This window comes from Protobothrops mucrosquamatus, unplaced genomic scaffold (genome assembly GCF_001527695.2).
Source record: "Protobothrops mucrosquamatus isolate PMUCROS unplaced genomic scaffold, P.Mucros_1.0 scaffold873, whole genome shotgun sequence".
Classification (NCBI taxonomy): domain Eukaryota; kingdom Metazoa; phylum Chordata; class Lepidosauria; order Squamata; family Viperidae; genus Protobothrops; species Protobothrops mucrosquamatus.
In genome coordinates this window covers 228358-299767 of record NW_015387127.1, presented here as the reverse complement: position 1 = coordinate 299767, position 71410 = coordinate 228358, and the positions used below count along the sequence as shown (strand labels likewise).

The 71410-nt window shown below is 44.8% G+C and overlaps 2 protein-coding genes across 2 annotated transcripts; both read left to right on the top strand.

Moving 5' to 3' along the window:
• Positions 1-22453: 22453 nt before the first annotated feature.
• NHLRC4 (NHL repeat containing 4) lies at positions 22454-22941 on the top strand. Its single transcript, XM_015819198.2, has one exon. The coding sequence runs from the start codon at positions 22469-22471 to the stop codon at positions 22916-22918; it is 450 nt and encodes a 149-aa protein (XP_015674684.1). The 5' UTR covers positions 22454-22468; the 3' UTR covers positions 22919-22941.
• A 9394-nt stretch (positions 22942-32335) lies between these two features.
• On the top strand, positions 32336-60795 carry PIGQ (phosphatidylinositol glycan anchor biosynthesis class Q). Its single transcript, XM_015819197.1, has 10 exons — positions 32336-33006; positions 43943-44074; positions 47544-47664; positions 50596-50722; positions 51942-52095; positions 54373-54484; positions 56614-56694; positions 57607-57721; positions 58318-58379; positions 60612-60795. Exons 1-10 carry the CDS (start codon positions 32336-32338, stop codon positions 60762-60764), a joined length of 1728 nt encoding a protein of 575 aa, XP_015674683.1. The 3' UTR covers positions 60765-60795.
• The last annotated feature ends 10615 nt before the right edge of the window (positions 60796-71410 follow it).

The window sequence follows — 71410 nt, the reverse complement described above, 5'->3', positions numbered from 1 at the left end:
AAACCATGAGGCCTTGCCAGTGCTGTTGGTCTCCAACTTTCATCAATGTTAGTCAATACAACTTGTAATGGGACCTATAGTCCAATGGGACCTATAGTCTGGAGAATCGCCTACCCATCCTTGCTACGAAAGCAACGAGCTGGAAAATGTTATGATCACATGAAAGAAAACAGCAGATGTTGAGGCTTTAATAGTAGAAGATGCCTCGGCTGAAGATCTAATGACCTCTAGTGCCCGGTTAGGACTAGACAAAAAAATATGAGGTCCTCTAGATAGAACCGTGTTGCCTAACCTTGGCAACGTTAAGATATATGGACTTCATCTCCCAGAATTCCCCAGTCAGCATACTGATTGGGGAAATCTGGGAATCCAAGTCCATGCATGCTTGCCTTGTCCTCTGTAAAACATGAGTTTGTTTGATGGGTCTTCAAAAAAGGGAGGGAAGGAATGAGGGAGGGAGGGAGGGAAGGAAGGAAGGAAGGAAGGAGGGAGGGAGGGAGGGAGGGAGGAGAGAAAAGGGAGGTGGGGAAGGGAGGGAGGAAGGGAAGGAATGAGGGAGGGAGGGAGGGAGGAGAGAAAAGGGAGGTGGGGAAGGGAGGGAGGAAGGGAAGGAATGAGGGAGGGAAGGAAGGAAGGAGAGAGGGACAGAGGAAGGAGAGAAAAGGGAGGTAGGGAAGGGAGGGAAGGAAGGGAGGGAGGGAGAAAAAGAAAGAAGAAAGAAAAAAGAAGAAAAAAAGAAAAGAAAGAAAAGACAAGACAAAGATTACTTGAGCTTATGGTCTTCATGATTAAAGGGTCCCTCTGATATTCATGAGTGCAGCATTGGGGGGGGGGAGTTTGAGACAAGCAATAAGCTTGGAAACACCGTGTGCATCAAGAAATCGAATACGCAGCACGGCACACAAACTACAGCACTGCCTGCAATGACAACTTCGTTCTTTGCTTGTGCAGTTCTCCCCTCTTCCTTCATCTCTGCGCTCCCCGGCCCTCCTTTGCCTCCTGTCCCGAGGCCGTTCGTGGCCAAGAGATCCTGCAATTCCCCTGCCCAGGTGTGGAAAGCACTGACGTGGCATGGCTCCCCCCCTGGACACATCCCCAAAACGCTTTGTCTCCTCCACCCGCCGGAAATAACGCGTTGTGGCAGGTGGAGAGATGCTACAGACTCAGAGTATCTGCTGTTGGGGGGGGGGGACCGATCTTCTGAACATGATTCCCAATGCCTGTTTTGAATCGAGGAGGTCCTGTTTGGGGCAGAACCCCTCAGATTTTGCTTCCCGGACTGCGCAGAGCAAAGGAGACGCCCTTGAAGATGTCAGGTCTGCTCCAGGCCCTCCGTTTTGATCCTCTTTTGGGGCTCTCCAAAGTGCTGGGTGATCAAACAAGGAGGCTTTCAAACAGAGACTGGACAACCGTTTGTCTGAAATGGTATAAATTAGAATCTCCTGCTCAACCAGGGGGTTGGACTAGAACAGGCCTTTTCAACCTTTTCACCCATTGTACCACTTTTAGGATATGGCAACATCCGAGGACCACCAGTCGCCTAGCAAGGGGTCAAAAACTTGATGACCCCAAAAAAAAAAAAGGAAAAAAGTGATAAATTACAGGTAGTCCTCGACTTACAACAGTTCGCTTAGTGACTGTTCGAAGTTAAAATGGCACTGAAAAAAGTGTCCCCCAAGCCACAGCCGAGCAAGACACCTGCCTGCCCGCCCGGCCGGCGCTCTTCCTCCTGTCCGAGCTTTTCATTGTTGTGAGCATTTCTGTTGAGGATTGGCAGCAGGGGGGCTTGGGATTTGTTTGGTTTTTATTCCCTCCCATCTGCTGGGTGGTTGCAGCAGGTTTTGGTCACTTCACATGACCCTGGGACACTGCGACCGTCATAAATATGAATCAGTTGCCCAGCATCTGAATGTAAATCACAAGACCCTGGAGATGCTGCAACATTCCCGCTGATCGGCGCTTCTTCTGGGCTCAGCAGAAGCGCCAGGATCAGTGCTGCTTTCCAGCTGATTGGTGCTTCTTCAGGGCTCAGCAGAAGCACCAGGATCAGCGCTGAGCTCCAGCTGGAGCCTGGCGCTGATCCTGGCACTTCCGCTGAGCCCTGACAGCCCTGCAGCTCCAGCCGTCTCTCGCTCAGGCTTGTGCGGTGCTGCCACCGGTTCAGCTCATTCCCCTCCCCCGCTACCACTTTTGTAGGATGGTCGCGAACCACCTGCCAGGTGCCAATGTACCACAGGTGGTACCCGTACCACTGGTTGAAAAGCCCTGGACTAGAAGACCTCCGAGGTCCCTTCCAACTCTACTAGCCTACGTTCTATGTTCCCCGTGTTCTCTAGGGAAAGCGAGACGCATTTGCACCCCTGTCTTCATTGCTTTCCATCTGTGCCTTGCTGTAAGACACTCCTTTCGAATTTAGCCTGCTCGAATGAAGATGGAGGGGAAGGTTAGACATTCCTTGACTTAATGACTGCTCAAAGTCACAGATCCTTCAGAAGCTACCGATGATCGGGTTCCAAAGTTTCGAAGGACAACATACACACACACACACACAATGCAGTCATGGGGCTGCAGTTTGGGCCCTCGGCAACCGGTCTACCTTTACGGCCATTTGCAGCATTCCACTTATGACACGTTTGTCTCCAGTTTCCAGCAAAACCCAGCCCTTAGCAAACAATGGGCTTGCTTTACGATTGCTGTAAAATGCTGCAAAAAAGAGGTTGTAAAATCGGAACGGTCACGTGATGACCTGCTTTACAACCATCGTGACTGATGACTGTAATTTGTCAGGCTCAATTACGGTCGTAAGTTTGAGGACCGCCTTGTGCATCTGGCTAACGATTTGTTTGTGGGGTGGGCCTTCCCAGACCAGGAAGGACTCCCAACACTGTTTCCTCCAAGAAAAATGTATGTATCCACAAAGTAGCAGGGGACGAACTTGGCTAAAAAGGAGATTTTTTTTTTACAAACATTAGATGAACGTCTGCTGCTATTAGTGCTACAAACGTCCGTCCGTAGGAAATGCAAGCTGTCCATTCATGAATGAATGAACCGTTTGCAAAGATGACATTAGCCAAACATTTTCTAAAAAAGAAAAATGACAATAGAGAAAAAATGTGCTGTAAAATGTATAGATACCTTTTCTTTCTTTCTTTCTTTCTTTCTTTTTTTTCTTTCTTTCTTTCTTTCTTTCTTTCTTTCTTTCTTTCTCCCTCCCTCCCTACCTCTTTCTTCCTTCCTTCCTTCTTTCTTTCTTTCTCTCTCTCTCCTTCCTTCCTCTTTCTTTCTTTCTTTCTTTCTTTCTTTCTCCCTCCCTCCCTCCCTCCCTCTTTCTTCCTTTCTTCCTTCCTTCCTTCTTTCTTTCTTTCTCTCTCCTTCCTTCCTTCTTTCTTTCTTTCTTTCTTCCTTCCTTCCTCTCTCCCTCTTTCTTCCTTCCTTCCTTCCTCCCTTCCTCTTTCTTTCTTTCTCTTTCTTTCTTTCTTTCTTTCTTTCTTTTTCCTTGTTTCTTTCTTTCTTCCTCCCTCCCTCCCTCTCTCTCCCTCTTCCTTCCTTCCTTCTTTCCTTCCTCTCTTCCTCTTTCTTTCTTTCTTTCTTTCTCCTTTCTTTCTTTCTTTCTTTTTTCTTTCTCCCTCCCTCCCTCCCTCCCTCTTTCTTTCTTTCTTTCTTTCTTTCTTTCTTTCTTTCTTTCTTTCTTTCTTTCTTTCTTTCTTTCTTTTTACACAGTGCTTGCCTTTGACAAACCGAACCCAACAGCCTTACCCGAAGGAAAAACTGATTGAAATTGACATGGTGGACAGAGATTTTTTCCCCCAGCCGGGCGCTTGCCTGGCAGACATTTAGCAAGTGTCCGAGATAAGCCAAAGCGGTGTGCAACACCGGGAGAGCCATCCACCTTCGCTGGCTGTGGAGGAAAGTTCGCTCTTCATTCCTTTGTTGCCTTTAATGGGTGTTTTTTTCATTCCTTTGTTGTGCTTAATGGCCGTTAACTCTGCTGTTTAATTCAAAGGGCGCCTAGGGCTGCTTCCCCAGAACAAGCAGTGGAGAGCTCCTGCCTCCGGGGTTGCAATGCGAAGGGAGCGGCACAAGTGCAAAAGGAAGGAACGCGGGAGAGAGAGAGAAAGATCAGAGGCTGCTTTGAAAGACACTGGCTTTGCCCCACTGGCTGGGACAGGAATATTTGCATACAGATAACAGTAGCCATAAGCAAAGACTTATATACCGCTCCATAGCCCTTTATAGCTCTCTCTGAGCGGTTTACAGAGTCAGCATATTGCCCCCAATAGCGTCCTTCCTTCCTTCCTTCCTTCCTTCCTTCCTTCCTTCCTTCTCCTGATTTCCCTTCCTTCGTTCCTTCCTTCCTTCCTTCCTTCCATCTCCTAATTTTCCTTCCTTCCTTCCTTCCTTCCTTCCTTCCTTCCTTCCTTCCTTCCTTCCTTCTTTCCTTTCTTCTCCTAATTCTCCTTCCTTCCTTCCTTCTCCTGATTTCCCTTCCTTCCTTCTCCTGATTTCCCTTCCTTTGTTCCTTCCTTCATTCCTTCCTTCGTTCCTTCCTTCCTTCTCCCAATTTTCCTTCCTTCCTTCTCCTAATTTTCCTTCCTTCCTTCTCCTGATTTCCCTTCCTTTGTTCCTTCCTTCATTCCTTCCTTCGTTCCTTCCTTTCTTCTCCTGATTTCCCTTCCTTCGTTCGTTCCTTGGTTCCTTACTTCCTTCTCCTAATTTTCCTTCCTTCCTTCCTTCCTTCCTTCCTTCCTTCTCCTGATTTCCCTTCCCTCCTTCTCATTTTCCTTCCTTTCTTTCTTCTCCTAATTTTCCTTCCTTCCTTCCTTCCTTCCTTCCTTCCTTCCTTCCTTCCTTCCTTCCTTCCTTCCTTCCTAAGCAAGAGCACTTAGACTTATATATTGCTCCATAGTGCTTTACAGCTCTTTCCGAATGGCTTGCAAATGCCAGTCTATCTCCCCCCCCAAACAATCTGGGTCCTCATTTTACCAACCTCGGAAGGATGGAAGACTGAGTCAACCTTGAGCTCCATCAGAGGCCTGCAATTGGGGGCCAACGCACTACCCTGCCATAAATGCATTCTTTTGATTTCTCTCTTTTCAGAGTAAGCTGCAGATCCGAGCAAGCTGGGGAGAAGGGCTGAATGCCTGGTGCCCAGCAAGGGATCCCTGGAGTTTGGTTGGGTTGGAAGCAGCCATGTCAAAGGATGAAGCAGGTTGTAAGTTGGCCCCGGTCTACAAGCACAAGGAACGCAAGCCTAAGAAGCCCCATTACATCCCCCGTCCCTGGGGAAAGCCCTACAATTACAAGTGCTTCCAGTGCCCGTTCACTTGTATGGAGAAGTCGCATCTCTACAACCACATGAAGTACAGCCTGTGTAAGAATTCCTTGTCTCTGCTAATCGAATCGGACTGGGCCTACAAGAAAGGAGGCCTTCTCCATCCAGAACTTCGACTCTTGCAAGCCACGGAGACGTCTCAGCTCCGTGGGAGGCGGGAGGAGCCTGAGACATATGACCCGATGGGGATGGAGGCCACTCACTCCAAATGTGAAGCAGAGCGAGAAGGCGGAGAAGGCAAGACCATAGGGACAGAAGACACGGCCTCCTCGGAAAGGATGAGTGATGAAACCAGCCAGTTCCAAGAAGAAGAAGAGGAGGAGGAGGAGGAGGAAGAAGAAGAAGAGTTGTCTAGGTTCTTGCAGGAGGTAGACACAGCTGAGAAGAAGGAGATGGTCAAGGAGACCCTATCCGCCGGGGAGACCTCTGAACCAGATGTGAACACCCTCCTTTTTCAGCTGAAAAACAAGCAGGAGAAGGCCTCCAAAGATCCTACCCCCGACTTCATCATCACGGATGTTTTCTCCTTAAAGAAGCACATGTCCAAAGGAAAGGAGATGGCCTCTATGGAGCTGGACCCCAAACCAAAGCATTGCAAAATGCCCTCCAAATGTTCAGGAAGCAGCGGGGTCTTCATGGAACAATGGAAACTGGTGGCCAACGGGCAACGGAGAAGCACCACTGGGGTTCTGGCTCCCTGCACCGATGGCAACGTCATCCCTTGTTACCCTCCTCCAGCTTATGGTGATTTCCACGAATCTCAAGGCCTCAACTTCTCTCTGCTGGGGATCAACTACCCCCTGGCTCCCAACCTCTTCTCCTATTTCAGCCCTTCGGTGACCAATGGGGCCACTTCCCATTCCCACTTGGCCCAATTCCCTTTCCTGGCCTCCACAGCCCAGCTGATGCACCCCCATTCGGCTCACTTCCAATCCTTGCAGAACCCCGACAGGTCCACTTTCCTCCCGCGCTTCTACTACCCTCTGCTTTTTGAACATTCCTTCACTTCGGCAGAAAGCAAGATGGCACCCACCAAGCTGGACACTCAGCAACTGCCTGCCGCGGCCATACCTGCGCCCCTCCAGCCCCAGACCTCCACGGACCCCCCAAAAGGAGGCGTGTTGAAAGCCCCGGTGCTGAAGACAGACCTTCCTTGGGTGAAAGGTTTCCGTGAAGACCCTCTCCCTGAGCAGGGCCACAAAAGATTGCTACTGCAGGAGGAAGAGAAGAAATGGCTGGTCCATGAGAGGGAAAGCTATTCCTTGCTGGCTGCTGGCCATCTCTGCAGAAAGTCATCTCCTGAGGGTTACCAGGGTCTCGTAGGCATAAAAGAGGGGGCTGCTGTTCTCCACAACAGCATCAAGAAGCCAGAGATCACAGGAGCTGCTGGTCTGGACAATGGTGGAGTCACCCCAAGTAGCCTGAAGAGGAAGTTCACAAAATGCGACCTTCATTTGGCAAGCTCTGATATGACAACACCTGAAAACGAGATCTATCCACCCAGGTATGACGTGCTCTCTTTCTCCATTCATTTGTTATTGTTCAATTGCTAAGTCATGGCTGACTCTTTGTGACCCCATGGACCATAACAGGCCAGGCCTAACTGTCCTCTCCTATCTCCCGGAGTTTCTCCAAATTCACCTTCATATCTAACCATCCCAACCTCTGCCCATCCCTTTCTCCTTTTGCTTTCCATCTTTCCCAACATCAGAGTCTTCTCCAGTGAGTCCTCTCTTCTCATTTGGTGGCCAAAGAATTTGAGCTTCAACTTCATTAACTGTCCTTCCAAAGGACAGTCCGGGTTGACTGATGGGGTCTCCTTGCAGTCCAATGATCTCAAGAGTCTCCTCTAACATCACAATTGGACAGCATCCATTCTTCTCTCCATTCATGCACATGGCATAAAGTTTATTTTCCAGCTGGGATGGACAACCTTTCAGAGATCGAGGTCCAGAATCCAGCTTCTCAACCTCCCACATTTGGGCATCCTATGGTGTTTTAAGGATGACCACATTTATACTGAACGCACCCCCAGTTCAAAAACCAATTTGAGATCCCACCACCCAAATTCAGACTCGAAGTTTTGATGGCCTGCTCTCCGGAAAAGAGGGAGCTGGGGGGTGGATTGTGAATGGAACACCTTTTCTCTATGGCTTTGGAACATATTTTTCTCCCACCTGTGCTGTGTATCCAAAAGGAGAAAGTACCTCTCAAGGCTTTCTCTGATGCTTGGGTAGAATCTTCAGCTTTTTATTAAAAAAACAAACAAGGTTTGGGGGGGATATTGACTGCTGGCAATAGACCCCTCCCCCAGTTCATGGACCCAAGGAAACAGAGAAACAAAGGCAGGTTGGATTAGATCCAGGGCTCTCCAAACTTGACAAATTTAAGATTTGTGGATTTCAATTCCCAGAATTCCCCAGCCAATATGGCTGGCTGAGGAATTCTGGGAGCTGAAGTCCACAAATGTTAAAGTTACCAAGTTTGGAGACCCCTGGATTAACCAGAAGCAAGCTAGAACAAAACTGGTATGTCTCTTTTTTTACCCCAGCTCTAGGCTACAAGGAAGGGAGAGTTTTATAAAGGCTAGCATTCAGCAAGCTAAGTCATAAACTGTGGTTTACAAACTCCAGTGATTGGCTGTGAACACAACCACACTGTTTATGCCAGGGTCACCCTACTGGTTGAATTCATACAGCTTATTTTTCCCAGGCTACTGAAATCCTTCATGGCTATATTTCCTAACATTTTGAAGCCGAGTTAAATTTCCCTTTGGTTAAGTCATTTGACCAGGTTAGTGGGCGGTAAAAACTGGCCTTGTTGGTGGTTTGAGGGCTGAAGGTCTTGTGTGAATCCAAGAGATGGATTAATTTGATAACGGCCTTAAATATAGTCAATGCATTTCGTGAGGAATGGCGAAGCCACGTCTTCTCTCTTCCTGTCCCAACTGGGTGTCTTCTTCTGCTGTGCTAACTAATCCTCTGGCTTTTAGGGAAGTCATGGACTCCTGTTGAAATGATGGTGACACGGTTTCTGCTTTGATCTGTTTAGCATATGAAAAATTCAGAATATAAGAAGTGGCCTTGTACGGTGTGTAACCATTAGCCTCTGTTGATTGCAGATTTCCCTTCGCCTGTTCCATATTCTGCAATTTGAGACAAGGAAAAAGAGCTTAGATCATGGTTAGATAATGGATGATGCACATTCCTATCTTTGACATTTTGTTCTATTTTATTGATAGTTTTTTTTCCCTGTCTGCTTTTTACCCTTCTATCAGCAGTGGTTTGCAAGTTACACCCAGGCAAGCTTCAAAGTCCATGGACCACTGGCAGGTAGAACTTCATAACCATCACTCTGAAGGCCAGGAGAAAACTGGGACCTATGAGATGATTACAGCTTCAGACCAGCCCGTTTTAAAACCAAGCAACGATCAAACCATAACTGTTGGTCCAAGAGACCAAGAGATGACCACCGTGCTCATTGGAGACTTGTCAAAAACCTTAGAAGAGTATCAGGAGGTAGAGAAGAAGCTCTCCCATTTGGCAAAAGAGGACACTCCTGCACAGAAGCAACTTAGGGACCAGTTAGTCAAAGTCCGGCAGGAACTTTTCCATATCCACCAGGCGCTGGAGAAGGCAAACAAGTTCAACGACGGTCCTTTGGATCTCTCAGTGAAAAGGTCTTCAAAAACTCCGGAGAAAGGTCACCAAGACAAGAAAGAGTCCAAGGTTGCCATCCAAGGAGAGAAGATCCAAGGCAAAGACCTGGGTTCCACCAATAAATGTTTGGAGATGGGTGAAGCTGGTCTAGAAGAGGGATCAGATGGTTTCCTGGAGACTCAGAACAAAACCATCGACCTGCTAATCGAGATGAGCCATTCCAAAAACATCCGGAATTCCTCTTCCGAGACCCACCTGGGAGCTGTAATCAAAGCCGAAGTGCTTCCCCTTAACGTCCCACTCGAATTCAGGCATGTAATGGAACCTTACTACAGCCATACTACCAAATGTGAGGCGGATTCCAGTGTCCTGCTCTGCAGTGATGGAAGAGCAAATGACAACCAAGCCCCACCACTTTCTGTGCCTGAAGAAGCTCCATTAGGATGCCGGGCAATTCCATGTTCTTTGTCCTGCAATTTGCCCAGTGAGACTGGTGAGGTGTAGAGTCCAAAACTTCACACTTGCCCTTTGAGCCAGAAGAAACAGACATTCAAATCTGGAAACCACCTGGGTCCATCACTGTAGTGTTTTGAACTTGGATGATCCAGATGGTTTGTAAAGCATTTCTCGTCCACATTTTATGAATGACATGCGAGTTGTTGGCAAGGTCTATTTCTCCATTAACGTCTCTCATTGCATCGCCACTCTGCAGGGGAAGGGGACAACTCGCCACGGGGGAAATCACTACCGCCAACTCGCTACGGGACAAGAGTTACACTCATACTGAAGAAATAGTGGAATAGAATCGTGAAAGGAAGGATGCCCAAGGAGAGACAAAACGAAATGGGAATGACAAGAATTGAAACATTTTTAAATTATTTTCAAATAATTGAATTGTAGAATTGTCCCATGTCAAGTTGTCCCATGGCGTTGGCTGCGGTAAGTTGGCCACAGCGAGTTGGCTGTGGCGAGTTGGCTGTGTCAAGTTGATTGTGGCGAGTTGTCGTAGACCTGGAACAGGGTGAGTGCGGTGGGAAGAGAGAGTAAGAGAGGGGTGACATGTTTTTTCAGAAGGACAGCTGCCTTTGCATTCTAAAAGGTTCAATCCATCTCTTCCCCTGGCTAATTGAGCAAGATGCGTTGTCTGATGCCAAATCTTCTCCTTGGGATCAAAGCTTAGAGCTATTTCTGGATATCCTTCTTGTTCCCAAGAATTCAGCGCCAATGATAGTCCTTCTGACCCAAATAAAAACTGCTGCAAGATAAACTGTGGATTAACTACAGTCCCAGTTGCCTTTTTTTTAGCAGAAAACATTGAAAGAACTTGCATGAGAAATCACGGTTCTTCAGAATCCGCTAAGTTCTTGAACAATTGTCCAGGTTCCTCTAAATGGATCCCATTCTAGCCCCTGCTTTGCTTTAAATTCTTCTTTTGATTTAAATTCTTCCTCCAGAATTCACCATATAAATTGTCTCAGTTTTGAACAAGGATGGGGAACCATTTAATTATTATTATTATTTTTCCCTGCAGCTTTGTAAAGGCTAGTAGAGCACGCTTCTGAGCTTTTCTCCTTCCTGACAAGCTTTTGCACAAGAGGTCATCTTCTAGACATTGCAGATTGATTTAATCATCCCTGCCTCCAGGCATAATCGTGCTGGCCTTTTCACGAACGAGTTAGACCTTTCCGAGCAAAATCTCTGCCCTCGAATTAGAGTACACTTCTCAAAGTTTGAGGAGACAATTAAACTGGACCTCGTCACACTTTCCACCTTCTGTAAGACAAAATGATTATAGAAAAGGAAGCAAGGCTCTCTTGGAGACAATTGGAGAACTAGTTGACCTACTAGCTTTCTAGCTAAACATCGGTAGGACAGTTTCCTGAATCAAGGACTTCCTGTGCTCTTTGATATTTTTCTGAACGTTGCAAAATGCCTACTAGAAGTATCAGTGACCAACCATCTTAGTGAGTAGCACTGGAGTATCAATACAGGCACCCAAAACTAGTGGTGGGATTCATCCAGTTTGCACCAGTTTGGCAGAACCAATAGCTAATTTTTTGTTGCCCGGGTCCAGAACGGACTTCTGGAAGCAGCATCCGCACAGAGAACCGGTTATTCACATATTTGAATCCCATCGCTCCTCCCTTCCTTCCTTCCTTCCTTCCTTCCTTCCTTCCTTCCTTCCTTCCTTCCTTCCTTCCTTCCTTCCTTCTTTCCTTTGGTGGGATTCAGCCACTTTGCACCACTTTGGCAGAACCAGTAGCTAATTTTTTGTTGCTCAGGCCCAGAATGGACTTCCAGAAGCGGGATCCACCCAGAGAACCGGTTGTTCACATATTTGAATCCCACCACTCCTTCCTTCCTTCCTTCCTTCCTTCCTTCCTTCCTTCCTTCCTTCCTTCCTTCCTTCCTTCCTTCCTTCCTTCCTTCCTTCCTTCCTTCCTTTGGTGGGATTCAGCCAGTTCGCACCAGTTCGGCAGAACCGGTAGCTAATTTTTTGTTGCCCAGGGCCAGAACAGACTTCTGGAAGCGGCATCCACCCAGAGAACCGGTCATTCACATATTTGAATCCCACCACTGTCCAAAACTAACATTCATCAGCACAGAATTCAACGCCTTTGCTGAGGATGCAGTAATAATACACTTCTGAAGTTGAGTGTGAAGGCACACAAAAATTAGGGACGAAATAAAAGCATCCACTGCAGTATTTTTTTTTTTTTTCCGTAAGGGTTCCTTGTCATCAGACTGAATTGTGTTATGCCCCGACGACATACCCATTGCTCTTTGCTCTAACCATCTCTGAAAAGTAACCCTTCAGTCAATGCTGGGGCAAATTTCCACTGCACTTGTTGTGTCAACCACTGACAATCACTGGTGGAGAAAGTGTGTCCTAAGGTTATTTATTTATAATGTGGAATGGTGTTCTGAGGAGAGAGGGTGGGAGAGAGCATTCACGTGTTATTTATTGTCCACCGTTACAAACCTGTACAAAAATATAGACAGTTAAATTAAAAACATTTGGAAGTTAATGTCCGAGCCTCTTTGCTAACGTTTGGATGAGAGATCTTCCTGTGAAGTACTACTTTATAATGCCTTGGTAAGACCACACTTGGAATATTGCATCCAGTTTTGATCACCACAATATAAAAAAGATGCTGAGACTCTAGAAAGAGTGCAGAGAAGGAACAACACAGATGATTAGGGGGCTAAAATATATGAAGAACGGTTGCTAGAATTGGGTATGTCTAGTTTAATGAAGAGAAGGACAAGGGGTGACATGATAGCAGTCTTCCAATATCTCAGGGGTTGCCACAAAGAAGAGGGAGTCAAGCTATTCTCAAAGCACCTGAAGGCAGGACAAGAAGCAACAGATGGAAACTAATTAAGGAGAGAAGCAACCTAGAACTAACAGTTCCTGATAGTTAGAACAAATAACCAGTGGAACAATTTTCCTCCATAAGTTATGGGTACTCCATTGCTGGAAGTTTTCAAGAAGAGACCGGACAGCCATTTGTCCAGAATAGTACAGGGTCTTCTGCTTAAGCAAGGAGTTGGACTAGAAGATCTCCAAGGTCTTTTCCAACTCACTTATTCTGTTCTGTTCTGTGATGATATAATATGGATTCTGTTCTGCTAGAAGATACTGCCATAGTAGCACCAACATCTGTTCGTCTCAAATTCCTCTAAATCGGGGGTCCCCAAACTCTTCAGCTCATCAACCCCTTCATGACACTTCAGATTGTTCCTTAATCCTCAAACATTTATTATATGAAACTAATTTAATAAATACCTTAATTGTACTGTGAATAATAATAACATTAACAGCAATCATGGATAACCATCGGTCCTTAGAGTTTGATATTGACCACTTAGGAGAATCTTGATCTAAATCTTCCTCATGTCCATTTTCTTTAGCAAATAGAAATGAATATTTAGGGGACAAAATAGTCCGTGGGATAGTCCGTGACTTACAATTCATTTAGTGACCGTTCCAAGTTACAACGGCACTGAAAAAGGGACTTATGACTGTTTTTCACCCTTAAGGCCATTGCAGCATCTCCACGGTCACATGATCAAAATTTGGACACTTGGCAACTGACTTGTACTTATGACAGTTTCATTATCCCGTGATCACTTTGTGCAACCTTCTGACAAGCCAAGTCAGTGGGGAACCTGTAGTCCCTTAACAACCTTGTTGCCAACTTAACAACTGCAATGATTCACTTCACAACTGGTGGCAAGAAAGGTCATCAAATGCGGCAAAGCTCACTTTACTGTCTCAGCAACAGAGGTGTGAGGCACAATTGTGGTCGTAAGTCAAGGACTGCCTGTATTTTTATTGCACAGATCCATTCGCATAAGGTAATCTCCAGGGCATATTATGATTTCAATTCTGCCTTGCATTTATCGCCAGTTCCTCAACTATACCCTAAATATCCTTGCTCTCATATTTCTCCTTCTTTCATCCTCTCTGTATTTTATAGTCCTTTATATGGTCCACAAGTACCTTTAAAGACAACTGACATAATTTAAGGGAAGGTTTACATCAGTATTTTACTTTGGTGTAAGGGCTGCCTCACTCATAATCATAAGGACTCGATAGCAGCTTACATTATTGCAGATCAAACCATAAGAATACCCCAATCAAGGAACAACCAACTCAGACAAACAATCTAACAGTAAACAACAGTCAGATTCAGGAATTACCAAGAATACACCCATCAACACTGACAGGGCAAGTTCTCTGTATATAAACAGAGAACAAACCTCACTCCCTTCTAGAACTGATGATGTTCCCTAGCTGGGTCATGAAATGTCTGCAAGAAAACCACCAAGCTCAAAGAGCACCAAGGATCCCACAGTCCTCCTCCTCCTCCTCCTCCTCCTCCTCCTCCTCCTCCTCTCCACTCCCTTCTAGAACTGATGATGTTCCCTAGTTGGTTCATGAAACGTCTGCAAGAAAACCACCAAGCTCAGAGAGCACCAAGGACCCCACAGTCCTCTTCCTCCTCCTCCCCCCTCTTCCTCTTCCCCCTCCTTTTCCCCCTCCCCCTCCTCCTGCTCCCCCTCCTCCTCTTTACAAACCCCACTCCCTTCTAGCACAGATGATGCTACCAAGGTGAGTAATGAAGAGAAGAACAACTAAGATGATCAAAGGCCTGGAGGCTAAAACATACAAAGAACGGCTGCGGGACTTGGGTTTGGCCAGTCTAAAGAAAAGAAGAAATAGGGGAAACATAATAGCAGCGTTCCAGTATCTGAGGGGCTGCCACAAGGCAGAGGGGGCCAGGTTGTTCACCAGAGCACCAGAGGGAAGGACGAGAAACAATGGTTGGAAACTGATCAAATAGAGAAGCAATCTTGGAATTAAGGAGAAACTTCCTGACAGTGAGGACAATCAACCAGTGGAACAGCTTGCCACCAGAAATCGTGGGCGCTCCATCACTGGAGATTTTTAAGAGGAAACTGGACATTCACCTGTCTGAGATGATATAGGGTCTCCTGTTTGAGCAGGGGGCTGGACTAGAAGACCTCCAAGGTCCCTTCCAGCTTCTATTCTATTCGCTAAACCAAGTTCACCTAAGAATATATAACATTTGGTTCACCGATTGAGTGAATTCTCAGGCCTACTTAATCTGATGACTGACCTACTCCATTTTGCCAGATTTGGCAATTGCTGAACTACAGGCTAATAAAATAGTCTGGATTTACAGAACATACAAAGCCCCAGAAAACGGGCCAAGCTAACCCCTTTGTCCAGAATGATATCGGATCTCCTGCTTGGACTAGAAGACCTCCAAGGCCCCTTCCGATTCTGTTACAGGTAGTCCTTGACTTACGTCCAGAACTAAGCCCAAGATTTCTGTTGCTAAGCATGACAGTTGTTGGGTGAATTTTGTTCCATTTTATGACCTTTCTTGCCACAAAAGCGAATCACCGCAGTTGTTAAGTTAGCAACAGTTATGAAGTGAATCTGGCTTCCCCCATTGACTTTGCTCATCAGATGGTCACAAAAAGGGGACCACATGACACCCACCCGGACACGGCAACCGTCACAAGTCAATTAGCAAGCATTTGAATTTTGATCACATGACCCCAGGGACGGCTGCAACGGGCGTAAGTGTAAAAAAATCAGCCATAAGCCACTTTTTGGGGGGTGCGGTTGTAATTTTGGCCACTAAATGAACAGTTGTAAGGTCGCAAATGGGGAACAAATGATCCTGGGATGCTGCAGCCAATTTTGGTCATCATATCACAAAAAAGATGTTGAGAGTTTGGAAAAAATTCAGAGAAGAGCCAATTTTGATCATCATATCACAAAAAAGATGTTGAGAGTTTGGAAAAAAAATTCAGAGAAGAGACTAAAACATACGAAGAACGGCTGCAGGACTTGGGTTTGGCTAGTCTAAAGAAAAGAAGAAACAGGGGAGACATGATAGCAGCGTTCCAGTATTTGAAGGGCTGCCACAAAGATGAGGGGGTCACGTTATTCTCCAAAGCAGGACAAGAAATAATGATTGGAAACTGAACAAAGAGAGAAGCAACCTGGAATTAAGGAGAAACTTCCTGACAGTGGTCCCTTCCCGCTCTATTCTGCCGTGACGATTGCAAGTGCAAGGACCAATCATAAGTCACTCTTTTCAGAGCTATTATAACTTCAAACAGTTGCTAAACGAATTGTTGTAAGTTGAGGATTGCTTGTAATGCTGACTGTAGAATACTTCCAACTTGGAAATATGGCTTGTAAGTTGTGTTTTGTCAAGGTCAACGGCTGATGTCAGTAAGCACGTCTGGCGTGCTTGTTCTTAACTGGAACAAAAGGACAAAAAAAAAAAAAGCTACCCAGAACAGCCAGAACATAGCTGGCAGGGAGGTAAAATGAGGCGAAAGGGAGAGAATTGTTGTGACGCTGCGGGCTGCAGGGTGGAGGGCAGCGAGTGAACGAGGGCAACAAGATTCCCAAGTTCAAAAGGCAAAGGCGTTTAGCTTTACGCTGAAATAATGGAATAGGGGTCGAAGAACTCGCAGGCTCTTATCCTGCCTCTCATCAGGCCCCGCGGGCACCCAGCTCTCTCCAGCGCCAGCCCATTACACGGTGGTTTGGTCAACCTGAAGGCATCTGATAGCCAGCCTTCTGGAGGGTTGATAGGCATCTGGGTTGGTCTCAGGTGAGCGAAGATGGAAGACTGCTTTGCTCCGAAGCCTGCAAAGTCACCTCGCCTGCTTTTGCTTTGTGCCTCTTCGTCCATGGCGGCCACCTTCTGCTGCTAAGGAAATTGCTCTTCTCAGATTCTGCAGCCAACACAGCCCAGGGTAAGTCTGTGCCTGAACAAGGGAATCAAACCGGCTTTCCAAACTCTCGCAGTCCTGCTGCACCAAGAGCTGCAGGACTTCAGAGCGCCACAAGAGCGCAGCTCAGAGGTACGGAAACGTCTAACTCTTTAGCCCCATCTAGTGGTTAACTGAAAATTTGCAGGCTTGATAGGAAAGCTCTCCCTGCGATGAGGAGACTGAAAACAGCAGGATCATCGCCACCAAGCCTTCTTCTAAAATCCTAGAGCAGGAGTCTTCAAACTTGGCCCTTTTATGACTTGTGGACTCAACTCCCAGCGTGCTGGACTGGACTGGACTGAACCATGATGAAGACTTTTCCTTCAACAGTGCAAAACCATTGTTGGTTTTAATTAGGTTGTTTGAACAAGGTGCAGTTGGCTGGATTTACAACAAAGGCCGCCGCCATGGTTTACGCATGTATGCACGGATGTCAAGTAAACCCCATTGCAGTTTAGCAATGGGTGTTGACTTCGCACGAATATGAGAAAAGCTTTGTAAAACCTGTAACAGAGTTTGTCACCTGGAAGAAGTGGGGACTTCAGGTCCCAGAATTCCCTAGCCAACAAGCTAGCGATGAAGGAACTTCAACTCCCAGAGTTCCCTAGCCTGTTAGCTAGGGAATTCTGGGAGTTGAAGCCCATTCATCTGAAAATTGCCAAGGTTTGAGAAAAATTGACCTATGGATTTGGTGTATGTTTGGAAATGACCCTTCTGCTTAATTTTATTTGATTGATTGATTGATTGATTGATTGATTGATTGATTGATTGATTGATTGATTGACTGGTTTCGCCCTTCTCAACAAGGGATTTTGGGAGGCATATATATTAATCCATTTGTTGGATTGTTGATTATCCTTCCTTTGGAAGGGAGCTGTTTCCTCCTAGTTTCCAAATTAAACTCTTTCATGCCTGGCAGGCTTAATAGACATTCAGCTTTGTGCAAGTTTTCTAATTTTAAAATACAAATGACAGAGAAGAGGTTTTTGTTCCAGAAATATCCTCATCCTGGAGAAGAATAATTGTAGGCCAATTATTTCTCTTTGATTGTTTGGCTGGGCAGCCCCATCTAGTGCTCATCCGATGAAACTGCAACAAAGCATTCACCTGGAATTTGCACAGCGTGTTTTGCCCAAAACATGGTTGGTTGGTTTGTGGTTTGGCCTAGCTACAATCCAGATAGTTTGTAAACCATTATTGATGACCTGAAGCCTTGTTGAATCCGGTCCTCTAAAGCATCTAGTTACAAATTAAAAATAATTCTCAAAAATAAATAAATCTCAAAAAGGCATCTTCTATACTGCAAGGCGTTCAAACCGGTCAGTCCTAGAGGAGATCAACCCCGACTGCTCTTTAGAAGGCCAGATCCTGAAGTTGAAACTCAAGTACTTTGGCCACCTAACGAGAAGGAAGGACTCCCTGGAGAAGAGCCCGATGCTGGGAAAGATGGAGGGCAAGAGAAGAAGGGGACAACAGAGAAGGAGGTGGCTGGATGGAGTCACTGAAGCAGGAGGCGTGAGCTTAAAGGGACTCCAGAAGATGGCAGAGGACAGGAAGGCCTGGAGGAACGTTGTCCATGGGATTGTGATGGGTCGGACACGACTTCGCAACTAACAACAACAACAAAATTGAGGCCTTTGAACTATGGTGCTGGAGAAGACTTCTGCGAGTCCCCTGGACTGCAAGGCGATCAAACCGGTCAGTCCTAGAGGAGATCAACCCCGACTGCTCTTTAGAAGGCCAGATCCTGAAGTTGAAACTCAAGTCCTTTGGCCACCTAATGAGAAGGAAGGACTCACTGGAGAAGAGCCTGATGCTGGGAAAGATGGAGGGCAAGAGAAGAAGGGGACGACAGTGGTGAATGCTCCAACACTGGAAGTTTTTAAGAAGAGACTGGACAGCCGTTTGTCTGAAATGGTGTAGGGTTCCTGCCTGGGCAGGGGGTTGGACTCGATGACCTCCAAGGTCCCTTCCAACTTTATTATTATTATTAAGCAGTAGGCGTGAACTTCAATGGACTCCAGAAGATGGTGGAGGACAGGAAGACCTGGAGGAACGTTGTCCATGGGGTCGCGATAGGTCGGACACGACTTCGCAATTAACAACACCAACACCAACATATGAGCTTTGGACTACAATACCAAGAATTCCCATCTGGCATTGCCAAAAGGCACACCAGCAAAAAATTATTGACGCTGCAGTCCGAAGGCGACAGGAAAGCCCAGGCTGAGAGAAGCTGACTTAAAAGATGGCACGGTTGTCAATGCATGGTTGGTTGAACCGTTAATATTAATGCATTAATATGAATAAACACAAATAGCCTTGTTTATCATACCTGCTAATCCGTCAACCAGGGTTTACAAGATGCAAAAGTGGAGCTTAGGCATTGCAACCAAACCACGTTATGGCTTAAAATGATGTGTGAAGTTCAGTCTCAGATCTTCACCACTGGGCACGGAGCTGAAGGCTTCCGTCCGAAACTGGTTTTATTGTAAGAATTCAGTAATTCAACCCAACAGGTAAGTTGAGAGGCCTCATCTGGAGATCCAGGAAGCAGGTGAGAAGCTGTATTTTTATTCTGCTTCCTCCTTGTTTTATGAAAACAATGGCACTCGGCAACCAACTCTGACCTTTTGTACAGTTGTTGTGAGTTTAATCACTGAGATAAACATATCAAGAACACCTCAGGCATTCTTTCACCTTTCCAGAGATGGACTTGTCCCAGCCTGTTTAGAAGTCACCAGATGGCCCCTTAGCTTTCTGGGTGTCCACAAGAAGCTCCCAATTTGGCTTTCTGCCAGTTCCTGGGTTATGACCCACCAGGCAGCGGGGATCAAATTATTACTTATTACTTTACTTTCTCATTGATCATTGTGAAAGTCCCATCCGTCCATCTGGACCACAATCCTGCTTCTTCTTGACCACATGGCCCTTGCTGCTAAGCTACGCTGGGGGAGAAAGTGGCCCAAGGCAGCTACTGAAGTTTATAATAATGGGAAGAACTTGAATCAAGGCTTCTTGGATCCCACTCAGGTATGTCTAGTCTAACGAAGAGAAGAACTACAAATGATATGATAGCCATTTTCCAGTACTAAAAGAGCTCACAGGGAACAGGGAGGAGTCAACCTATTGGCCCAAAACACACCAGAAGGCAAGACAAGAAACAATGGATGGAAACTAATCAAGGAGAGAAGCAACCTAGAATTAAGCAGAAATTTCCTGACAGTGAGAACAATCGGTCAATGGGACAGCTTGCCTCCAGAAGTTGTGGATGCTCCAATACTGGAAGTTTTTAAGAGATTGGGCAGCCATTTCTCTGAAATGGTAAGGGATCTCCTGTTTGAGCAGGGGGGTCGGTCCCTTCCAATTCTGTTATTCTATGTTCTACTAGTGGGTTCTTCCTCTAATAAAGTTTTTGCAGATTTATATATCTGAACACTGGGGACAGAAATACTTTTGTGAGAAAGAGGCCGGACCCCACACATAATAATAATAATAATAATAATAATAATAATAATAATAATAATAATAATAATAATAATAATAATAATAATAAAGTTGGAAGGGACCTTGGAAGTCATCAAGTTCAACCCCCTGCTCAGGCAGGAAACCTTATACCATTTCAGACAAATGGCTGTCCAGTCTCTTCTTAAAAACTTCCAGTGTTGGAGCATTCACCGCTTCTGGAGGCAGGTTGTTCCACTGGTTAATTGTTCTAACTGCCAGGAAGTTTCTCCTTAGTTCTAGGTTGCTTCTCTCCTTGATCAGTTTCCATCCATTGCTTCTCGTCCTATTTCTATCATGGTTCCTATATCATACTAAGGCAAAAAAACAACAACCCTGATTTATGAGGCAGAAAAGTTGAGTTTGCCCAAGACACTTAAAAGTCTGAACCTAGCTTCTATATTATAACCTTAAAGATCTGGCATAGAATAGTAGATTGATACTAGGCAGCTAATGTAATTCCATTTACCATTTCCACCTTAGACTGCCGAAACGCAATAAAGGAGCCTTGTGTTTTGTATTTCATGTGGGCGTCTTTGTGTTTACAGGGTAAAACTATCCTATTGACACAAGTGTTGGTCAGCAAAGGAAATTCCTGTCACTAACAACAAAGCCCTAGGTGACTAATTTCACCAGTGTATTACAAGAAACAGATCCTTCTAACCTGCTGTTGGAAGGTAAAGAGCAGAACATTATTTATTCTACTTGGACCACAGGTAAATGAAACTGGGAATGCTTGCTTGGTTAAAGTTGGGCTACTTGCTTTTTGAAACTCTTGTTGGAAGAGGTGGGCAACAGGGTGATCGCATACACAATGGTATTGTTGGGTGTGAAGCCCGCTTGTGTAAAATCCTTCTCTAATTCCTCAAACTGGTCTTGTGCAGATGGTAAAAGGGTAGTGAAGAAAGGCTGTTCACCAGCATGGGAATCACTTAGATTTTAGGACAATTGTCCAGGTGATCCCTGACGTATGTCTGTAATAAGCACTGGGAATTTTGTTGTTAAGTGGCACAGTCGTTAAGTGGAGCCTCACAGGATCGTGACTTGTGACGCTCCCTGCTGGCTTCTCCCTTGAGTTTGCGCGTCAGAAGTCTGCAGAGTAGATCCCAAAGGGTGATCATGTGACTGCTGGGTGCTGCAACTTTCCTAAAAGCCCAACTGTTGCCAAGCAGTTGAATTGTGTGTGACGGCAGAGATGCTGCGATGGTCATAAATGCCAAGACCATTTCTAAATCATTTTTTTTCAGCAGCAAGCATGGTAACTTTGGGTACTGGCTGTACAAAGAGCTATAAGTCAAGGACTACCTGTATGCTAGCTTAGGTTTCAGATTCTATCCAGTAAGTAAAGGCCAAGGATAGGAAGCGGAGGAGGGATGATGGGTTAGTTTTAAGTAATGATAGAAGGGGATATTTGTTGAACTGTGGGATCCTTGGTGCTCTCTCTGAGCTTGGTTGTTTCCTTGCAGATGTTTCATTAGCCATCTAGGGAACATCATCAGTCCTAGAAGGAAGTGGGGTCTGTGGAGAGGAGGAGGAGGAGGAGGAGGAGGAGGAGGACGATGACTGTGGGGTCCTTGGTGCTCTCTGACCTTGGTTGTTTTCTTGCAGACGTTTCATTATCAATCTAGGTAACATCATCAGTGCTAGAAGGGAGTGGGGTTTGCTCCCTGTTCATATTCAAGTGGCTTGCCTTAACAGGGAGCATATAAACAGGAAGCAACCCCCTCTCCCTTCTAGCACTGATAATGCTACCTAATTAGTAATGAAAGATCTGCAAGAAAACAACCAAGCTCTGAGAACACCAAAGACCCCTTCGGCTTTAAGTACATTCCATCTTAGTGGAAAATTTCATTTATTTGGAATCTTTTGCCTCTACAACTGTGCCCTCTACCCACTCTCAATGTAGTCTTCAGAAATATCTCCCCCCCACCCGTGAAACCCTTCCCAGACTGTATGATGGTTGTGTTGATGGTTTTTGTGTTGGTTTTTTTTTTAAAGGATGGATTATACCCTGGAAGACACGCAACGCAAGGAGAAACTTCTGAAGACCGTTTACACCCTCCAAGTCAAATCAGATTCCACTTTTCAGAAAGCTAGTCCTCTCCTGACCAACCATCCAGGCATGGGCATGGTGACTGACCACCAAGTTCACCAACTGGTGGAGAAAGCTAGGGTCATCTGCCATGACCTCGACAATATCAAAAACCACCTTTATTATCGGCAAGACGAGCTGATTCGGAGGATCTCAAATCCCAACCGGAGCCAGTATGGACCAGTGTGTGGAATTCACTGCTCCCCAGATGGAGTGGTCTACCTTACTACTGAGAACGCACCCAGAGTCGACATTCTTAATCGCTCTGGCCAGGCGTTTCGGTCCATCTCCTGTGTGGAATGGAAGAAGGCGTTTTTTTTACCCGAGGACGTGACCATCACCAGAGCTGGGATGGTGGCTGTCACAGACATGTTGAATGGAACCGTCCACATCTTCAATGACCGCTCCACGTTCTCCAAGGGGGAATGGCTAAGAATTGGGAAATTTTGCTCCCCCAGAGGGATTGCAGTTGAAGCCTCGGGAAGGATACTGGTGGCTGACTACACCGAAGGAAAAGTCCACACCTTCGCCCTGGACCGAGCTTTCAAGATGCAGAGCGCTCATTCTGTCTCCAACTTAAGCGGGCCACGCTACGTGTGCATGATCCCCGAGGGAGGGTTTGCAGTGAGTGAAGAATGTGGCGAAGTCAAGCTCTTCGACAGTGGCCACAAGTTGGTTTCCTCCATCAGCAGCAAATACGGACACCAGTTTGGCAACCCTGCTGGGATCTGTGCCGATAAGGAAGGCAATATTATAGTTGCCGACGAACAGCGTCAGAAAGTACATCTGTTTCCGAAGAACGGTTCTCCAATCTGTCTGGTGTCTAAAGGTCTTCTGAGACCGACAGGCGTTGCCTGTTCCACCGAGGGGTCCCTTTTGGTCACTGATAGTGGGGACAACGATGTCAAAGTCTTCAGATATCGTGTGAGGCCCAGTTACAATCCTGACATTATACCGGGGGACAATCCAAATTATTCACCTCGAGGGAAGGCAGGATAGGATCCTCCACTGTCCTCTACACAGGTGGTCCTCAATTTACCACAATTGAGCCCAAACTTTCTGTTGCTAACTGAGATGGTTGTTAAGTGAATTTTGACCCATTTCACGACCTTTCATGCCACAGTTGTTAAGTGAGTCACTGCAGTGGTTAAGTTAGTAACATGGTTATTAAGTGAATCTGGCTTCCCCCATTGACTTTGCTTGTCAGAAGGTCGCAAAAGGGGATCACATGACACTCCCCCCTTGGATGCTGCGACCGTTATAAATATGAACTAGTTGCCAAGCACCCGAATTTTGATCACGTGACCACGGGGGATGCTGCAAATGTCATAAGTGTGGAAAATGGTCATAAGTCACTTTTTTCAGTGCCGTTGTAACTTTGAGCATTCCCTAAACAAATGGTTGAAAGTCGAGAACTACCGGTGTTACAAAGATGAGGTAATCTTTGCCAGATTACCTCATCAAATCTGCATTCACTTGTCCAACAGTATATCAACCTACTCTAGTGAGGAAATATAATGTGCAGCGCTTCCTTTGTCGTAGAGAAGACCCAGCCCAAACAAAGAAAGCAACTTCAACAAATGGCACCCAAAAGGGGAGAATCTGAAATTGGTGCTAAATGGACAATTTGTCCAATAATTAACTTTTTCTCCCTTAATGGACTTTTTTGTAGTAAGAGAAATGTCAGAAGAAACAGACCATGGGGGAATGAGGGTGGGTGATAAGCAGACTATTTTTTTTTTAACATGACACTGATGAGAGTATTTTGACCTGGAAAGAGAGAGCATGCCCAATTTTTAGCTTTTAGGTTCCGACTGACGAACCCAACTGAGCAAGCACCATCGAGACAATCCAATTTCTTAATGCAAAACTTTATTGAGTACATCATTTTGGCACAGATGAAAGCAAAACCAGCTCTGGTTATTTCCCGTGCAAACCACTATAATTAAAGTATAGAATCCTCCCTCCGCTTATTAGTGCAGGTCACATGGTCCAATCGAGTGTCAAATTATTGTTATGAGAAAGTGTCTCTCTGTGTTGGCCAGCACCTGCTGAAACGTCCTTGGTTCACACAGGCTGACTTTTTGTTGTCTGGAGCCTGCATTTCTTTTTTCCCTCTCCTCCCCCCCTAGTGCGTTGGCAAGCTGAGAAGCAATAATGGTGGCAATATCATATGTGGGCCTCAAGCTTGACACAATGTTTCTCAACCTTGACAGTTTTCAGATGAGTGGACTTCAACTCCCAGAATGCCTCAGCCAGCCATGAATCTGATTTGCATCATACCTGTATTTTGTTAAAAAAAATATTGTAAGAGTTGTATTGTAAGCCACTTGTTTGACTAAGCCAGCACTGAAGCATAAATAAATATAGTAAGGCTGAAAGTGGCTGCATTGTTTGTAAGTGTGTAAGATATTCTTCTGTGTTTTTATCTGTTGATTTGTTGTTTTAATTGTTTTTCATTTTATTTATGCCAGTTTATTTTTTGCTGATTTTGACTTGTAAACTGCATAGAGTCTCACAAGTGAGATAGGCAGCTATATAAATTTAAACATACAAACAAAAGTTAATATAATATGAATCTAGCTGATATAAAGAAAAGTTTTTTTCTTTCATCCCAAAGATTCAATGCTTCCGCCCAGCAAAGTTTTGATATAAGTACACTGCTAACATTTTGTTTTCTCCCAAAAGTATAGTAAGCATATTTTCTTGCAAAAAAAAATTAAGGGCAAACTTGAAGAAGGAGCAAATCTGAAAGAGGTAGATAAGTATAAAAGCAATATTTGTTTATAACTTTGCCTTACAAAGGAAAATTCGAGAGCAAAACCAAGAAAACCTTTACAAAAATGCATATTCTAATAAAAATAAAAAGCTTAATAAGCCGTGAAGTTATAAGGAGCAAGGATTAAAAAGGATTTCTGCAGTCAGACTGCCCATTACACAGAACCATTTGTCCAGTAAAATGACCACAGTAAAGGGCAAAAGTGAGTTTTTGAAAAATAAATAATAAATAATAATCAACAAATCTAAAGGATAACTTTCTGTAATGAAGGTCTGTCTTTTTATAATAAAAGACATATGGTCACAGGATCAAAGACAGATATTAAAGAGGGAATTGCGTATGGGAAGATTCTGAGCCATTTTGTAGAGTTATCAGCTTCCAACAAAACGTTTTGGAAGCAGACAAGGCGAATCCTTACTGAGATATCAGTTGAGATGGCATGAAGCTTATCAGGAAAATGGAAGATGCAGACCTTGCGTTGAAAGGAAGCTGTGTGTTCTGCCCAGGGTGTGGACAGTTAATTTCACTTTGCGGAGGAAATGTTCTTACTGCAGTAAGGAGAGACCATTTGGCAATTTGAAACCTCGCTACCAGACCTTCCACTTTCTGCATTACTGTACATTTAATCAGGTCAGTATGAAACAAAAGCCAAATTCATGCCTGATCTAAACAAACCGCGTTTCATATGTGTGTAGATGGTTAGTGAAATTTTGTGGCTGTGGTGTTTGTATTGTGGCATCTAATTACATGCTGTACAAGGATAAACTTGCAAGTTCTATTCTATGGTTGTGTGCATGGGTGTAATTAATGCGTATGTGAATTTAATAAGCTACAAAAGATTGTTGAAGCCAAAACCAAGTTGCTTTAGAACAAAGTCACAGTTTGTTTTTTACTTTATCTATGGTAAAAAAATGTAAAGTAAAATGTTTTAACAGGATATAAGAAAACATCTTTGAGAATTTTCAGATTTTTTTTTTTAACCAATTTGACTGATCTAGTACGGCTTTTATGTTACTGGTCTTCTATTTCAGTCTTTCTGAAACTTGACTGTGGACTTGAACTCCCAGAATTCCCCAGCCAGCGACCTTGTGCTGACTGTGGGATTCTGGGAGTTGTAGTCCACACCTCTTCAAGGTGCCAAATTTGAGAAACACTGCATTTGACTGTCTCCAAAAGGCACAAACTTCCACTTCTTCATTTGCTTTCAGTGGATTTGTTTCCGAGGGGCAACGTGTGGGAAGCTCAGCATTTGCAGAAGAACGACCCGCCTTTATTGTTACGGTTTAACTTTTTATTATTGTTATTGTTTAACTTTATTGTTATTGATATTGTCAAACAATAACAATAAAAGCGGGGGGGAGGAAGACTCCTCATTGAACAAAACTAAAAGAGCAGCTTTTTTGGCCATAAAAATAGGTCGAACTGCTGGTGAGAGCGAAGAAGGAGTAGTAAAAAATCTGAAATAAATAGCTGGGTCGGTTTCAAAAAAGCATGAATTGCGGGGGGAAAAGGGGTGTCTCTTTTCGCCAAAGAGAAGCGCGGCGAGGCGGAACTCAATGTAGGCGAGCGCGGGAGGTCGCCGGAAGGCTATTAGGCAAGGACGTCACGGACGTTTCTGAAGGGGCGGACCGCGTCTCCTAGAAACCGGCCAGTAGCACCCGGAAGTGAGTTGAATGTCAAGCGGCGCGGGCTTTTTTCTCCCTCTTCCGCGTTTCTGGGGGCAGCAAAACCGAGCGGGGGGTAAGTTTGGGGAACAGACGGGAGAGCTCTTCCCTGAAACGGGGGCAAAGGGGGACACGGTAGCCCTTTTTTGGCCTAGCGTCCCTGCACAGGCACGCTTAAACCGAGTTTGCTGAATAGACCACGATGGGAGGGGTCCCTCTGGGATTGTGGGCCTTTCACCGGCGTAGAACCCCGGTGGGTGGGGCGCCTGTCCCAGGCATCAAACCCAGGGGTGGTGGGGGAGGGGGTTGTGTGAATTGGGCCACCCAGGGTTCCCGAGTTGAGTCCTGGAAGCGCCTTCATGGGCAGCAGGTGGGCGAGGAGAGTCGCCTGTTGGTCGGAAGAGACTCTGTAAGGGAAGATTGCAAAAGGGCTGGGGTCTGCCTTGGGTTAAGCCAAAATGGGGTGGGGTCTTTTGGGGGAAGATGCTTGGGATTGCTGTCTTGGGGAGAGAAAGTCTTTGGTGTGGAGTGTTTGGGGCGGATCTTTGGGGGAGATATTTGGGGTAGGGGTCTCTGTCCTGGCATCTTTGGAGGACATTGTTTGTGGAGGGTATTTGGGGTGGATTTTTGAACTGGGTTCTTTGGGGGAGAGGATCTTTTGGGGACGATGTTTGGGGTAGGGTCTTCAGGGAAGAGCCTTTGGCATGGAGTCTTTGGGGAGGATATTTGGGGTGGGGTCTTTAGCTGAGCATTATTGGGCTTGCTTCTTTGGGGGGGGAACCATCTAGGGGTCCTCCAAGCACCCTGGTCCAACAGTCAGGACTCTATTAATGTCTTCCCTGTATGAAGGTTAGGCAAATGGACTCCTCACAGATGTCCATTCTTCAACTACTAAGTAAGGGATAAAATATTATCCTTCAGATCTGCTCAACTTCCCTTTAGCTTTTTAAAAACCTTTCCTTTTACTTTTTAAAAAAACTTCACTTATTATGGTTTGTAGCACAATCAGCCAGAAGTTTAGACTATATTTGACATTTTTATCCACCTATTGAGTCCTTCTCAAAGACCTGGGATAGGCAGATGTTGTTTAATGGTGTTAAAGGTCTTGTCACAGGGTGTGTAACCTGTTCCGAGTAAAGCTGCCTTTAGCAATCAATGATAATTTTGTCAGTGGCATTGATGTTCAGTGGTGCTTGAGATATTTTTGGGGTTGTTCCCAACACATCTGTTATAGTTTGTCGCATAGTTGGCCAGATATTCAGACTGGATTTGGCCATTTTATCCACCTATTGAGTCCTTCCTAAGGACCTGGGATAGATAGATGTCAATGTTTGATGGTGTTAAAGGTATTGTCGCAGGATGTAAGCTGCTCTGAATAAAACTGCCTTTTGCAATTGGTGGTGATTTTGTCAATGCCAATGGTGTTCAAGTGGTGCTCCAGTTGTTTCAGAATTGCAATCAAGGTGCCTATGACTGTTGGTACTACCTTTGCTTTCTTTTGCCACAGTCTTTCTATTTCTATTTGCAGGTCTTTGCATTTTTGTTATCTTCTCCCCTTATAATTTTTATTATTATTAGGAATTGATAATTCTTCATTGGGAACCATTTTTTAAAAAAAACTACAGCTAAACACAGCATGACTTTTGCTGTTCTATACCATTTTGTTTTGTCTCCATGATTCCACTCCAGTAATTTGAAGTTATAACTGTTAGAGTTGTAGTTACTTGGTCTGAGGTGTAAGCAAATGACAGGGAATGGCTAATGGTATCCCCAAAACCGAGCATCTTCCAGCTGTCTTCTGTCTCAACAGGTTTTTTTTAAAAAAACTAACATTTAAAAGATGATGAATGATGCAAACATGCTGTCATTTTATTGGAAAATATCTCAAAACACCTAGTACAATGTCATGTGGCATATTTAATGAAATATTATTGGAGAAACATAAGAGGAAACAAAGGCAAGTGGCAACATCTAATATGGGTCATTAATGTAAGGAATTAGCCAATGATTGAGCTTTAAAATTGAGTAGCTGTCAACCTATAGAGATTTCTGCCCACATTAATAATCTTCACATTATTGGGGAAATGTGTTATGTACTATTGTTTGAATGCTGTAGTAAAAATTAAGGCCTCGCTATCTAACCATTAAATCTAGCCTGGCTATCACTGATCTTTCTGGCTACTCTAGAAAAATCTACATTGAGAAACAAAGTCTCAAACTTTTCAGGGCTAAGAAATTGTTCTGTGGTTTCCTAATACAGTATGTTCTGGTCCTATTATTCTCTCACATTTGTTTGCATTTTTTGCAACAATTTTCTCTTTTTCTATGCATTTTGTCAATGCTCCCTCTTTGAGCATTATTACTTATTTAAATTTTTAAAGCTCACACATTACCAGCAAAATGTAAGATATCCAGTTCCTTGTTTTTTTCTAATAAGGTGGAATCGAGGCATTTCTACAATAAGACTTCGTGAACAGTGACTGGTTTTTATCTGTTCGCTCGCTCACTTTCTCCTTGCGTATATGTGTTATAGCTAGAAAAAAAAGGAGACTGGGGGATTCAGTGCAGTAAATATGGGTTAGGCTTGGATAGAATTAACCACTAACATTAATGCTCACATGCTTAAGAACCAATATGCTTAAGTACCAATATTTTACAGAAAAATAGTCCTGTTGCAGACTTGGCAGGAAACAGTTTTGTAAAACACAAATGTGTCAAATGTCCATTCCCCCCCAATAACTTTCTGTCTTGGAAGCTCTAGTTGCCGATGGGAATGTTACTACACCATGACTCTTATTCCTATTTCTTCCTCCTAAGCCAGGAGATCAATTGACCCCTAACCTTTACCCACACCGACAACTGCCCCACATTCCTAAATGAAAGGGCTGATGAGAAAATAACCCCATCCCAGGAACTGTAAGCCTTCTCTTCTTATAAACTCCATACACTGATAAAGAGCATGCATCAACCAGACACCACTTTTCTGCCTCAAGAGACTGGGAATTCATCCAGAAACAGACATTGTCTCCTGCAACACCATTTGACAGGCTGACTTTTTTTTCTTTTTTCTGGATAAGTCAAGGCATTTTCGATGCAAATGAATCGCCCCTTTTCCAGTGCAAAATGTCAGGGATCAGCTGTACTTTATTTGAGCAGAAAAGTCAGCAGAGACTTCCTTTTCTGCAGAATATTCTTTCCAATCTACCTGCTGTAACCCAACATTTACATTCTGCTAATTGGACCTGTCGCGGAGGACACAGCCCAAGGGTTTTTGCATGGCAACCTTGGAAAAGTGCTGAAGGACAGCAGACGCTGGATGATGTAAACTGGTCTTGTTTACTGTAATGTTTGAGTTTAATGTTTATTAAGTTACTTAAAAAGATAGGAAGTTGTTAGTTCCAAGGTCACGCGTCACATGTTTTGAGGTCACCTTGGATTTTATAGTGAAAACAGAAAGATTGGGGTGAAGAATCCAAATAAAGTGGTATTTTCCCTCCTTTGTGCCTTCTCTCTCTCTCTCTCTCTCTCTCTCTCTCTCTCTCTCTCTCTCTCTCTCTCTCTCTCTCTCTCTCTCTCCCTCTCTCTCTCTCTCTCTCCCTCTCCCTCTTTCTCTCTCCCTCCCTCTCTCTCTCTCCCTCTCCCTCCCTCTCTCATTCTCTCTCTCTCTCTCAGCGTGACTTGCTAAGTGCACTGGTGCTGGACTGCTGCTTATTTTATTTATTTTTTACAGGTAGTCCTTGACTTATGACCACATTTCAGCCCAAAATGTTGTTTAGTGAATCACTGCATTTGATAGGTCAGTAACACGGTTGCTAAGTGAATCTGGCTTCCCCCACTGACTTTGCTTGTCAGAAGGTTGCAAAAGCATATAACCCCGGGAACCTACGACCGTCATAAATAGGAACCAGTTGCCAAACATCTGAATATTGGTCATGTGACCGTGGGGATGCTGCAGTGGTCGTGTGAACGATGGTCTTAAGTCATTTTTCTCAGTGCTGTAACTTCAGACAGTCACTAAATGAAATGTTATAAGCCGAGGACTACCTATATAGTGTAACAGAACACGGCATCAAAAACAGCACGTACAATGTCTTAAAATATAAAACACACTATTTTAAAAACACACAGCATGAGTGTTGAATACAATTTTGTATAAAATTAAATTATATATGAGCAGTTTACTGGGGTGGCTAAACCTATATAATGTAGTGGGTGCAATGTAGACTAGTCTCCTCATTGCGCATCCCAGGCAACGTGATCTTGTCCTGGCTAAATAGTCTATATATTCCAGCTGCTGGATCTCCCAGCAAGAAGCAGCAACAGGAATAGCGAAAATACTGGATTGCTGCTAAAACTAGGAGAGTACAAAAGCTAGCCTTGGGGAATTTTTTGACTGCTGCTTTGTGCCTTCTCTGTAGGACTGTATTGATGAAATTAAGTTGGTGATCATGAAAGAGCTTAAACTACTATTTTGGGGGGGTGGAAGTGGGGTGGAAGGCTATTGCTAAAGACACTGGAGCCCTGTAAGATTAAATAGCAATAGCACTTTGACTTATATACCGCTTCACAGTGCTTTACAGCCCTCTCTAAGCATATTACCTCCTAACAGAGTCAGCGTATTGCCCCCTAATAATCTGGGTCCTCATTTTACCCACCTCGGAAGGATAGAAGACTGAATCAACATTGAGCCGGTCAGGATCGAACTCCTGGCAGTTGGCAGAGTCAGCCTGCAATACTGCATTCTAACCACTGTGCCACCACAGCTCAATGCTGGGTACTCCAGCTGGACACTCTATAGAAACTTCCCATTAAGAACTTAATTATCTTTTAACTGCAAAAATGTGGGTACACAACACCCCACATTATGCTGGGGTTTAGAAAGGAACCTGTGTTCCTTGTTTTTGAGGGCGACCTCAGCATCCTGATTTTAAATGCCTTTGGAGTAAAACCAGGATTTGACTTAACATCTCAGCTGAAATGCTTGCTTTTTAATTAGACCACACAGTTCTTTCTTTCGGAGAACCCCAGTTCTGAACCATAAATTTGCAACTAGCTTTTGAGCCGATTTATTAATCTAATCCGCTGTGGCGGTCCTTGTGCTTGTTAGTTTAATCATCTAATTAATTAACTTAATTGTTCCCATGGCAGCTGTACAAAGAAATGCCACTTTCTCTATCCGCATTTCGTAGTTGGAGAAAAAAATAATAATCATTGCGAGAGCCTTTAGCTCCCCTTTGTAATGGGTGATAAACTGAGAGATGGCTGCCTAACCTATTTATTCTATTTATATTCCATCTTTTATTTTTGTACAACTCAAGAAAGTGTACATAATGTTCCTGCCTCCTCTTTTGCCCACAAACACCCTTGTAAAGTGGGCTGGATTGAGACAGAGTGACTGGCTCAAAATCACCGAGTGATTTGTCTAAGGAAGGACTCGAACTCACAACCTCCTGGACTGTATCCAGCACTGTAATCCAGTATTGTAGTTGTCTGCCACAACCCGGCTCTCATATTTAACCTATGCTTGAATACTCAGTAAAGAAAAGTTCACCAGGGCACGTAGCAATCTGTTCCACATTTAATTAGGGAGATTTTCCTGTTTAAGTGAAATAGTCTGCCTTAATTTTCCAGACAAAATTCTGAGCTGCAGAGCAATAGAAAACTCTGGCCCAACTTTTGTGCGTGGGCCATTTATATTTTGGGAGTTGTTAGTGTTACTTCCAGCTAAACATAACCAAATCATAAGACTTTAGGGTTCTTTTCTTTTGATCTTTTGTAATCCTTCCAGTTTTTGAATAATCCAGCTGTTCTCCTGTCACATACAGTCTACCGAACCGGCAACAAAAGCATTTCCTTCAGTTTAAGGCTTAATCTCTTAATTTGCTCCAGTCAGTGCGTGAATTCAGAAGCAGCTCGTTTATTTTGTTTTTCTGTTTCTTCTCTAGGACTTCACAGATTTCAGATTTCCGCATCATGGCGTTTAAAGTCTTTTTCCCTCTTTGCTGCGCTTCGGCCGAGAGTGGCCTTCTGATTGGACGATGGATTCCAGAACAGAACTCCATCGTTATCCTGGCTGTCATCCATTTCCCTTTGATTCCCGGTCAGGTGAAGCAGTATCTCTCCAAAATGCAACACGCCACCCAAGTCCAACTGTCGGTGTTGGGTTCCTGGACTAACAGCCAAGAAAAAGAGAATTTGCAAAGGTTCCTGGAAGACCTGGGCACCATCTTTTCCCAGGGCCCCTGGGTCCAGCTCAGCAGGCAAAAAGGCAGCAGGTTTTGGAACTGTGTGGCCAACTGGAAGGAATCCATCAGTAGCAGAGATGCCGAAGAAACCATCGTGATCTATTACGACCAGCGCAAAGTGATGCTCTCGCAGCTTCATCCTCCCAACAAGCCCGGGGTCCCTTCCGATCAAAAGGCAGCCGATGCTTCCAAGCTGGCTGCTGTGTTTGACAGTGTTGGAAAAAGCAAATTGCTGTTCATGAAGGACCAGTACCACGAGGGCCCCATCAGGCTCACCCACTGGCAGTCGGAAGGGGTGGAGGCCAGCATTATCGTAGAACTGTTGAAACAGGTGTCGGTCCCTGCCTGTGTGCTGATCAGCCTCCTCCTTTCCCTCGTGTCTGGCATCTGTAAAAGCAGGTAGGTGGGTTAATAATAATAATAATAATAGTAAAATTGGAAGGGATCTTGGAGGTCATCGAGTCCAACCCCTTGCTCAGGCAGGAAACCCTATACCATTTCGGACAAATGGCTGTCCAGTCTCTTCTTAAAAACTTCCAGTGTTGGAGCATTCACCGCTTCTGGATGCAGGTTGTTCCACTGGTTAATTGTTCTCACTGTCAGGAAGTTTCTCCTTAGTTCTAGGTTGCTTCTCTCCTTGATGAGTTTCCACCCGTTGCTTTTTGTCCTGCCTTCAGGCGCTTTGGAGAATAGCTTGACTCCCTCTTCTTTGGGGCAGCCCCTGAGATACTGGAACACTGCTATCATGTCCCCCGTCGTCCTTCTCTTCGTTGAACTAGACATACCCAATTCCAGCAGCCGTTCCTTATATGTTTTAGCCTCCAGTCCCCTAATCATCTTTGTTGCTCTTCTCTGTACTCTTTCTAGAGTCTCAGCATCCTTTTTACATCGCGGTGACCAAAACTGGATGCCGTATTCCAAGTGTGGCCTTACCAAGGCCTTGTAAAGTGGTATTAATACTTCACCTGATCTTGATTCTATCCCTCTGTTAATGCAGCCCAGCACTGTGTTGGACTTTTTGGCAGCTGCAGCACACGGCTGGCTCCTATTTAGGTGATTGGGTTGAATGGGTTGAATTGGGTTGAATGGGAAGAAATGATAGGGAATCACAGAACTCAAAGATTGGGAACTGTCTCCTAGTGACAGAGAGCTCACAGTGTAGTAGAAGGGAACCCTGTGCCTATTCACTTGCTCTTGAAACGTCAACGGTTCCAGTAGGAAATATGTCAAAGGGAAAACGAGAGCTAGATCTTGTCACCAGCCTAATTCCCAATTCTTTCCTATGAATGGATGACTTAAAACAGTGCTCTTCAATTCAAGCTTGATCATTTCTTTCCTGCAGCACAGAAATCCCAGGTGCGAAATGGACTTTTGCAATAAAAGGGATGGTTGGTTGGTTGGTTTGTTTATATCTCACTTTTATTATTTTTACTAATAACTCAAGGTGGCCAACACACAAAACTCCTTCTCCTATTTTCCCCACAACAAAACCCTGTGAGGTGACGTGGGCTGACAGAGAGTGACTGGCCCAAAGTCACCTAGCTATCTTTCATGCTTAAGGCAGGACTAGAACTCCCAGTCTCCTGGTGATTGACCCAAAGTCACCCAGTGGGCTTTCATGCCTCAGGCAGGACTAGAACTCCCAGTCTCCTGGTGATTGACCCAAAGTCACCTAGCCAGCTTTCATGCCTAAGGCAGGACTAGAACTCCCAGTCTCCTGGTGATTGACCCAAAGTCACCCAGTGGGCTTTCATGCCTAAGGCAGGACTAGAACTCCCAGTCTCCTGGTGATTGACCCAAAGTCACCCAGTGGGCTTTCATGCCTAAGGCAGGACTAGACCTCCCAGTCTCCTGGTGATTGACCCAAAGTCACCTAGCCAGCTTTCATGCCTAAGGCAGGACTAGAACTCCCAGTCTCCTGGTGATTGATCCAAAGTCACCTAGCCAGCTTTCATGCCTAAGGCAGGACTAGAACTCACTGTCTCCTGGTTTGTTGACCCAAAGTCACCTAGCCAGCTTTCATGCCTCAGGCAGGACTAGAACTCCCAGTCTCCTGGTGATTGACCCAAAGTCACCCAGTGGGCTTTCATGCCTCAGGCAGGACTAGAACTCCCAGTCTCCTGGTGATTGATCCAAAGTCACCTAGCCAGCTTTCATGCCCAAGGCAGGACTAGAACTCACTGTCTCCTGGTTTGTTGACCCAAAGTCACCTAGCCAGCTTTCATGCCTCAGGCAGGACTAGAGCTCCCAGTCTCCTGGTGATTGACCCAAAGTCACCCAGTGGGCTTTCATGCCTCAGGCAGGACTAGACCTCCCAGTCTCCTGGTGATTGACCCAAAGTCACCTAGCCAGCTTTCATGCCTAAGGCAGGACTAGAACTCCCAGTCTCCTGGTGATTGACCCAAAGTCACCCAGTGGGCTTTCATGCCTCAGGCAGGACTAGAACTCCCAGTCTCCTAGTTTGTAGCCTAGTGCCTTCACCACTAGACATACTGGCTCTCAGAAGTTGAGAGAGTCAACTTTTGTTGACTCAAAAGCGGGAGTTTAGCCGTCGCGAAGCCCCGTCTTGTTGACTTTCCATCCGCGCTACGTCCTCCCAGTGTTTTGCATGGGAAATCCTGGCAGAATCCCAAGATGCAAAGCTCCCACCTGTAATTCTGAGTGGGCGTGAAATTCAAAAGCTTTTGGGGTAAGCTTATACTTCAGAGCTGAGTAGGGGATCTCATTGTACTGCCAAGAGGGAAACGGGATTGCAGTTTTGTTTCCAAGCTGGCAAAGGGCAGTTGGATTCATTCCATTTGGATAGTAGCTACTCAGCCACTCAGGAGCAAACCCTTCGTAAGGGCTGCCTCGGGCTATGAAAACAGAAACCATAGGCCAGGTTTCCAACTGAGTAATACTGTCGTAAAAGATTACAGCTAAGGTATTCATACTATCTGTGGGAAGTAGGAGCCTGTTAGCTTTCATATGTATTAGAAGTGGCTGTGGGGAACCGAAGGCCTTTGGAGAAACTACAGTCTTGTGCGTACAGATGACTAACATCAGCCTGGTTTAAAGCATTTGCTGCTGAGCTAATCCATGGTTATTTATGAAGCATTCATTGAAAGTCAGATTGTTAAACTGCTAAAGGAGTGGGCTGAATGCTGTTCAAATCTTTAGAATTCTTGCTGAGACACTGGGAATCTTGGAACATATTCTAAAGGACAATGGGAACTAGTGACTTTTTCCTGAGGTGAAGTCAGGGAAAGCATGCTGGGAGAGACAAAACCTCAACCACTTTAAAAGGTGTGGACTTCAACGCCCAGAATTCCCTAGCCAGTAGTCCCAGAATTCCCCCAGTCAACTTTAAAAGGTGTGGACTTCAACTCCCAGAATTCTCCAGCCAGCAGGTTGAAGATGAGGCCTGGCCCCACACCGGCCTGTGGGGTGTGGGGTGGGTTGTGTCAAATTCTGTAACCTACAGTAAGGCAGTTCTGTGCTGTCTACACAAGACACAAGGCGTCCTACCCATTTTTCTATGGCAGGTAATGGAGCTTTGCCAATAAAATTAGAAGAACGAGCATTGCACATGGATGTCAGTTTATAGTTAAAGCGTTGTGTGTTTTGAAAGTCAGCTTGACGTGGTTAAGGCATCAGCCTGGAAACTGGGAGGGTATCCGTTCTAGCTCTATCTTTGGCATGAAACCAGCTAGGTCAGGGGTCCCCAACCTGTGGACTGTGGACCCCATGAGGGGTTTTGCAACCAGGCTGCGGAAAAACGACCGGCGAGCGCATGTGCACGCACACGCAATTTCACTTGTACAAGCATCGGGGAGCGTGTGCATGTGCGTGGTCCGTTAAAGTGAGCAGCAGGTGCGTTTGCACGCCACTGGCACAATTGGAGCTGCGTGTGCGCGCACTTGCCGGCTGCTCACACAGAACCATCCCCTCTTCCCCCCCACCCTTCCTCGCCAGGAAGGTTGGGGGGCCCTGAGCTAGGTGATCTTTGGCCAGTCACTTTCTCTCAGCCCTAAGAAGAGGGGAATGGCGCAAACCACGTCTGAAAAAGGAGTGCCAAGGAAACTGTAGGGACTTGCCAGGCAATCTCTGAGAATCAGACACAATTGAAGCGGAGTGGGAAAAGTGTTAAGTTTTATCATTCAGGCTACAAAGAGTGATGTGGATGCGAGGGAGGCGGTTACCGTCATTGTGCATTTAAGAAAGAGAGAAGAGGGTTCATTGGTTGTTCTTTAGCACCATCTCTTGGTTAGAAAAGGCTACTTTACATCTACCTTTGTAAAAGTGTGAGCTTACTTGTGATCTTCTCTGGCTGAGCGTGCCCAGGCACGTTTTGTGGCAAATGGGTCTATCAGGATAATAATAATAATAATAATAATAATAATAATAATAATAATAATAATAATAATAATAATAATAATAATAATGGTAAAGTTGGAAGGGATCTTGGAGGTCATCTAGTCCAACCCCCTGCTCAGGCAGGAAACCCTATACCATTTCAGACAAATGGCTGTCCAGTCTCTTCTTAAAAACCTCCAGTATTGGAGCATTCACCGCTTCTGGAGGCAGGTTGTTCCACTGGTTAATTGTCCTCACTGTCAGGAAGTTTCTCCTTAGTTCTAGGTTGCTTCTCTCCTTGGTTAGTTTCCATCCGTTGCTTCTTGTCCTGCCTTCAGACGCCTTGGAGAACAGCTTGACTCCCTCTTCTTTGTGGCAGCCCCTGAGATACTGGAAGACTGCTATCAGTGTTAAAAGGCTATCACTTTGCCGCTCATTTTTTGGGTGCAGGTTGAAGGAAAGGTAGCACAACTTGTGAAAGGGGCTTCTCCAGTGTTGATGTTTTAAACCCTTAGTCCTTTCACATTTTTTTGTAAGGGTCATCAAACATGATCGCATCATGTTCCTAATCTTACACTCATCTTGCGGATCAGAAATTGCTTAAAATGAGCACGTAGGATAAACATAATTGTACAGGGATACCAGCAACCACAAAGCTATTTTGGGATAGACAAAATCTACAACAGGATGTTACACTAATGTGCTAACTGGGAACGGCTTTGTGTATTTGATCCACATTCTTTCCTGTGTTTGTCGGAATTCTTGTTCATTCTCTTTTGAGCCCATTTCTTTTTTTTATGGTTTCTCATATAGAGATTTTGTTATATTTCTGTTATACATACATACATACATACATACATACATATACAAAACAATATATATATTGTTATATATTGAGTCTGAAATCCCACAGACTCTGTAAACCCTCTGGATCCATGCATTTTAGACCCCTAATGATCTCCATTTGGGGGAACGAGTTTGTGGTTAATTTTGTTCAAATTCATTCAACAGCTAAAAAATTTGACATGACGAGTTCCTAAGAACACACAGGTAGTGTTCACTTAACAATCCTTGAATGACAAAAATCCCATACAGTTTTGCAGAAAGTCGACAGAGTGCCCAAGTACACGGTAGTGCTTTATTAAAGAGAAAGGCTTGTCATTTTTTTCTGACCGTCTAAGCAAAAATAATTATTCCAGGGTTTTCTGACTCTGCAGCCTTTCACCCATTTATATAGGATTGATATATTCTTTCATCAAAATAGTAGACGTCTATGGAAATTGGAATTAGCCATTCAAAGAAACAAATGGGTCCAACGAATGTTAGTGGGGTTTTTTTTTTAAATGGTTTGGGCATAAAATTGTTTACTTTTTGCTGATTCATAGGCCGGAGGCATACAAAATAAAACCCTGAAAATATTATCTGATCCATTACATTCCTTAACTGCTCCTTCCCAGTAGCAGTGCCTGGGTCAGGGAGATTAAAAGCTAAATGGTTCTCGCCTGATTTTGACAAAACTGGTCAGAAAAAAGAGTCACTGGAGCTATAATATGCAGCGGGTATATTTTATATAATAAGCGGCACGTGTCAAGTTCAATGGAATAGGGAGCCATTTCAGCCTGGCTTAATTTGTATCCTGCCTTTGCATTTGGAACACTTTCTGTAGTCAACCCAGAAATAGAATAATAACAGGAAATGAAATCCCATCAAGCTGAAGAGAGAAATGCAAGCCACGTGAACTTGAGGTCACACATTGCGCGTAAGCAGCCATTCCTCAAAATTAACTTGTTTTTTTTATTCCTTCCGCCAATTTCCTAGGGATTCTATCTGGGGAAGTTGTGCTTGGTAGCTAGGTAATGCCATATTTGAAGGATAATGTTCACTGTGGCCTCTTTGCCTTTTATTTTTACCTGTCAGCTTTCTGCTGTTTCATTATTACCGTATCTTCAATGAAATAATAGAATAGAATAGAATAGAATAGAATAGAATAGAATAGAATAGAACAGGAATAGAATAGAATAGAATAGAATAGAATAGAATAGAATAGAATAGAATAGAATAGAATAGAATAGAATAGAATAAGTGGAGTGGATGGAATAGAATAGAATAGAATAGAATAGAATAGAATAGAATAGAATAGAATAGAATAGAATAAGGAATGGAATGGAATAGAGAATGGAATGGAATGCAGAATGGAATGGAACAGAACGGAACGGAACAGAACAGAATAGAATAGAATAGAATAGAATAGAATAGAATAGAATAGAATAGAATAGAATAGAATAGAATAGAATAGAATAGAATTAATGGAATGAGAATAGAATAGAATAGAATAGAATAGAATAGAATGGAATGCAGAATGGAATGGAATGGAACGGAACAGAACAGGAATAGAATAGAATTAGAATAGAATAGAATAGAATCTGGAAGGGATCTTAGAGGTCTTCTAGTCCAGCCCCCTGCTCAAGCAGGAGAACCTGTATCAACTCACACAGGTGAATGTCCAGTCTCCTCTTAAAAATCTCCAGTGATGGAGCACCCACGATTTCTGGGGGTAAGCTGTTCCACTGGCTGATTATCCTCACTGTCAGAAAGTAATAGAAATAGACTTTAGTGTGTGTGTATATATATATATATGTATATGTAGTGTCTATGTATGTACACAGGTTGTATCAAGAGTCAGGCCCCCTAAGCCAGCAACGAGCCATAGGAGACGTCACACTAGAATTTGCAGACGTGTTACTATATTTAAGAATGTTTAAACATTCTTAAATATATGTTTAATTTATGTTTAAACATAAACCAGTCAGGAAATTGTGATTGTTATTTGTCAATCCAACATTGTCATCGTATGGTGATTAGGTTTGGCCTGACTGAGTTTGAAAAACCCTTCCACTTACTTCACTATATTTATCAACTGAAAGATTGAATGTTTCTTTAATCAACAAATCAGGATGCCCTTCTATATAAAAAAAAACTTGAATAGATCTAACAGTTTAAAGACCTTCGGCAATTAAAAAGAAATAACATCTTCATACGGTTCTAGCCGCTAGTGAAATAGACGGCAGGCGTGCTACTTGGTGCTTTAAATTTTTATTAGCATGAGATACAGTCCCATTATTTACAGCCAGAAGGAGCCTGGTTGCAGCTTACAAAAAGCTGATGCCTTTGAGTAAAACACGTCTATCAGGTTCTTTCCGATTCCTTGCCACTGTAGACCTAGGCAGCTCTCTTCCTCTACATTCCCATTGTTAATTCCAAAATAAGAGATGAAAGGAAACAGCATCTCAGTGAGTCTCTGAGTTCACTTTTTCCAGGATGAGCTGCTGGCTCAAATGAGCTTTCCTCTGTCACTTTGGATTCCGTAGCGGGGTGTTCATTTTGCTCCTGAGAGGTTAGCAGCAACCAACTGGGATTACTCGGGCAAGCTAGGCTAAGAAAAAAAAAATGTCCCTCCGTTGCATTTGACAAGGATTGTTTATTGGATAAGAGGAAGAGAGGTTGTGTGGAATTGGGTTTTAACCTGCAAACAACTCTTTCTAAAATGTATAAGGTCCCAGAGGGCTGCCCTGGACAGGTCTGTTTGCTTCTTCACCAGCTGCATGGTTATTACTGGTGCCTCTGAGTGATAGCAATAGCAATAATACTTAGACTTATATATCGCTTCATAGCGCTTTACAGTCCTCTCTAAGCAGTTTACAGAGTCAGCTTGTTGCCCCCAACAATCTGGGTCCTCATTTGATCGACCTCGGAAGGATGGAAGGCCGAGTCAACCTTGAGCTGGTCAGGGAAGGAAGGAAGGAAGGAAAGGAAAGGAAAGGAAAGGAAGGGAGGGAGGGAGGGAGGGCAATAGCAATAGCACTTAGACTTATATACCGCTTCACAGTGCTTTATAGCCCCTCTCTAAGCGGTTTACAGAGTCAGCCTCTTGCCCCCAACAATCTGGGTCCTCATTTTACCCACCTTGGAAGGATGGAAGGCCGAGTCAACCTTGAGCTGTTCAGGAAAGGAAGGAAGGAAGGAAGGAAGGAAGGAAGGAAGGAAGGAAGGAAGGGCAATAGCAATAGCACTTAGACTTATATACCGCTTCACAGTGCTTCACAGCCCTCTCTAAGCGGTTTACAGAATCAGCCTGTTGCCCCCAACAATCTGCGTCCTCATTTGATCGACCTCGGAAGGATGGAAGGCCGAGTCAACCTTGAGCTGGTCAGGATCGAACTCCTGGCTGTTGGAATGCAGAGTTAGCCTGCAATACTGCATTCTAACCACTGCACCACCATGGCTTTAATTTTGATAGACGTAGCACCGACCAGGTGACAACTAAAAAGTGTGACTGTTGAAGACACCTGCGCTATTGGCCCTCTGCACCGTCTATCATCTGGATGCTCCTGGCTTTGTAGGTTTAATGATAGATAATAACAGGAGGAGATAACAGAATAATAGAGTTGGAAGGGAGCTTGGGGTCTTCTAGTGCAACCCCCTGCTCAAGTAGGAGACCCTGCCTATACCATTCTAGACAAGTGGCTGTCCAGTCTCTTCTTAAAAGCCTCCAGTGATGGAGCACCCACAACTTCTGAAGGCAAGCCGTTCCACTGGTTAATTGTTCTCACTGTCTGGAAATTTCTCCCTAGTTCTAGGTTGATTAATTTCCATCCATTGCTTCTTGTTCTGCCTTCGGGTGCTTTGAAAAATAGGTTGTCCCCCTCTTCTTTGTGGCAGCCCCTCAACTATTGGAACACTGCCATCATGTCACCCCTAGTTCTAGACTAGACTAAACTCAATTCCAGCAACCGTTCTTCATATGTTTTAGCCCCCCAGTCCCCTAATCATCTTTGCTCTCTTTTCTGCAGTAAATCCCAGATCTAAATCCCAGTGGGAATATCTGGACTCTGGAACTGTTGCAATTCTTGTTCTTTGAAATTGGATTGAAGAATATGGAGGGTGGATTGAACAAGGGATGGCGATACCTTTGCACGCAAAGCTTATACATGTATTTCTTGCAGTATACATCCTGCAGCAATCCACTGAGTTCTTGGAAGCAAGTACATCTTCTAATTCAGTGGTTCTCAACCTGTGGGTCGGGACCCCATTTGGGGTCGATCGACCATTTCACGGGGGTCGCCAAGCAAGGCTGTCCGCCATTTTTTTTGTCCGCCATTTTCCCCCCCTTTTCCGGCAGGTGCCTTACCTCCCTTGGGTTGGGCCAGCTGGTGGTCAGCCTGCTCCGTCTCTGCCGCTTGCCAGCTATGCCTCGGCCGGCGCAGGGGGCGGAACCACGCATGCGCGGCGCTCCCGGGCAGGGAAAGTCCTCGACTTACGACCGGTTGGGTAGTCCTCGACTTACGACCGGTTTAGTCCTCGACTTACGACCGGTTTACTCCTCGACTTACAACTGGTTGGGGTCGCGGCATTAAAAAGGTTGAGAACCACTGTTCTAATTGCTTTGTATATATCTTGTGTAAGTTGATTTTACCGACCGCAGCGTTTTATCCAGCATCTCTGTTCTTGTCTCCTGATATTAAATACTAGATCCCTTGAAAACGTGTTAATGAAGAGGCTGCACTTGTCACTTCCAAGCGCCGGTTTTAGCTCCAGCAGTTGCTCTTTATTACACTTGTGGACATAATTTATTAGAAGGCATTGGGAGGAAATAACCCCTTGTAATTAGCCTTCAGGAGATGACACCCTGATGCCTGTAAAAGCGCACCGTTAATTTTGAAATGTCATAGGGAATTGAACTGTCAGAGCTATGCCAGTTTATTGTCCAAGTGAGCAATGGCATATTTTAACCGGTCTTCCGGCCCAAAATTCCCAGCCTGTGGAAAGCTAGGATGTCGGGGAGTAAAGTTTTGATTTAGGCATTCGTTTGTTACAGTCAGCTCTCGGTTGTCCTGGATTTATGACCACAATTGAGCCCCAAATTTTTGTTGCTAAGGGAGACGTTTGTTAAATGAGTTTTGCCCCCTTTTACAACTGTTAAGTGAGTCGCTGCGTTTGTTAAATTAGTCATGCGGTTGTTAAGTAAATCTGGCTTCCCCATTGACTTTGCTCGTGAGACGGTCACAAAAAATGACCCTGGGACTCTGGCCTAAACGTGAATCAGTTACCGAGCATCTGAATTTTGATCACGTGACCACGAGGATGCGGCAACGGTCATCAGTGTAAAAAACGGCCATAAGTCACTTTTTTTCAGTGCCGTTGTAACTTTGAACAGTCACTAAACGAACTGTTGTAAGTGGAGGGCTGCCTGTAAAATGCCGTTGCCTAGCCCCAAAAGTAAAGTATTAATACCACTTTACAATGCCTTGGTAAGGCCACACTTGGAATGCTGCATCCAGTTTTGGTCGCCATGATGTAAAAAAGAGGTTGAGACTCTAGAAAGAGTGCAGAGAAGAGCAACAAAGATGATTAGAGGTCTGGAGGCTAAAACATATAAGGAACGGCTGCTGGAATTGGGTATGACTAGTTTAATGAAGAGAAGGACGAGGGGGGAGATGAGAGCAGTGTTCCAATATCTCAGGGGCTGCCACAAAGAAGAGGGAGTCAGGCTATTCCCCAAAGCGCCTGAAGGCAGGAGAAGAAGCAAGGGGTGGAAACTAATCAAGGAGAGAAGCAATCTAGAACTAAGGAGAAACTTCCTGACCGTTAGAACAATTAAACAATGGAACAACCTGCCTCCAGAAGCGGTGAATGCTCCAACACTGGAAGTTTTTCAGAAGAGACTGGACAGTCACTTGTCCAAAATGGTATAGGCTTTCCTGCCTGAGCAGGGGGTTGAACTAGATGACCTCCAAGGTCCCTTCCAACTTTATTATTATTATTATTATTATTATTATTATTATTATTATTATTATTATTATTAATAATAATAATAATAATAATAATAATAATAATAATAGTACTCTGTTGCTTTCTGAGAAGCGGAAGTCACGGGAGGCAGGGTGATCCTTCCTTAGCAGCCAGATGGTTTTATTGGGGTGTCCGTCTGTCTTTTCTCCAGGGCACTGACATTCTGGCCCCTGTCTTTCGTCTGGAGCAAACTTTCCACCTACGAGCAGCTGAGGCATCGGTTCCAGCATCTCCAGGTCATCAGCAGTGAAAAGGCAGCTTCAGATCAAGCGCAGGTGATGAGGTAAGAATTCCGCAGCACGAAATGAAGATGTCAGCGCTGCTAACCGGATTTTTTGGGGGGGTTGACAACATATGGAGATGCAACCATTTTCCTTCTTATGTTTTACTCTTGGAATTGGAGTTAGAATTAGATGATACTGGGGGGAGGAGAAGGAATGTGCATGGGAGTTTAGTTAGACAACAATACTGTAACTAGGGTGAGAACCAAGATTTTTGAAATAAGAGATGATAAGAATTGGCGGGCTGGAGAACTGGAGGGAAAGCCTGCATTTCAAACTAATTGGGAGATGTGATTTATGACTGCAAATTAGAGGAGGGAATTGTGCTTGATACTATGTGCTCAGGGGAGGGGAATTCAGAGTTTGGCTTCGGCTATGTACATGCCGATGCTATGCTTCTCAAATAAAGATTCTTTAAGGTAAACAACGCCTCGAAATTCTTTGAAGAGTTTCCTCTGTCGGAACCAGGACATTAAGCCCAAATCTGAATCCCCCTCCCCTGAGCATCAGATATTTTTGCTTTGACAGAAGAATTCTCCATCCTGGCAGGTTACGTGACTGATATCCAAAGATATTACCGGTAACCTTTTACTTACAACCGCAACTGGGCTCAGAACTTCCATTGCTAAACAAGGCGATTGTCAAGGGACTCATCCCGGTTTTATTGGCTTTTTTTTTTGCCACGGGTTATTAAGTGGATCGTTGAAGTTGTTAAGAGAATCACATGCTCGGTAAGCCGATCCGTCTTCCTCCCATTGACTTTGCTTGTCGGCTGGGAAGGTCACAAGTGGCCATCATGTGAGCCTGGGATGCTGCATCCGTGTAAGTAAGCGCCTGACTTTTGATCCCATGATCACGGGGATGCTGCACCAGTCCTAAGTGCAAGGAGCAATCGTACGTTACCTTTTCCAGTGCCATTGCAACGCTGAACGGTCGCTAAATGAATGGTTGTAACTTAAGGACTACCTGCATGATATTTGCATTGGGGGGCATTATCTAATCCACTTGCTAGCATTGGACTGTTGAGATCCAAAAAGCCTACTCTGGAATACCCAAAGGGCCATCTTCTCCCCCACCCCTCCATTTTTGGGGCTTAGATTAGGGGTCTTCAAACTTGGCCCTTTGATGACTTGTGGACTTCAACTCCCAGAATTCCCCAGCCAGCCATGCATGGTCAGCTGGGAAATTTTAGAATAAATTAAAGTCCACTTGTCTTAAAATCGAAGTGGACCAGGGTGTCCTCTGTGACTCCTGATTGCCGGATATTAAATAACGGATTTAAATGGAAGAAAAACCAATGTCATCTGTCAGGGATGGTTGAATTGGGACTCTTACCCTGACGAAGAGATTGGATGTTTGATGGCTTAAAGCAGGGGTCTTCAAACTTGGCCCTTTGATGACTTGTGGACTTCAACTCCCAGAATTCCTCAGCCAGCGTGCCCGGCTGAGGAATTCTGGGAGTTGAAGTCAACAAGTCATCAAAGGGCCAGGTTTGAAGACCCCTGGCTTAGATAAATTGAGAGAGGGGAACGGTGCTTCTTAACCTGGCCAGCTTTAAGACGCGTGGACTTCAGTTCCCAAGAATCCTCTAGTCGGCAAGCTAAGGAAACATTTTGGTTTTATCCACTCCCAAAAATGCAACCAGCCTGATTAACCCCCAAACCTAACTGGAACGTGTTCTTCGAAATGCTTTTAACTCGCAGGGATTCCTCACCATAGTCCAATTCAAGTTGCACAAGAAGCCATCATTTCCTCTTACATTACTTTGATGGCATGAATCTTGAGTTTGGGGGGGGGGTGCCCCGTCCCTTACTTTCCACCTGCAGGGAGGTAAAGGCACTTTCCAAAGGCATCCATCTATTACGCAAGCTGGAACCGCTGAAAGCAGGTTGGCGTCTAAAAATAAAATTTGCTCCTGGCTCGTTTTAAGAAATTGCACGCCTTTGTTTCCAGCTGTAACAAGACACGGTGGTTTGGATAAAAGTCGTAGGGAGAAAATGTCAGCTTTCTCGTCATGGTAGTACAAGAGGGAAAGAGGGAGTGAGGGGGAGAGAGAGAGACAGAGAAAGAGAGAGAGAGAAAAAGAAAGAAAGAAAGAAAGAAAGAAAGAAAAAGAAAGAAAGAAAGAAAGAAAGAAAGAAAGAAAGAAAGAAGAGGGAGAGGGAGGGAGAGAGAGAGAAGAGAAAGAGAGAGAGAAAGAAAGAAAAAGAAAGAGAAAGAAAGAAAGAAAGAGAAAGGGAGAGGGAGGGAGGGAGAGAGAGAGAAAAAAAAAGAGAAAGAGAGAAAGAAAGAAAGAAAGAAAAAGAAAGAAAGAAAGAGAAAGAAAGAAAGAAAGAAAGAGAAAGGGAGAGGGAGGGAGGGAGAGAGAGAGAGAAAAAAAAGAGAGAAAGAGAGAGAGAAAGAGAGGAGTGAACAGCCTAAGGCATTTTGGTGTCCCAGTAGGTTTATATGCAAAGAGCTCCCTGGGGTGGGAAAAAAAAGAGACTCTCTTGATATTGTGGTATTGTCTTTGTGTGTGTGTGTGTGTGTGTGTGTGTGTGTGTGTGTGTGTGTGTAAGGGAGGGAGTGAGAAGGTTTTTTTATAAGTGAGGATAGAACATTCTGTTTCCCAAAATATAGCTGTGCGTGTGGGCACGCTTCTCATTGTTTCTGAAAACATTCTGTTCCATTGTGTTTATATTTTTATGATGCTGCACCTGAAACACTCACACTGGACTGGAAATTTGGGGCTTTTTACACCCCCCCCCTGCTGCTGCTCCTGTACCACTGCCCACACAACTTCCATTTCTATCCAGCAAGAGAGAGTTGCCCAGGAAACAGGCTGGCATGCCAACCCTGGCACAGCTGTAGAGAATAGCTGTGCAGCACCTGCCCCTCCACAGTTGCCGAAACCTCAGATGCCTTTGAAGAACTCCTGGACTCTACTTTTCCCTTTGTAGGTAGCCTTTGACTTCTCACCATTCGCTTAGTGACGTTCAAAGTTACAAGGGCACTGAGAAAGGTGACTTGCATCTGTTCCTTACAGTTACAACCGTCATAGCATCCCTACAGTTGTGGTCAGGCGTGTTTGGAAAATCTAGCCGACGGCGTCTTATTGTAGATGGCCAGGCTGAGCCCGATGGAGGAGTCAAACGTGTCATCTGTCATGAATCCCTGTGTGCCCACCAACAGTCGTGAATCCCTGTGTGTGCAGCTCCCTTTGAATTCTTTCTATTCTTATCTCCCGCTAATTTCCCTTGGCTGTCAATAGTTCAGATTCTTGTAGAGACCTTAAGCTTACAATCAATCTTGATACACCGTTGAACTGCCTGGATCTCATGATTTCCCCGGTGCTTGACCCTTATTCCACAAACGACGGTGCATGCAACGTGTAAACTTGGTTCTCACCCTACAAGAGAAGCTTGAACGTGTCTGAATTTTGAGGAGCGTTTAACTCTACCTGACATGGCAAACAATGTTTTCCCAACGCAGGAAAGCCAACATCTTTATCTCTCTCCTCATCGACGTGGCTCTGGGTGTCCTGCTCATGTCCTGGTTGTATCAAATGAACTGGATCGGTTATCTTGCCAGTGGCCTCCTCCCAATGGCAGACGTAAGTTTTCCTTGAGCGTCATAACGCTGAGGTTTTAACTCAACTTGGTGGAGGGTGTACAGGTAGTCCTCGACGTACGACCACAATCACCAAGCCCAACATTTTCATTGCTTAGTGCAGGGGTAGTCCACCTTGGCTCTTTTATGACTCGTGGACTTCAACTCCCAGAATTCCTGAGCCAGCTAAGCTAAGCTGGCTCAGGAATTCTGGGAGTTGAAGTCCACGAGTCATAAAAGAGCCAAGGTTGACTACCCCTGGCTTAGTGAGACAGTTGTTAAGCGAGCTTTGCCCCCTTTTGCAACTGTTCTTGCCCCAGTTATTAAGTGAATCAACTTAGTAACACGGTTGTTAAGTGAATCTGGCTTTCCCATTGACTTTGCTTGTCAGAAGGTGGCAAAAGCGGATCATGTGACCCACCCACACCCACACACACACACACACACAGAGCCCGTGACACTGCAGACTGTCCCAAATATGAGCCAGTTGCCAAACGTCTGAATGTTGATCGTGCGATCATGGGGAGGCTGCAATGGTCGTAAGTGTGAAAACTGGTCACAAGTCGCTTTTTTCAGTGCCGTTGTAACTTTGAACGGTCACTAAGCGAACGATCGTTAAGTCGAGGACTACCTATATGTTGGGAGGTCTCTTAAAAAGGAAGCAACGGCCTGGTTCACACACTCAGCTGAACCATCTTGTGGCTGGGTTGTAAGTCTGACCCTGGGAATTAGGCCACTGCAGCTTGCCTAGCAAATTTTAATTTAAATTCTCCCTGGCTTGACATGTGTGCATGCAGTTAGTGTCCACTCCAGATGGGTGTCGGGGTGACTCACTCATCCTCCCCGTCTCTGCTGCCTTCTGACTATCCTTTAGTGGAAGAGCTGCAACGGAGAGCACACCAGCTTTCATATCTAGTAAGCAATCATGGCTTAGATCAGTGTTTCTCAACCTTGGCAACTTTACGATGTGCGGACTTCAACTCCCAAAATTCTCCAGCTAGCAATGCTAGCTGGAGAATTCTGGGAGTTGAAGTCCGCACATCGTAAAGTTGCCAAGGTTGAGAAACACTGGCTTAGATGCTGGTTCAAAGACATAGGCTCCTTCCCCCCCCCTCCCCCTTCTCTTCAGTGGAGCATGGGTAGGAGAACTTTCTAATAGCTTGTGTCCCGTTAGCCAGTTTGGTTTTGTTTCCATCTTGGAGCTTTTCTATTGATATCAGATCCACTTAATCCTTGCAAAGCCTGAGCTACTTCAGATTTCTTTCCCTCTGATCCAGGACCAAGTATTTCTCCTGGACTGCACCCAAAGCCGGCGTGACCACAATGTCACTGTGGACTAACACAGAGAGCCACAGCCATCAGGAATTTCAGAATGTTCCTACCACAAAAATGCTTCACTCAGGCAGCTTTACATTGTTCATTGTTTTATAAAAGCATCACCGCTACCCATTTTAAGCAAAATATATATATATCTCTCTCTCTCTCTGATGGAAGTTGGCCATGATATTGAATTAACTGAGAGCCCGGCCAGCCACCAGAGAGAAGAAGATTTGTTGTGATGGCTGCGGTTGTTATTCCCATAATGAATTCTTGCAGCTTTTGATTGCTAAAAGCCCTGTGGCAAATACATACAAGACCTTTCAGTCCATCAATCATAAGAACTTGTGATCCGTAGCCAAGTACGGATAAAAAAATATTACATCCCTCGTGTAAAATGACATTCCTTTGCTCTCCATTCCCCTGCCTCTCTAGTTTCCGTTCCCATTAACGCTCCTTAGCCCCAAGCCACTGGGCGCTAAAAGTCATCCTTTCTCCCAACCCAGGCTGAGAAAAAGCATCCTAACGTGCTATCGTGGTTTAATGACGGCTAGTCCTGTATACGTGCATGCAGAAAACAAAATCTGGCCGGCGAAGATCACAGTGGGATTTAAATCCATTGATCGGTGTTTCTTAACCTTAGCAACTTTGAGATATGGCTGGTTGGGGGATTCTGGGAGTTGAAGTCTGCATATCTTAAAGTTGCCATGGTTGAGAAACACAGTATTTGATGCTTCCGATGCATTTTCTTTCCATGAGTAAAAAGGGAATAAAATCATTCAGGATCTCTTAGCTTTTTCTGAAAATCACCCTTTATCCTTTAAACAGGGCTTTTCAACCTTTTCACCCATTGTACCACTTTTAGGATATGGCAGTATCCGAGTACCACCAGTCACCTAGCAAGGTGTCAAAAACTTGATGACCCCCCCCAAAAAGGAAAAAAGTGATAAAGTACAGGTAGTCCTCGACATACAACAGTTCGCTTAGTGACTGTTCGAAGTTACAATGGCACTGAAAAAAGTGCCCCCCAAGCCACAGCCGAGCAAGACACCTGCCAGCCCACCCGGCGGCACTCTTCCTCCTGTCCGAGGTTTCCATTGTTGTGAGCATTTCTGTTGAGCATTGGCAGCGGGGGTGGGTTGGGGGTGTGTGTGGTTTTTATTCCCCCTCCCCGTCTTCTGGGTGGTTGCAGCAGGTTTTGGTCACTTCACATGACCCTGGGACACTGTGACCATCATAAATATGAATCAGTTGCCAAGCATCTGAATGTAAATCACAAGACCCTGGAGATGCTGCAACATTCCAGCTGATCGATGCTTCTTCAGGGCTCAGCAGAAGCGTCAGGATCAGTGCAGAGCTCCAGCTGGAGCCTGGCGCTGATCCTGGCGCTTCCGCTGAGCCCTGACAGCCCTGCAGCTCCAGCCATCTCTCGCTCAGGCTTGTGTGGTGCTGCCACCGGTTCAGCTCATTCCTCTCCCCCGCTATCACTTTTCTGGGATGGTCACGTACCACCTGCCAGGTGCCAATGTACCACAGGTGGTACCCGTACCACTGGTTGAAAAGCTCTGCTTTACAAGCTATTTTCCACTGATGCTGGTAATCTCTTCCTTTTCGGCAGCATATCGCCCAGCAGCTCCAGAACCTCCTGCAGTGGCTGATGGGCGTGCCAGCTGGTCTAAAAATGAACAGAGCTTTGGATCAAGTCCTGGGCCGTTTTTTCCTTTACCACATCCACCTCTGGCTTAGTAAGTGCCCTTATCTTCCTTTTGTGTGTGGCATGTGACAAACTCCTTTGTGCCGGTCAGAGAAAACCAGCTGATGCCAGCTGATATTTTAGACTACAAATCCTATCATCCTTGACTTTCTTGGCTGGCAGGCACCAGGCTGGAGAAAGCAAGAACTGCACGCATCTGACTGTGTTGTTGAAGGACGAATCTCTTGTAGAGGTTCTAGAAGCTGTGTTCTGGAACCAGGGACCCAAGATTTGAGAATAGGACATGACACCTTAGAGTCGTGTGTCCCATTCTTGTCTACATTGGTATGACAACTGTCTTTGATACCCAACAAGCACACTCTATGCTCTTACAGAGTTCATGCTTGTTTGTTCTTTGGACTGTTGGTGAGATACAAAGGCGTCATTTTAGGCTCTGTTTTATTTATTCTTGTCATTGTTGGGTAATTCCAAACTTTTGATGGCCGTTGTTTCATCAGGTTTGTATGACTGTTCCTTTACAGTGTTATAGGCTCAGACTTGGGTCATCAGTGGTGGTATCTAACCATCTTTTCTCTCCGTCTCTTTTTCCATTTGATTTTTCTAAGCATTGGGATCGTCTCCATTGACTCTTACCTTGGCACGATGCACCCAACATTTCTAGGTTTTAGCTTCCTGTTTAGGGCTTGCAGTAGGCAACCTGTCACAACACCTGAACAACTTGTTCTTGACAGGCAGGCAAAGGATTTATTCAGATAGCAGATTTCACGTGTTTCTCAACAAGCTACAATCTTTATGGGCATCATTTCCACTATTGTTTTGTAAGAGATTTGATCTTTATGTTGGTGGGGATAGACAGTTTGGGGACTATTTGCAAGAACAATTGCAGGTTGAGGGGCTGCCACGAACCTATTTTTCCAAAGCACCAGAAGGCTGAACAAGAAGCAGTGGATGGAAACCAATCAAGGAGAGAACCAACCTAGGACTAAGGAGAAATGTCCTGACGGTGAGAACAATTAGGCAGTGGAATGGCTTGCCTCCAGAAGTTGTGAGTGCTCCATCACTGGAGGCTTTTTAGAATAGACTGGAGAGCCATATGTCTGGAATGGTAGAGGGTCTCCTGCTTGAGCAGGAGTTGGACTAGAAGACCTCCAAAGCCCCTTCCAACTCTATTGTTCTGTTCTGTTTTTTCTGATAATTCTCATTGATGAGAGATGGTTGCTGTTTTTAAGTGCTGCTGTTTCCTTGTCCAGGCTACATCCATCTGATGTCTCCATTCATTGAGAAGATCTTGTGGTATGTTGGCTTGTCAGCTTGCCTTGGCTTGACCGTGGCCCTTTCCATCCTCTCCGACATCATTGCACTCCTGACCTTCCACATCTACTGTTTTTATGTCTATGGAGCCAGGTGGGTGTGCTAGTTCACTGGGTTACCAGGCAAACAAAACAGTGGAACGGCTTGCCTCCAGAAGTTGTGGGTGCTCCATCACTGGAGGTTTTTAAGAAGAGATTGGACAACCATTTGTCTGGAATGCTATAGGTTTTCCTGCTTGGGCAAGGAGTTGGAGTAGAAGACCTCCAAGGTCCCTTCCAACTCTCTTATTCTGTTCAAGAAGTTCTCCTCACCTTCTGCTTATCTTTTATTAAATGGGGGAATTAATTGTGTTTTGTAACTGTGGACAAAAACAAGACATCGGCCTGCATCTCATCAATGAAGGCCCATCTATTCTGTGCGGCCAGCCTGACGTAGTTTGATTATGTTTTAGTGGGGGTTTTTGTATGGGTGTGTTTTTAGAACAGGCCCGTTATTTAATTTGATTTTAGAACTGCCTATATTTATCATGGTTTTTATTATCGCCTGTTCACCGCCCTGAGTCCCGTAAGGGAGATAGGGCGGTATATAAATTCAATAAATAAATAAATAAATAAATAAATTGATGTTTCTCAGATGGATTACAGCTCCTTCTGCTCCTTCTCTCCTGTGCCTTAATTCAGTAGAATTAAGGACTCTATTAATGTTAATTCTATTAAAAATAGAATTAAGAAGGGATTGGGCAACCATTTGCCTTGAAATGGTGTAAGATTTCCTGCCCGAGCAAGGGTTTGGACCCCAAGATCCCTTCCAACTCTGTTATTGTGTTATTAATAGTTTCAGTTTGATTGAACCATTTGACTTCCGATCTAGAAAATGGTATTTTGGACGTAAATGTTAGAGAAAGGAACCAAAACCTGGTTTCCTTTAAAAAAAAATATGTTCCTGAAAGGATAGCTCCAAAAACTCAAACAAACTTGCACAAAATAAATCATAAGAGATTGAAAAAAAAAACCCCACAATTTCTTATTATGGAAAGCAGGTCAGAAACAAATGAAGGGAGCTGGGCAGGCAGATAATGAGTGAGGAGGGTAGTACACAGATTAAAGATAGCATTTGTAACTTATTGATCAATCCAAAGCAAACACACAAAACAAAACCAGATCCAGATGACATATTTCCTAGATGCCTTCTAGCAGAATTTAAAATGTTCTCCCAAATATTGAGGGCCTCCAGCAGGCTTGTGCTCACCAAAATACAAAAATAGCAAAAAAAGAAACAAGCTCAAAGTTGCCAGTGCATTCCATTCCCCATCCCTTCATTAGCAAACCCCGCTCTATGGGTTGATTTCCACTTGAAAAGACTTTTTTTTGTTCTTTTTAAGTAGCAAAAACCAAAATAAAACCCGAACCCTCTCTTTGGGAAATCGTAGGAAGTCACGGGAATCGCATTCTCCGGCCACTTTTACACGTGGGAATTTTCTCAGTTCTCAGACTGCCTTTTTCCCCATTGCCCTGACCTCAGGATCTCGTATTACCCTCGCTAAGTCCAGCAGCCAACCCACACAATTTCCCCATTTTCCGTATATATGTGTAAGAAAGCTTGTTGCGATCCTATTCAGAGTGTGGCTGGGTCCCTGAGCCAAACATTCCTATCCTCTTGAAAATACTGGCCCCCCCAGCCACCTCTTACAAGGGTGGGCGATCCTAACCCTGATCACCCATGTGGCAGCATCCAGAGCGTCCCCTAAATTCTGCAGCCAGCATCTGGGGGCTACAACAGATCCCCTCAAAAGATACTTACGTCCCAATTCTGGAGTTCCAGCAGCGGCGCTGGCCACATGACTGCATGTTGAACACTTGATAACTGCCTCACCTGTATGGTGTTCGCAGCGTTCAGAATAACAGAATTATTACAGAGTTGGGAGGGACCTTGGAGGTCTTCTAGTCCAACCCCCTGCTCAAGCAGAAGACCCGTAAACCGATCATCTACAACAGAGGTCCCCAACCCCCAGGTCCGTGGACCGGTCCCGGTCCACGGCATGCCAGCAACCGGTCCGCATAGACAAAGCCCCTTCCGCAGGATGCAGGCAGCACACAAAACAACACACACACACACACACACACACACACCCTCCGGTCCATGGAAAAACCCCTCTCCACGGAACCGGTCCCTGATGCCCAAAAGATCGGGGGTCTCTGGTCTACAATAAAGAAACCTATTTGACCCATTCTGATGGATGTTCTGGTTGCTTGTCCCTGACACCGCCCTTGTTGTCTGAACGGACCCCCCCTAGAACCGAGTCTGAATTAGAAGCCTGGGTTTTTATTTCTGGGGCAGTCCTGACTTTCTGTTTTCCTTCTCTGGACTTAGGCTGTACTGCTTCAAGATTTACGGCCTGTCCTCTCTGTGGCGCTTGTTCCGAGGGAAGAAATGGAATGTCTTGAGACAGCGTGTAGATTCCTGCTCCTACGACCTGGACCAGGTAGAGACGTTCTCTGGGGACACTGGCAGAGCGGTAGCAAATGGGGTGTTCACCGACACACCTCCGGGTGCTTTGGGGAAAGGCTTTCATTTGGTTTTATTCCCAGCAATAACCGTGAATCTGCAGAGTTATGGATGCATTCGGGGGGATAAAAAAAAACCAGCCACAATTACAATCTCTGCGTAGGCGGTCCTCGACTTACAACAGTTCACTTAGTGATCGTTCAAAGTTACAACTGAAAAAAAGTGACGGTTTTTCCCACACTTACAACCCCTGTTCACGTGGTTTAAAGTTCAGGCCCCGGCAACTGGTTCATATTTATGGCGTTTACAGTCTCCCGGGATCACGGAGATCGCCTTTTGCGACCTCCTGACAGGCGAAGTCAGTGGGGAGTGTGGGGGGCAGGTTCACGTAACGACGGTGTTCCTAATTTTACAACTGCAGTGATTCATTTCACAACTTCGGCAAGAAAGGGTGTATGGTGGGGACGAAAGCCACTTAATGAATGCCTCGCTTACAAGAGGGGACATGATAGCAGCGTTCCAGTATCTCAGGGGCTGCCCCAAAGAAGAGGGAGTCAAGCTATTCTCCAAAGCGCCTGAAGGCAGGAGAAGAAGCAACGGATGGAAACTAACCAAGGAGAGAAGCAACCTAGAACTAAGGAGAAACTTCCTGACAGTGAGAACAATTAACCAGTGGAACAACCTGCCTCCAGAAGTGGTGAATGCTCCAACACTGGAGGTTTTTAAGAAGAGACTGGACAGCCATTTGTCCGAAATGGTGTAGGACAGTGATGGCGAACCTTTTAGAGACCGAGTGCCCAAACTGCAACCCAAAACCCACTTATGCATCGTCGGGTGCCGGGTGGGTGTGGCCCATTGGCTGGGTGTGGCCCATTGGGTGGGCGTGGCTGTGGTGGTAACAGCAGACTGGGTGGGACTAAAAAGTTCAATCAATCAATTCCAACTTTGCAAGATCTTTTTTTTTCCGCGAGAAGTTGAAATTGACTAATGATTGAACCTTTTTTTTTTTTGCACATGGCGGTGGAGGCCTAAAGCGAAAAGGTTTTATAAAACCCAGCTGAAGGCCTAGGACTGGGGCGACAGCGCGCGTGCCCACAGAGAGGGCTCTGAGTGCCGCCTCTGGCACCTGTGCCATAGGTTTGCCACCACTGGTATAGGGTTTCCTGCCTAAGCAGGGGGCTGGACTCGATGACCTCCAAGGTCCCTTCCAACTTTATTACTGTTACTATCTTAAGCCTTGTGAATGTCGGGAATGTGCCAGTTCAGGCCCTGAACGTCACTGTTCTCTCCTGGCCCGTTTTCAGACAATTATAGCGGAAGGGGGCTTAGTCTTCAGAGACCCCCTTGCAGCAGGTGCCCCGTGCTACACAAGTCAAAGCCCGGGGGTGATAATGGGCTGGCGGCAGGGAAGGAAGCAACACCAAAATAATTACAGCCATACCCAGCAGCGTTGTCATAGTTACCTGCTAATTTGTGTTTCTATTAAAAGTCTCTCTCTCCCCCCCCCTCCATTTCATGGGATTTTGGAAGGGAGTTGGGCCCACACATTTCCCACAGGATGGTGGTGGTGTGTGTGTGTGGCATTTCTTTGTGACAAAAGTCTTTGCTTTTTTTTCCCACCTCGCCTTAAGACGTCAAGGCAACGGCCTGATCAGCAGCTAGGCGGCCGTCTCCGTGAAGTTTCCTGAAAGAAAAGGAGGGAGGGCAAAATCTCAAAGAATCTCTGGACAAAACTGGTCAAATTAAACAGTAAAAAAAAACATATTACAAAACACAGTGATAAACCTGGAGTTGGGCAGCCAACAAATTTGAATGCATACATACAATCAAAAGGAATAATGACAACAGAAGAGAACAGAGATCAACAAAGAGAAAAAAGATCTGTTAGTCTCAATGAATAATATTACAGTCAAGGAATCTGAGCCCTTTAACATGTTATTAAATCTAGATCATATTAAAACAGACCCATGTCAAAATTAAGATTGATGAAGAAATATTAGGTTTTTTTATGTGACTCAGGTGGGTAAATTTCTATTACCACCATTTCTAAAATTACTGTTCATTGTTAATCTCTGATCATTTTACTTGTCTTTTCTCCTTCTCTAGCTATTCATTGGCACTTTGCTCTTCACCATCTTGCTATTTCTGCTGCCCACAACTGCATTGTACTACTTGGTGTTTACTCTGGTGAGTCTGCTTTTTCTGGAATCAATGCCCCACTAAGACGGTTTGTGTTCAAAGCAACGTAAAAAGTTGGGAAGGGTTGTTAAAAGCAAGATAACATCAACGGAATTAAATAGCCAGTTCAGGTGATTGACACAGAGGCATGACGGGCCTTGAATTCAAAGCCCAAATGATGCTTTGGAGCATCTCCTTTTAGAAATTGCATCTTTTTCTAGGCTTGTCTAACCGGCCTCTGCACCCCAGGAAAAATTGGATTCGATTTAAGGACTTGCAGACACGTGCTTTATGTCCATCGTGTGCCCACAAAAAGACCTTTTTTGTTCTTTCAAAATTGTTGCGCAATCTTCTTAGACATCCCCTGGTTTCAAATCTAGTATTGCCCAGTAGTGTTGAGCTGATGTTTGGCTGCAAACAGATTCCAGTCCCTAACTCACTCATCCTTCCCGAAGGCATCTATTTGGATGAGAGGAGGCAAAATTTAAGGGTGGGAGAGAAAACTCTGGCTGATAAGTAGCAACCTAGATCAGCAGTAGAGAACTACGGCTGAAGGATCTGACCTCCCTTATACTACTTGGATGACCTTGAATAGGTTGAGAGTTGGAGGGCCTAAATGTAAAACCCAATATGCGCAAGTGGAGGCTCTTAGCGGATAGCAACATGCTGTGTGAATGTGGACAGACATAGAGCCCGGCCCATCTGGTGATATGTCGGCTACAACCAGAAACATGTGCCGACAATTTTTGGCCAACAGCAAAGCCAAGAAGGTGCCAGTTTAAAGTACAATCTAGACATGGTAGAAGAAGTACAGAACAGATGGAAACTTTTATACCGTTGCCTGGCTGTCGAACTTGCCAAGTGCTGGCCAACGGACGCTGCCACTAAAATCCTCTAACGGAAACAAATCTTTCTTCTTAGCTTCGTCTCCTGGTGGTTCTTGTGCAAGGCGTTATCCACCTACTGATCGACTTCATCAACTCACTGCCCCTTTACGCCATTTTTCTTCGACTCTGCCGAGGCTACAGACTCGCCTGTAAGCTCTACAAACCATATTGTTGTGGTAACAAGTAAATTGTGGGGTGGAACATTTTGCCCAGAGTCCTGTTTATGTTGGTCATGCACGCTTAAAATCAGGAATCAGCGGCACATAAATATATATATATACACGCTAAATTGGACAGAGAATTAACTTGCTACCGGCTGACAGGTAAGTCCTGTAAATTCCAACTCACTGTAGGCAGTCCTCGGCTTACAGCCACAATTAAACCCAAATTTTCCGTTGCTAAGCAAGACAGTTATCAAGTTGTTAAGAGAGTTTACAACCTTTCTTGCTGCAGTTGGCGATGGAAATTTGGAGCTCAATTGTGGTCATAACTCAAGGACTATCTGTAGGTTGAGTTTCGCTGATGATCAGGTGACCTATAACCAGCATTTGGGATATAAACAAACCTGGATGCCTTTAAACTTCCTGTGGGAAAGCTAGCGTTTTATCTCCCAAGTTGTTCTGTCTTTTTAAAATCCAAATTTGGCCTTCAGGGCTCCTTTTACAAAATTCCTCCAGCTCATCGCAGTGGTCAGTCAATAAAGCCTGTTCCTTCCCACCCCTGCTTTTATTTTGTGTGTTTTCAGCTGGTGTCAAATTCAGAGTCCTAGAGCAAGAAGCTGGCAAACCTCTTCGACTTCTAATGCAGGTAAATCCTTGTACTTTTTCTTGGATTCTTTGGAGAAGGTGGTCATATTCAGAATACCTTGCAACTCTCTCCTACCATCAACACGCACTCACACTTCATTTACTATGACTAGTATCCTAGTAATATGAGCCGTGATGGCGCAGTGGTTAAAATGCAGTATTGCAGGCTAAATTCTGCCGACTGCCAGCAATTCGACCCTGACCGGTTCAAGTTTGACTCAGCCTTCCATCCTTCTGAGGTCGGTAAAATGAGGACCCAGATTGTTGGTGGGGCAATATGCTGACTCTGTAAACCGCTGAGAGAGGGCTGTAAAAGCAGTGTAAAGCGATATATAAGTCTAAGTGCTACTGCTATTGCTATCCTTCTGGGGCTTAATGGGATAATCATGGAAGGACTGCTGTGTTGTTTCCATTAAGTAGGGCTATCACAATTGGACTGTAAGAATTTGCCTGACCGTTAGGTAGAAGCAAGGAGCCAGCAGTTGTGGGGAATTCTGGGAGTTGAAGTCCACACCTTACTTAAAGTTGCCAAGGTTGAGAAGCACTGCCTCAACCTCAAGATATTGTATCAATAGATTGTATAGTATTTAGTAAAACAGTAGCACGTGTTACTGAAGCCAATACAGATATTTCTCCTCTTACCTGTTATACATCGAGGGCACCATATTAACAAGGATGTCTACCCGGTAGGTGGCCCTGTCCAGTTGAACGGATATTTCCTTGAAAAACTTCCCACCTTTTTTTGTTTCTGATTGGAAACCAACTGGAAAATAAATGTACAAAACAGGCAATTGGCTTTCAAACCTGACATCTTTAAAAAGAAGCTACACGTGCTCAAACGTTTCACTGTCAGGCCAATTGCCAGATTAATCAGAAAGAACAAGGAGATATTTTATCGGATCAAGTGGCTTTCTGTGAAATTGCACGGGAAGCTATTTCCAGACTTCTGTGCAGTTTGACCAGCCTGCCATCTGAAAGCCACTTCTTTGGATAAATTATTAGGTTCCACGCGCTTGGGAGAGGCCAGAAGAAACAGGTCCGGCTGCATTATTTTTGGAATGCGTTCAATTTGAGTACAGCCCAATTCTCAAATGCTGAGCCAAGCTTATATGGAAGTGGTTTGCTGGATCGGGGCCAGAAAATATACCATATTGTAAGGGGGGGGGGGTCCCCTAATAGAACTGCAAACAGTAAACATTTCGGTTGTGTAGCGATATTAATCTGCTGAGTGCCATGTCCTCAAAGGAAGCCTCTCTGGGCTGCTTTTAGTAAAGTCCTTCTATAAAAATCACACTCTTTATCGCTGACACACACAGACTTTCTTCCTTGCGCAGTTATAACACAAGGTTAACTTGAGTTACTATTTTTATTTGTGCGTTTTGGTACTGTTACGTCAATTGGGCTTCGTTTTCTAAGAGTGGGAAGATGAATCATCAAACTGTTCAGAAATATCTTGATTTAAAGGCTGGCTTGGGAGCCGGTTCTCAAAGTTAGACCCTCTTTATATAGGAAAGGCCATAACCACAATCACGCCTCTTGATCAAGCCACACAAGCTGCATTGTGATTTTTGTTGTACAGGTAATCCCCGACTTACGGACCACAGTTCAGCCCAAAATTTCCGCCGCTAAATTCACTTCATCGGTTAAGTGAAATTTTGCCCCATTTTACGGCCTTTCTCCACCCAGGTGGTTTAAACCAAGGGTCCCCAACCCCCAGTCCGTGGGCCAGTACCGGTCCGTGGCATGCCAGCAACCGGTCCGCACAAACAAGCAAAGCCCCATCCACGGGATGCAGGCAGCACACAAAACCACGCACCCTCCGGTCCACGGAAAATCCTCTGTCCACGGAACTGGTCCCTGGTGCCCAAAAGGTCGGGGACCTCTGGTTTAAACGACTCCCTGCGGTTGTGAAGTGAGTAACATGGTTGTTAAGCGAATCTGGCTTCCCCGTCGATTTTGCTCGTCAGAAAGTCGCAAAAGGGGCACGGCAACCATGTCATAAATACGAGTCGTTGCTAAGTATCTGAATTTTGATCACATGGCTGTGGAGATGCTGCAAAAGAGTCGTAGGTGTAAAAAACGGTCATAAGTCACTTTTTTTTCAGTGCCGTTGTAACGGGGAACGGTCACTGAATGGGCTGTTTGTAAGTCGAGGACTGCCTGTACACCATTTTTGCCTGCTCCTGATTTACTCACCGTGAATGTCTTTTCCTACGTCTTCTCAACCTGCCAGATCAACCCTCTCCCTTACGGCCGCGTGGTGCAGCTCTATAGGCTTCCAACCTATAGTTGCTACCCCAAAGACTCCTGGGCGTCTCTGTGCAAGAAGCTGTTTGTGGGAGAACTCATTTACCCTTGGAAGCACAAGGAGGAGAAGCAAGACTGATGGGGACGACCGAGAGAAGCTCCAGAGAGCCCTAAGACCACCACCTTGGGCAGCTCAGCCGGGTTGGAAGCAGTTCTTGCCCATCGTACCTTCTTTTTGACTTCCGTTGTCAAGAACTGGAGGGTAGGAAGTTTCTACAGAGACAGCAAATTCCTCATTCGGCTGTTGCCACCACCACCACCAGCTGTCCTTTTTTTCATCTCATCATCTGATTTAACCTGCCCTTAGAACTGCTTCTCTGGAAACATCGGGGTACGGAATCGCCAGCTGTGCTTTCAAGGGTTCGGGGGGCCTGTGGTGATTCTGCAAGGCACACGCACACACACGCACACACACACACACACACACACACACACAGTCGCCCTGCGTGGTATCCAGCGCACAGTTCTGTTTCTCAAGCGCCTCTACCTGCCCTGCACTAACCTGCCGTTTTCTGCAGCTCCTTCCGTGAAGGTGTGGTTGGCGTGTTTCTCAACCTCGGCAAGTTGAAGACGGGCGGACTTCAACTCCCAGAATTCCCCAGCCAGCCAGGTCGAGAAACACTTCGTTAGGGAGCCATTGTTGTGCCAGGCTTGGACGTCAACGCTTGGACAAAAAACTTGGTCTTTGCAATAACTGTTAGGGCAGGGGTCCCCAACTCCCAGCCGTAACTCCACTGCCTGCTGCTTGCACAAATGGATGGTTCGTACTCACATACACTCCTGCCACTCACAAGGAACCGTCCCCTCTTCCCCCCCGCCAGTCCGCCAAGCCAGAAAGGTTGAGGACCGTTATTCTAGGGGAAAGTCACAAATAACCAATTCTTTAAAGACTGAATGGCTGCAGGGTTCAGAAATAGACCCTCAGGTTTTTAATGTCTTGCTTATCTTCTTGTATTCCACTCGATTGCTTATCGCTTACAGTGACCTCTAGTAAGCATGCTGGCTGGGGAATTCTGGGAGTTGAAGTCCACCCGTCTCAAACTTGTCAAGGTTGAGAAACCGCTGCTCCAGAGAGTACTGGAATTCTAGGAACTTCAGTAACACCCATCTTTGACTGTTCCCCCGTTGGAAAGAAGTGAAAGGGGGAGCAGGTACTGTCTATTATTAGTAGCAGGATCCTGGTGTATGGAGCCCAGTTGGGCTCTGAATTCTTGCAGAACTTGGGGGAACCTAGACCCAGCATCTGACATGTTTCTCCTGTGTCCTGTGGAGGATTTTTCTATTGCAATAACCAGCCGGAGGGGCCAGAAACAAGATAAGCTGCATCAGCACTTTAGCCCGTGTGAGGAAGCCCTTCCTTCCTTCTCCGTGTTTATTGTATGTATTTATTTATTAGTCAACTTTACACAGCTGCCCCTCTCACCGAAGGCAGCTCTGGGGGCGTACAACAATTAAAAAAAAAAAAAAAACCCAGAAATGCAAATATAAAAACCATAGTAATAAATATTGTCAAAATCCAAAAACGCAAACCTTAGGTGAAGGGAGATTTTTTTTTTTTTTTAAAAAGGCACCTTCAACAATTGTCAAATGCAGGAAATAAGGAATCCAGGCAGTTCAAATGCATATCGAGGTTTATTGCAAGCTTGTGTGCTCTACAAGAATCTGACCTACTAACAGTCAAGGCAAATTGGTGGTAGATAAAAGTCAATGGAATTCAAGGTGGAATCTCTTGTGGGCGCGAAGGGACTGGAGACTAATGATTGGGGTCCTTTTTTTTTCTTTTTTTTTTTAAGCAAGGACTATTTTGGCTAATTTAATGCCCTCCACGTGTGTTGAATCTAAGTAAAGTAGGTTGACCTCAGGTTGGGAAATAGGATTTCCCTGCTTGTAAAAGTCATGTTGGTGTCCAGGCCAGGAGTAACACTCCTAAAAGATTCTTACATCATCTAGCTATTTATTATCTTCAAACTTTCCTTGATGAAGACTAGAATTCACAGCAAATTGTGCATCTGGATAGTTGGTGTTTTTTAAAAACTGGTTTTAAGCCAGCACCAGGGTAGGCAACCTTGGCTCTTTTATGACTCGTGGACTTCAACTCCCAGAATTCCTGAGCCAGCATGGGGGAACTATGGTCCCTTCATGACTCGTGGACTTCAACTCCCAGAATTCCTGAGCCAGCATGGGGAAACTTTGGCCCCTTCATGACTTGTGGACTTCAACTCCCAGAATTCCTGAGCCAGCATGGGGGAACTATGGTCCCTTCATGACTCGTGGACTTCAACTCCCAGAATTCCTGAGCCGGCATGGCTCAGCTTGGAAACCTCTCCCTTTCCCCTCAGCACGGCTGGCTCAGGAATTCTGGGAGTTGAAGTCCACCAGTCAAAAGAGCCCAGGTTGCCTACCTCCGAGCCAGCCCATCAATTAATTATATGTTGTTAATTGAATCTGGCTTCCCCACTGACTTTGTTTATCAGAAGTCACAAAAGTGACCCCGGGACAATGCGACCGTCATAAATATGAACCAGTTGCCAAGCGGCCTGAACTTTGATCAGGTGACCCTGAGGAGGCCGCAAAGGTGGTGACCGTGACAAATGGTCACCGGTCACTTTCTTCAGTGCGTTGTAACTTCGTCACTAAACGAAATGTTGTAAGTCGAGGATTATGAAAGCTTTCTGAAGACAGACCCCCCAAGGGGGCGCTTCCTAATCAAAGGGTAGAGCTAGACCTGCTCTTCCCATCCAAAGGTCTAAATCTAAACCGGATCTAGAGCCAACCATTCCTTCGTTGGGCTTTAGAGTTTATTTTGTGTGCTGCAAAGTAGCTCGCGCGGCCGTAACCAAAGGCTGGGTTTTTTTTCATGTTTTTTCTTTTTTAACTTGTTTTTTTCCCCCTGTTCCTCCTTAACTCTTTCCCGTTCATATGATTTATATGTATTTTATTCCGTTTGTTCTGTTGTGCCCAGCGTATTCCATTCTGGAATCGGATGATGCCATATCGAACAAAGCAATCAATAAACACAGATTGTCACCTCTTAATCGGCATTCTGCTCCTGCATTCGTGTCCTTGTACCTAGATCTGAACGCTTAAGGTCATCCTTCCTTGCCATTGGGAAAAAACTGGTCTGTGCTCACAAACACACACACACACAGAGCAACAAAGATGATTAGGGGACTGGAGGCTAAAACATAAGGAACGGTTGCTGAAATTGGGTCTGTCTAGTTTAACGAAGAGAAGGACGAGGGGGGACATGATAGCAGTGTTCCAATATCTCAGGGGCTGCCCCAAAGAAGAGGGAGTCAAGCTATTCTCCAGAGCGCCTGAAGGCAGGACAAGAAGCAACGGATGGAAACTCATCAAGGAGAGAAGCAACTTAGAACTAAGGAGAAACTTCCTGACAGTTAGAACAATTAACCAGTGGAACAACCAGCCTCCAGAAGCGGTGAATGCTCCAACACTGGAAGTTTTTAAGAAGAGACTGGACAGCCATTTGTCCGAAATGGTATAGGGTTTCCTGCCTGAGCAGGGGGTTGGACTAGATGACCTCCAAGGTCCCTTCCAACTTTATCATCATCATAATCATAATCATCATCATCATCATCATCATTATTATTATTATTATTATTATTATTATTATTATTATTATTATTATTATTATTATTATTATTATTATATGCACACACAGACACTCACACAAACAAGCAGATAGACCCAGGATCCAATGCTTCTCTCTGCCAGAATGTGTGCTATCTTAAGTCCAGTTTCTTGCACCACGCTGTGTCTTTCCAATACTTTCTAGAAAGGCACAAAGCTTCCGGGGTCTCCACACCCCTCCAGCTTTGGGAAGGAGAGAAAAAATAGAGATGGCAACGTCATCCCTCATTCATTCTCCTGTGGTCCTTGGGTCTCTCAAGGGTGGTCTCCCCCACCCGCCCTGTCAATGGAGCCATTTTGGACGGTCTTCATTCATTCAGTCCGTGTGACATCCGATCAACTCAGTAGTGGCTGCTGAGCTGGCAAGGCTTAAGCTGAAGACTCTCATGGAGGCATGAAAAGGAGTTTGTTGGGGTTTTTTTTTTTAAAAAAAATGTCACTTCGGTGCTAGATTGAAGAGAAGACTTTCTTCCCAGGCAGGGTATAAAGTGTTACTTGGCTTTTAACAGTTCACTGAGCTGTTCCATCTTGGCCAGTGGTTCTCAACCTGTGGGTAGGGACCCCATTTGGGGTCGATCGACCATTTCACGGGGGTCACCAAGCAAGGCTGTCCGCCATTTTTTTTGTCCGCCATTTTTTTCCCCTTTTCCGGCAGGTGCCTTACCTCCCTTGGGCTGGGCCAGCTGGTGGTTGGACTGCTCCGTCTCTGCCGCTTGCCAGCTACGCCTCAGCCGGCGCAGGGGGCAGAACCACGCATGCACGGCGCTCCCGGGCAGGGAAAGTCCTCGACTTACGACCGGTTGGGTAGTCCTCGACTTACGACCGGTTTAGTCCTCGACTTACAACCGGTTTAGTCCTCGACTTACGACCGGTTGGGGTCGCGGCATTAAAAAGGTTGAGAACCACTGATCTTGGCTGACAGATCAGAGCTCATTGTCCTGACGTGTTTCGGCTACAGAGGAAGAGGGCTGAGAAAGTTAGCATTGCCCGTAAGATAACAACGGGAGCTGGGGGGGGGGGGAAACTGCAGGAATTGTCCAGAGTTAGAGAGATTGGAACTTCTCAGCTGGACATGGAAAATACCTATCCAACACTTTCCCAATGAGTGTCTATTTTTTTTTTAAAGGAGGATTATATATTTTTTTAGAAACAGTGCCCCCTTCCCTTTCCCGTCCATTCCCCTCCCTCTCTTCCCTCCCCCTCCTCTTCCCTCCCCTTCCTTTCCCCCATCCATTCACCTCTCTTTATCTCTTCCTCCCCTTCTCTTCTTTCCCCCTCGCCTCCCCTCTCCTTCTCTTCCCATCTTTTCACCTCCCCCTCCCTCTCCTCTCCTCCCCTCCCCTTCCCCATCCATTCATCTTCTTCTCCCTCCCCTTCCCTTCCCCATCCATTCACCTCTCTCCCTCTCCATTCCCTCTCCCCTTCCCTCCCCCTCCCTTTCCCCATCCATTCACCTTCCTCTCCCTCCCCTTCCCCATCAATTAATCTTCTTCTCCCTCTTTCTCCTCTCTCTTTCCCTCCCATTCTTCTCCCTCTCCGTTACCTCCCTCTCCCCTCCCTTCCCCTTCCCTCCCCTCCTGGATCTAACTGCAATTTTAACCTATTTCCTAACCTTGGGTTGTTCAGGGCTACGTAGAGCACTGCCGTCAAAGAATTCCTTGCTTGGATCAAAGGTGGATCCAGTTTCACCCTTGAGTTTGCTTCGTCCCTTGGCTAATTTTAAATACTGCTTGGGAAAAATGGCGTTAGGCTTCCATTTGTCCCTTCCATTGCTCAGTAATGGTCCCTAATAAGAGAAAGGCCAGGATACGTGCTTTGCATGCAAGCAAAAGCAGGCCTCGGCTTCTCCTGGGAAAAGTATCTTCTTGGCAGGGGTTGTGAAAAGATTCCCTTCCCCAAAGGATTCAGGCTAGCCAGGACAGGAAGAGGAACAAAGCTATCGGGCATGCCAAAGGAGATGAGTGTTGGAAGCCATGGTGACCTCATGTGTTTGAACAGGGGTCCCCAAACTCGGCAACTTTTAAGCTTTGTGAACTTCAACTCCCAGAATTCCCCAGACAGCCATGCTGAGAGTTGAAGTCCACGGGTATTAAAATTGGTATTACAATTTTACATTAAAATGTAAAAAAGATGCTGAGACTCTAGAAAGAGTACAGAGAAGAGCAACAAAGATGATTAGGGGACTGGAGGCTAAAGCATATAAGGAATAGTTGCTGGAATTGGGTATGTCTGGTTTAATGAAGAGAAGGACGAGGGGGGACATGATAGCAGTATTCCAATATCTCAGGGGCTGCCCCAAAGAAGAGGGAGTCAAGCTATTCTCCAGGACAAGAAGCAACGGGTGGAAACTAACCAAAGAGAGAAGCAACCCAGAACTAAGGAGAAACTTCCTGACAGTTAGAACAATTAACCAGTGGAACAACCTGCCTCCAGAAGCGGTGAATGCTCCAACACTGGAAGTTTTTAAGAAGAGACTGGACAGCCATTTGACTGAAATGGTATAGGGTTACCTGCCTGAGCAGGGGGTTGGACTTGATGACCTCCAAGATCCCTTCCAACTTTACTATTATTATTATTATTATTATTATTATTATTATTATTATTATTATTATTATTATTATTAACCCACCTACCTGCTTTTACAGATGCCAGACACGAGGGAAAGGAGGAGGCTGATCAGCACGGTCCCTTCCAACTATTATTAGTATACTATTATTATTATTAGTATTAGTATTAGTATTTTAGAGAGCCCTGGGTTGGAACATCCATGCAACTTTACTTTTATGTAAATGGCACCGAAGGGCCATTTTCCTGAAGTCGTGACACACGCAGCATCGCTCACAGAGGAGAAGGATCAGTATTCTGATATAAGAATACAGAATAACGGAGTCGGAAAGACTTGGAAGTTTTCTAATCCAATCTCCTGCCCAAGCAGGAGATCCTACTACACCACCCCAGAGAAATAGCTGTCCAGTCTCTTCTTAAAAACCTCCAGGGTTGAAGCACCCACAACCTCTGGAGGCAAGCCGTTCCACCGGTTAATTGTTCTCACTGTCAGGAATTCCACTCCTCCTCTATCGTCAGCACCCCATCTTGTGTGAACCCAATCAATCGTGGTTTATTCGGTCCACGGTCAACGGGCATGTGATATGAACACAGCCATACCTTGTTTCAGCACACATTAAATTTGCAACTTCAACCCACCGGACAGTGGAGATGTTCCCTTTGTCCTCGTAAAAATTCTATCCCCATTCCTTGCATCGATGGATGTGGGTGGTGGTGGATTTGCACGCTGAATTTCTCAGTATCCTTTAAGAGGAAAGAAATCTTGCCAACCTGATCAAAGTCTTCCCATTCCCCTTTTATTGTCAGCTCTCTAATGTAATATTGGGAGGTGAGTGGGAAGGGGTCTGCTTTAAACCCTCTTCCTTTTCCACTGCTTTCCCCAGATATCTCTCTCTCTCTCTCTCTCTCTCTCTCTCTCTCTCTCTCTCTCTCTCTCTCTCTCTCTCTCTCTCTCTCTCTCTCTCTCTCTCTCTCTCTCTCTCTCCCTCTCTCTTTCTCTGTCTTTCTGTGTGTCTCTCTCTCTCTCTGTCTCTCTTTCTCTGTCTTTCTCTCTGTGTCTCTGTCTCTCTCTTTGTGTGTGTGTCTCTGTGTGTCTCTTTCTGTGTGTGTCTCTGTCTCTTTCTGTGTCTCTTTCTCTGTCTCTCTGTCTTTCTGTCTTTCTCTCTGTGTCTCTCTTTTTCTCTCTCTTTTTCTCTCTCTCTCTCTCTTTCTCTCCCTGTCTCTCTGTCTTTCTCTCAGTCTTTCTGTGTCTCTGTCTCTGTGTATCTCTCTGTGTGTCTCTTTCTCTCTGTGTGTCTCTCTTTCTGTCTCTCTCTGTCTTTCTGTCTCTCTCTCTCTCTGTCTCTCTCTCTTTCTCTATCTCTCTCTATCTCTGTCTTTCTGTCTCTCTCTTTCTCTTTCTCTCTCTCTCTCTCTCTCTCTCCTGCATTCTTTGGGCTTCTTGCTCTCCCCTGTTCCCTTCTGTCATACATCACTGGCAGTATTATCCGTTGCAGCCTTTTCTTCTACAGTCCTATAGCTTTTAACAAGAAAGAAAAGCTTTTTAACAACAAGAAGAAGGCTGGGCAAAGGGACACGGTGAAAGGAGATGATCCCAGCCAGAAAGCTGCTCTTTTCATTTTTCTTTTGTCAATACCACCACGAGCTGATGTTGTTTTAGGGCAGATAATTTGGGCCCCTGGCTTATGTGGAGCAGCATAAATTTGGCAGNGGGTGTTTTTCTAGTTCAGAGAATGACAATATAATCTCCGGAACCTCTGCAGAGAGCAAAGCTTTTGATATGTTGACCTCACGCCAAGTGGTCAAGCTATACATTTTGGCAATGCTTTGATAGGGTAGCACCTTGGGGGAAGCATTTTGGTACATGATAAACCTAGAAAAGGACTTAACCTGATTACTTTTGCTTTTTTCCCCCCCCCAAAAAATGAAGCAAAAATTAAGCTACCAAAATGAGGTGGCCTTCAACTGACTTTCAGTCTCTTACATCCAAACTAAAAGAGAACGTAAAAGCTAATATCAATATTTCATAAATACTACAGCCAATTTCTCTAGGGGATTTTTTTCCCAACCACTGGAAGGAGTTGGGAGAGACAAATATATTCACGGGGCAAATCATTAACCAACTGGCCACAGGTAGTCCTTGACTTACAATCATTCATTTAGTGTCCGTTTGAAGTTGCAAGCATTCTTTAGTACAAGCCTTGCATTAGAAACCTGGAACTGGCCAAATAAAGGATGTCATTATGGTTTTACTCACGTCCTGGTTGCCGGGGTGAAAAATTATGTGTTTCCTTCAAGAGAGCTGGAACATTTCTTCCTCCTCTGCCAACAAACAATAACCCTGCAGATCTAAATTCCCACAAGTTCTGTCAAAGGTGAATTAATGTGGCTGGTGGCAGCTGTTGTTTAATTAAGAAGAAGCCCTTGGAAAACATCCATCAAGAGTCTGGACAGGATGGAGAAGGCTTTTGAGTCACCAGTCTTCCCTTTATGCTGAGATAGATTCAAATTATTGTAACAATTTCTCAATTGGTCTCTCTCTCTCTCTATACACACACACACACACACACACACACACACACACACACACACACACACACACACACACACACACACACAGTCTCTGTTTCTCTGTCCTTTCCCTCTCTCTCATCTAGGTCTGTCTGTTTATCATTACCTATCTGTCTGTCTATATCTATATCTATCTATCTATCTATCTATCTATCTATCTATCTATCTATCTATCTATCCATCCATCCATCCATCCATCCATCCATCCATCCATCCATATCTATCTATCTATCTATCTATCTATCTATCTATCTATCTATCTATCTATCTATCTATCTATCTATCTATCTATCTATCATCTATCTATCTACCTATCTATCCATCATCTCTCTCTCTTAAATTAATATGTCCACCTATGTCCCCGAACATGACCTGGGTGGCATACAACCAGCAATTAAAACAATTATCACAGCTGTTTAAAAAAAGAAAGATATAAATAAAAGGAAGCTTGTGGGAGAAGAATGTTCATTTCAGCATAATGCAACCATCACACAAGCTGCCCCACAGACCCTTTGGGGCAGTGATGCCATCAAGGTAGGACTTTAGAATCCAAGCTTGGAATCCTCCCCCCCCCCCAAATGAATAGGAGAGCCCCTAGACAAAATAGGGCTGGGTGTTACGGTTTTAATTAAGGGCATAAGCAACATACATGCAGTTTGAGTTTGTGATTTATACTATGTTAAGCATCCTTAGTGGTTCCTATGCTACCACAAGTAGCTACTGTAATGGCACGTTCAGAAACTGTAAACGCCATGATGCTTTAGATCCCGTGTTTATTTACCTAACATTTATATTTTACTCTTTTATTCTTTTTACATGCATCAGCACTATCCTTCCTCCTTTCCCCTTCCTTGTCTTGTCCTTCCTTCCCTCCTTCTTTGATAGACAGATGATAGATAGATAGATAGATAGATAGATAGATAGATAGATAGATAGATAGATAGATAGATAGATAGACAGATGATAGATAGATAGATAGACAGACAGACAGACAGACAGACAGACAGACAGATATAGATAGATATAGATAGATAGATAGATAGATAGATAGATAGATAGATAGATAGATAGATAGATATAGATAGATAGACAGACAGACAGACAGATATAGATAGACAGATTAGATAGATAGATAGATAGATAGATAGATAGATAGATAGATAGATAGATAGATAGATAGATAGATAGATATAGATAGATATTAGATAGATAGATATAGATAGATATTAGATAGACAGACAGACAGACAGACAGACAGACAGATATAGATAGATAGATAGATATAGATAGACAGACAGACAGACAGACAGACAGACAGATATAGATAGATAGATATAGATAGATATTAGATAGATAGATAGATAGATATAGATAGATATTAGATAGATAGATAGATAGATAGATAGATATTAGATAGATAGATAGATAGACAGACAGACAGACAGACAGACAGACAGACAGACAGAGGCAAAAGTAGGACAGCAGATCTCCAGAGTCCCTAAAGGAGGGACCAAAACACAGAGATGAAAGGGACAGTTCTCCTTTTGCTCATTTTCCTGATCTCTACCTTCCCATCTTCGATGGAGACCTCAAGGCAGAATTGCTAACCCAGGAAGATCAATTTACTTTTTTTTTGCCTTCTCCATGCAGGAAATTCTTCCTCGAAACCCCGATCCCCGTTTGATCATAGTTCCCTTGGCATTCTGAACGCCAACGGGGGGGGGGGGCTGGCATCTTCCAGCGAAAGCCTTAGAGCGGAAAAAGCTCAAGGGGATTGAATTATTCAAGGAGACCGAACTCAAAAGCATGTTAAATTTCTCCCCCCTTCCCCCGTGTGTGTGTGTGTGTGTGTGTGTGTGTGTGTGTGTGTGTGTGTGTGTGTTCGGGAGTGGGTGGGATTGCCCAAGCAGTAACTTGCCTTGTAGAATTTGAGGGTCA

Coding starts and splice junctions, on each gene's coding strand:
- NHLRC4 (XM_015819198.2), top strand. CDS start 22,469: ATGCAGAGCGCTCATTCTGTCTCCAACTTAAGCGGGCCACGCTACGTG.
- PIGQ (XM_015819197.1), top strand. CDS start 32,336: ATGGCGTTTAAAGTCTTTTTCCCTCTTTGCTGCGCTTCGGCCGAGAGT. Junction 50,723..51,941: donor CCACATCCACCTCTGGCTTA/GTAAGTGCCCTT, acceptor TTCCTTGTCCAG/GCTACATCCATCTGATGTCT. Junction 52,096..54,372: donor TTTTATGTCTATGGAGCCAG/GTGGGTGTGCTA, acceptor CTCTGGACTTAG/GCTGTACTGCTTCAAGATTT.